The sequence below is a fragment of the Bufo bufo genome, chromosome 1, assembly GCF_905171765.1.
Source record: "Bufo bufo chromosome 1, aBufBuf1.1, whole genome shotgun sequence".
Lineage (NCBI taxonomy): Eukaryota > Metazoa > Chordata > Amphibia > Anura > Bufonidae > Bufo > Bufo bufo.
The window spans coordinates 613,735,030-613,807,118 of NC_053389.1; the positions used below are offsets into that span (position 1 = coordinate 613,735,030).

Sequence of the window (72,089 nt, forward strand, 5' to 3'; positions counted from 1 at the left end):
TCGCCCCTGTCAATCACCTAGTGAAAGGGGAAAAAGTGAACAGTGTAAACTGTCACTTTTTTTTTTTCACTTGTATTGACTGATAGTTTTAGGATAGTTTAGGCCCCTTGGTTAGGTAGTTAGCGATCGTTTAGCGCCCAGTCCACCGCACCGCAGTCACTTATTCGCTGATTAGCGTATCGCTAATCAGCATTTGTACTTTTATAGTATCTGTAAGTGATCAGAACTGATCACAGTCAGATCTATAATAGTATTAGTGTCACCTTAGTTCACCCTCCACCCAAAACACAGTGTTTGCCCGATCAGGCCTGATCAGTCGCCCCCACACGTGCGTTCACCCACGCCCGCCCCGCCGCATTGACAAAAAATGTATTTTTTTTTTGATCACTGCACAATCACTTTACAAGCGCTGCGGCGATAAAAAAAACAGTTTTTATATTTTTTATCAATCGCAGCGGCCTCCGGTACTTCGCTAGCCTCCCATTTGTAAGACAGGCTTGCTTTTTTTCTTGGGTAGTATCAGGGAATACCCCCTAAATTTAGTTGACCAAATGGCAAACAAGGGGTATAGGGGTATTCTTCTGAAGAGGCCTACAGGATTCTGACCCAGTCGGATGAGGAATGGGAACCCTCATCTGATGAATCTAGTGGGTCAGAATATGAACCTGTAGAAAGCAGTGGCAGTCTGACCCAAAGTTCGGACGAGGAGGTTGAGGTCCCTGATACCACCAAGGGCGTACCCGGCCCCGTGTTGCTACACCACAGGTTGCGCAGGATCCGTTTCAAGGGCAGCAGAGTGGGGCTGGCGGTGTCGGATTACGTGGTGAGGCATACACCAGCAGCGCAGCCCATCCTGGACCTAGTATCAGGACTGCTGTACAACATGGTGAAGTGGCGAGCACCAGAAGGGCAGTTGAAGCTGGTACAGTGGCACGTGCATTAGTTCCCCCGTCGCAGCCACTGCACAGACAGGCCCGTAGAGCCCCTAGAGTCCCTGAGGTGCTGGCAAACCCTGATTGGCAGCCCCCAACTTCAGCCGCACCAGTAGTTCCCCCTTTCACCGCCCAGTCTGGAGTTCGGGTTGAGACAGCTCAGATCGGTTCAGCACTGGGGTTTTTTGAGCTGTTCTTGACTGCGGAGCTCTTGGACTTAGTTGTGGCAGAAACAAACCGATATGCCACTGAATTTATAGCCGCCAACCCGGGAAGCTCTTATGCCCAGTCTTTCCGGTGGAAACCCGTCCAAGTTTCCGAATTAAAAAAATTTCTGGGCCTTCTCCTCAACATGGGTCTAACCAAAAAGCATGAATTGTGGTCTTATTGGTCCACGAACCCAATTCATCACATGCCCATGTTCTCTGCTGCTATGTCCAGGACACGATTTGAGACCATCCTGCGTTTCCTGCACTTTAGCGACAACAGCACCTCTCGTCCCAGAGGCCACCCAGCTTTTGACCGGCTCCACAAAATTCGGCCCCTCATAGACCACTACAACACCAAATTTGCAGATTTGTATACCCCTGAGCAAAACATCTGCGTAGACGAGTCCCTTATACATTTTACCAGGCGCCTTGGCTTCAAACAATACATCCCAAGCAAGCACGCCCGGTATGGGGTCAAATTGTATAAGCTCTGTGAAAGGGCCACAGGCTATACCCACAAATTTCGGATCTATGAGGGTAAAGATCAGACCCTGGAGCCGGTCGGTTGCCCTGACTACCTGGGGAGCAGTGGGAAGACAGTCTGGGACTTGGTGTCACCCTTATTTGGCAACGGGTACCATCTTTATGTGGACAATTTCTACACAAGTGTGCCCCTCTTCAGGCATTTGTTCCTAGAACAGATTGGCTGCTGTGGCACCGCGCAACCTAGTCGCCGGGGCTTCCCCCAACGGCTCGTTACCACCCGTCTTGCAAGGGGGGAGAGGGCTGCCTTGTGTAACGAAGAACTGCTCGCGGTGAAATGGAGAGACAAGCGTGACGTTTACATGCTCTCCTCCATTCACGCAGACACGACAATCCAAATTGAACGAGCAACCAGTGTCATTGAAAAGCCCCTCTGTGTCCACGACTATAATTCGCTCATGGGAGGGGTGGACTTCAATGACCAGATGTTGGCTCCTTATCTACTTTCCCGCAGGACCAGATGCTGGTATAAGAAGGTGTCTGTATATTTGATTCAATTGGCTGCATATAATAGTTTTGTTCTATACAGTAAGGCTGGGAGAACAAGATCCTTCCTCAAATTTCAGGAAGAGATCATTGAGAACCTCCTGTATCCAGGAGGTTCCGTGGCCCCATCCACCAGTGTAGTGAGCCGTCTACATGAGCGACATTTCCCCAGTGTCGTTGCTGGTACCTCAAACCGACCGCCACCCCGAAAAAAATGTTGTGTCTGTAGCAGGAGTGGAATAAGGCGTGACACCCGCTATTTCTGTCCTGACTGCCCTGACCACCCTGCCCTATGCTTTGGGGAGTGTTTCCGGAAGTACCACACACAGGTACACTTAGCATAGGGATTGCATCTCACAGGACAGGCACACAGGGCTATTAGGGCCCTTTCACTCACAGCTGCTGCAAACCTCTCCTTTCGCCTGGGACAAAGTGCATAATGTACTTCGCTACATCTTTGGGCAATTTGCGCTTTGCACATTGCCCCATGGGGAAGGAGAGGTTTGTCCTATAAAAGGTAAAAAAATAAAATAAAATCACCGGTAAGCAAAAAAGTTAACGTTCTGTTCAAAAAGTTAAATAAAGTTTATATGTTCCGTTCAAATGTTATTATAAAGTTAATAAATTTATTGCGTTGCGGCCTGGTTTTTTCTTTTTTGTTTTGTTTTTTTTACCTTCCAGGTGGACCAACCGATCGACTAGCTGCAGCACTGATGTGCATTCTGACAGAAGCATTGCGCTGCTGTCAGATTACACAAAAGTCGGTGTATGCGGCGCTGCAAGACGAGATTTCTCCTCTGCAGTAAAAGATACGTTTGCCGAGGCATATGAGCTGAGGGGGCGGCGGTGTTCATATGCTTTGGCAAACACTTTGTATATAAAAAAAAAATAATAATAATCCCGGCAATGATTTATTCATCCACATCGATTGATGTGAATGGAGAAATCGGGTTTGCCAGGGCATACGGGCTAAGTGGGTTTGGATGTTGGGCGGAGCTCCTATGTCCTGGCAGATGCCTTTCCCCTCCTTTTTTTTTTTTGGCAGAGATTTTTTCATCCACATTGATTGATGCGAATGAAGAAATCTGTGCCATTCATTTTTTCTTTCAGCCTAGAGGCTGAACGAAAAAAAAAATATCTCATTACCCGTGCGCTCAATATAAGGAGAATAGCAGAAACTCCTAATGCTGGCCATACATGTAATGATTGCGGAGACCCTCAAATGCCAGGGCAGTACAAACACCCCACAAATGACCCCATTTTGGAAAGAAGACACCCCAAGGTATTCGCTGAGGGGCATATTGAGTCCATGAAAGATTGAAATTTTTGTCCCAAGTTAGCGGAAAGGGAGACTTTGTGAGAAAAAAATTTAAAATAACAATTTCTGCTAACTTGTGCCAAAATTTTTTTTTTCTATGAACTCGCCATGCCCCTCATTGAATACCTTGGGGTGTCTTCTTTCCAAAATGGGGTCACATGTGGGGTATTTATGCTGCCCTGGCAATTTAGGGGCCCTACAGTATGAGAAGAAGTCTGGAATCCAAATGTCTAAAAATGCCCTCCTAAAAGGAATTTGGGCCCCTTTGCGCATCTAGGCTGCAAAAAAGTGTGGTATCGCTGTACTCAGGAGAAGTTGGGGAATGTGTTTTGGGGTGTCATTTTACATATACCCATGCTGGGTGAGATAAATATCTTGGTCAAATGCCAACTTTGTATAAAAAAATGGGAAAAGTTGTCTTTTGCCGAGATATTTCTCTCACCCATCATGGGTATATGTAAAAAGACACCCCAAAACACATTTCCCTACTGGCGATACCAGATGTGTGACACTTTTTTGCAGCCTAGGTGGGCAAATGGGCCCACATTGCAAAGAGCACCTTTCGGATTTCACAGGGCATTTTTTACACATTTTGATTTCAAACTACTTCTCACACATTAGGGCCCCTAAAATGCCAGGGCAGTATAACTACCCCACAAGTGACCCCATTTTGGAAAGAAGACACCCCAAGGTATTCCGTGAGGGGCATGGCGAGTTCCTAGAATTTTTTTTTTTTTGTCACAAGTTAGCGGAAAATGATGATTTTTTTAAATTTATTTTTTTCTTGCAAAGTCTCATATTCCACTAACTTGTTTAACTCAAGTTAACTATAGAGAGTAACGGTGACATAATCCATATAGAGCACCTGTTATTCTTTATCTTGTTTATCCTGGAGCATTTGTATGTAGGGATTTCCAGGGACCGGTTAGCACTAAGTACGGGGACAGGGAACCTCCACCATTAGGGGGCCGCCCTGGGCACAGCAGACCTCTAGGGACTCTAGGGGTAGTTGGTTTGTGTTCCTAGCCCTGTACACATCGGGCTATAACTAATTATTTAATTATTCTTCCCGTACCTATCCATCTCAGTGGTTATCGTGTCATTATGTATGTTTTCTTGTCCAAGGGGCTACTACTCCCCTACTGAGTATTCTCAGCCAACGTAGTTCTTTCACAGTTGGTATATATATACCTATACCCACTCTAATATTTATTAAAGGTATTTTTAACAAGTCACTTTCTTTTTTCACATATGCACTTTACACAAGCAAGTCCACCTCAGAATGTCTAAAAGAAACAAAATTAAAGGGGTTCTTCAGCCATACCCAAAAAATGGGACCTGAATCCAACCTATGGAGAGAAGATCAGAACAGTCATACTTACCCTCACCAACAGCGTTTCTTGGATCTTATTCACAGTCACTTAACCATTCGTTCAGCGTTTCCAGGTCTTCCGGACCCTCGCTGTCTTCCTCCCTCCCTCTCTTCTGCAGGAATTGTTGCGTCATTGTTGAAGTCACCATCACCTGCTGGCCTTCCTTGTTCCCGACACCTGCACTATATTGTATACAACAACTTTACCTGACTGCGGGCCATTGTACTTCACTCACATAATTATGTATACATACCCCACGATCACATAAGAAACTGGCTGTATCATAAATTACTGTGATACAGTCAGTTCTGCAAAAGATAGAACATGTCCTATTCTGGTCCTCAAACTGCAGACCTTTAACCCATAGAAGTCAATGTGTCTGCACAAAAATGCATATCGCACATGCATGGCATACTTATTTTGTGAAGAAATATCCTGGCAGGATTCATCTTTGGCTGTAGTAACATGGCCACAGGAGGTGTAGTTTGCGTAGCTCCTGCAGACTGAACAGTGTGGGTGTGGGGTCAGCCTGTGACTTATCACTCTGCAGAGCAGCCAGGCTTGTTTATCAATAAAGTTAGGTTTTCAACAAAACAGGAAGCTCTGAATGTAAACAGATCGGCCTGGATAGTCTGATGCCCAGACAGGAAAAAGGAAAACACAGACATGAAAAACAGCTATTGGTGGCATATACACTCACCTAAAGAATTATTAGGAACACCTGTTCTATTTCTCATTAATGCAATTATCTAGTCAACCAATCACATGGCAGTTGCTTCAATGCATTTAGGGGTGTGGTCCTGGTCAAGACAATCTCCTGAACTCCAAACTGAATGTCAGAATGGGAAAGAAAGGTGATTTAAGCAATTTTGAGCGTGGCATGGTTGTTGGTGCCAGACGGGCCGGTCTGAGTATTTCACAATCTGCTCAGTTACTAGGATTTTCACGCACAACCATTTCTAGGGTTTACAAAGAATGGTGTGAAAAGGGAAAAACATCCAGTATGCGGCAGTCCTGTGGGCAAAAATGCCTTGTGGATGCTAGAGGTCAGAGGAGAATGGGCCGACTGATTCAAGCTGATAGAAGAGCAACGTTGACTGAAATAACCACTCGTTACAACCGAGGTATGCAGCAAAGCATTTGTGAAGCCACAACACGCACAATTTTTAGGCGGATGGGCTACAACAGCAGAAGACCCCACCGGGTACCACTCATCTCCACTACAAATAGGAAAAAGAGGCTACAATTTGCACGAGCTCACCAAAATTGGACTGTTGAAGACTGGAAAAATGTTGCCTGGTCAGATGAGTCTCGATTTCTGTTGAGACATTCAAATGGTAGAGTCCGAATTTGGCGTAAACAGAATGAGAACATGTATCCATCCTCTGATGGCTACTTCCAGCAGGATAATGCACCATGTCACAAAAACTGAATCATTTCAAATTGGTTTCTTGAACATGACAATGAGTTCACTGTACTAAAATGGCCCCCACAGTCGCCAGATCTCAACCCAATAGAGCATCTTTGGGATGTGGTGGAACGGGAGCTTCGTGCCCTGGATGTGCATCCCTCAAATCTCCATCAACTGCAAGATGCTATCCTATCAATATGGGCCAACATTTCTAAAGAATGCTATCAGCACCTTGTTGAATCAATGCCACGTAGAATTAAGGCAGTTCTGAAGGCAAAAGGGGGTCCAACACCGTATTAGTATGGTGTTCCTAATAATTCTTTAGGTGAGTGTATATGCAAACCTTTCAACTTTTGAAAAGCATAAAAAGGAACAATATGTGTAGCGCACGTTGTAAATTTTTTTTCATACTAGGCCATGTCTCTAACTCCGCCCAAAACATAACTATACACACCCAATCCCACCCAGCCCCCTTAATGCCTCACACAGTACTACAGTACTTATTTCCCCTTTATGCCACCTCAAAGAAGCCTTTCACAGTAGTTATGCCCACATTCTGCCCCCTTCATCATAGTAGTGCCCACAGTGTGCGCCCTTCACAATAGTTATGCCCAGATGTGCCCCTTTCACAGGAAATACAAAAATAACAGTAAATACTCAACTAGTTCCTCCGATGATCTGCACCCCCCCAACAGCAGCAGCCATATTAAAATTAGTAAGAAGGTCTGAAATATTTCAATGTGGAAATTAGCAAAAGTTTAATAAATTGGGTGAAGGGCAAATACTTTTTCACTATAGAAGATTCAAACCTATAAGATTGATTAGCCACTGTGCTGTCCATGACTGTAGATAGGTCCTGTTGAGAGAGATCCCTGTCTTGGTAGGCGAGAAAGATGGCTACAGTAAGGCATGTCTTTCCTGCAGTCCTGAGATGTGGCTTTATTGTACCGTCCTAACCAAACTGGACTGGGTGGAATAGACAGTGTAGGAATGGTGCAATGGGAGCCCATGAGAGTAAACTGTCACTACCAGAGCTTTGGGACGTTCTCACAGCTCTGTTTCTCCACCCCTGTGATGATGTCACTACTAGAGCTGGGAGGAGTTCTCACTGCTCTGTTTACTTTTGGTTTCCTTACTCCCAGCTGTTCCTCATGCGTTTGATTTCCCTCTCTTTATATCACCCCTCCTCCTATTGTAGGGCGTGGATTATAGTTCTCATTTCAGTTGTAGCTCTTGCTTTAGTATCTTCACTTGTAGCTATCAGTTCACTGGACCTGTGTTCTGCTGCAGCAAGCACTCCGGATATTGCCAGCTGTCCTTGGATCCGTCTTCTCTGCGGCTGCAACACCTTAAGCTAAGTGTACAGACATTGCTGTGTACCTGATTATTTTCTGACTGGATCTGAGGTGGCCACGGTTCCCTCCATATACTGAGTAGGGCACCGGTGGCCGTGCCCCTTCCACTATTGTAGGGGTTACAGTGGTCATCAGTCTTAGGTACGTGGGCATGCCTCGTTCCGCCATTTGGATCCGGGCATGTGCTTTAGCAGAATAGGGAGAGCTTTGAGGGTCTGACAGGGGTCACCCTTTATCCTCCCTAGTTTGGGTCCAGTCAGTAGCTCCTTTACTGTGTATACTATTGTTGCTCACATACAGCCGTGACATAAACATGCTGTCAGAGTGAGTGAAGGTAGAGTGGACCTAAGGAGTTGTCAAAGTATCTCCTAGTGAGATTGTCTGAACTGAACTGTATTCTGAAGGCAACTGTGACAAAGAGTGAACCCTTGAGACACAGGGACTGTGAGGGAGAGATAAAGCCATTGAGAGCAGGGTCTGTTACAGAAATTGTTGCCAATTGCACAGTGGTCTTCAAGAGTTTGCTATGAGACTGTGTGAAGTAAATAGTCTTGAGTGTGATCTCTGAGTCAAACAGGAGCCTAAGGTACCTTTACATAAGTCGATGGTCTATACCAGGGATGGCCAACCTAAGGTTCTCCCGCTCTTGCAAAACTACAACTCCTAGCAACTCCACACAGCCTACAGCTATCAGCCTACAGCAGGGCATGGTGGGAGTTAGTTTTACAACAGCTGGAGAGCCGCAGGTTGGCCATCCCTGGCCTATACGATTGACCGACAAACGAGTCATTTCTTGGTGTAATGAACAAGCCGATTATCGTTCACAAAATCGTAATTTCGATCGCATATTCCATCGTCTGTAAAGCAGACAGTTGCATTTACACAAATGTAATTGTAATTGTGCGTGCCGAACGATTCCTGGTTACACGTATGAAATCATTGATGTCCAATGATGATTTTTGTGCCCACACAAACGATCAAGCCAGCAAGAAATCTACCGATTATTGGTTGACGCTCTATCGGTCATTGCTTTTACACTGCTTGTTAATTGTACAGTTTTGCTTGGTTTTTAGGATAATTTACACGATAATTGGCTTGTGTAAAGGTACCTTTTAAAGAGGAAAGATACCACATTTATTCAGTGTTCTATTATTTATTTTTTTGTTATTTGGCAGTGTTAAGAAATTGCACACTTTTTTGTGTATCGAAAACAAAGGTCCTGCACCTCATTTTAGTGTTAAAACCAATAAGCATACTGTGCCTCCTAAAGGGGCAGTAACTAAAATGCGTTGCATGCCACTGTATTTGCAGTTGTATTCAGTAAGGTTGAACAAATAAATTGAAAGCATATACTGAACATAAATTGAATATGTTTAAAAAAAAATCTACCACTGAGAACATAGAATTATAGATAATTTTGGTGGGAGTGTAGCTGGCCGGCTAAGACCTGTCCTAGGTTGCTAATATAACTTATATGTTTATGCAGCTAAACGTGCCAATAACCTTAATACAGTTCATATGCCTTTAATATTCATTATATAATTTAAGGTAAGCTTAATGACACAGCAGAAATAACAGAAAGCATATAGTTGTTGTTGCTAGGCAGGAGTCTTGAACAGCATTTTATGTTGAATGATAAGATTGAACAGTTGAACCACCATCATATGTATACCACTATTTTATGATAATTTATTCAATACGTGTTTTGTACATGGACTATCTGCTGCGGAGGAGGCATTGTTATATATAAAGAAAAGTTGAAGTTAATAAAGAAGTTATTTCAAGCATTTGGTGTGCTCTTTAAACCTACTGCTTCCATAGAACTGCGCTAGAGGAATTACAGAGTAATAGACAGTCTGTTTAGACTAAAAAGTCAGATATCAAAATTCTTCTAATGCTACAGCGCAAAAGGCACTTCATAGTGCTGCGCCTGCCACAGTGGAACTATTACCCTCAGAGGGCGAAGCGATAGCGCTCCTCAACTTGCACAGTAAAGAGCGCATTATAGCAGCGGAGCGCCAGCATATACCACCGCCCAGCAACTGTTCCCTGAGTGAGCAAGCAAAGACACCTCAGCGGAGCTACCATAGAGGCCATAGAACGTGTGCATTAGTCAAACTGCAGCCGACTCTTAAAGTGGCAGAGCGGGAAAGGCAAAATAGTCAGAGAGAGATCGCCAACCCTCCTGTGATCCCTAAAGAGAGAAAGAGACGCATGGTGGGAGGCCAAAGTCCAGAGCTAGAGTGCCCGCACCGCTATCCACGAAGAGGCCACGTACTGCAGCCAGCTAGTTTCCCGCCACTAGGCCCAAAGCCTGCAGCAGCGTATCCAAGCCACCGCATCGCAAGTCTGCACAGAGCATCGCAAGTCTGCACAAAGCATCACAAGTCTGCACAGAGCATCGCAAGTCTGCACAGAGCATCGCAGGTCTGCACAGAGCATCGCAAGTCTGCACAGAGCATCGCAAGTCATCACAGAGCATCGCAAGTCATCGCAGATTATCGCTAGTCAGCGCAGAGCATCGTATCAGCAAGAAAAGACACGTCTCCTTTAAGACATTTGTTCCTGCTCTTCAGAATAAGGTCAGAGCTTTCCTTTTATTACTTATCATTGCACATAGGTTTTGGTATAAAGAGAATTTTTCGTGTTTAGGAATAAAAGACAAAAGGACAGTTTGTAATACATAGACTCTATTGCATTTAAAGTGGAAGTCATTTATTGCTTGCATTTATCGCTGTTACATTTAAAGTGAAAGTCACTTATATTTGCATTTGTCAATATTGCATTTAAAGTGAAATGTCTGAGCCTAGTATTACCATGCCTGTATTAGAGGATGCAAAGATAGATAGAGTAGAAGTTGAAGAGCAAGGGAACCTGTCTGAGGTAGAAGAGTCTGATGCAGCATTAGTATTGCCTCAAACAAATATAGCCCAAGCAGATGAACTAAGACGTTCATCACGTGCCAGAAAACCAACCCCAAAAATGCTGGAAAATTTGGAGCAAGAAGCAGCATTAAAAGAGAAAAAGTTTGCCCGAATGTATGACTGTCACAGCCAGACAGCTGAGAAGCGCTCACAGGAGCTTCTCAGATCCTCCTCCTTGAATTTCTTTGTTTTGGTTTAGTTTCTCATCTCGTTAGTCTATCTCAGCTGTCATGCAGTCAGACTGATCGATACCCTTTAAGTTCCTCCCCATAATGCAGTAGTGTGCGGCTGATACAACTTCCTGGAGTGTGTGTGCATGCTGTTCCCAGTTCCCAGTTCCCAGTCCTCAGTCCTCAGTCGTAAGTAGTCTGCAGATAAGTGCTGTTTATGTATTTATGTTTTTGTCTTTTCTGGATCCAGGTGACCCTGACTCCCTCCGTGTCAGTGTAGGGAGCCGGTGGTCGTGTCCCTTCACTATTGTAGGGTCTTCAGGTAATAGATAGCCGAGGAACGTGGATATGCGGCCATCCACCTTTGGGGTGTTCGCATAGGCTGAGCAGTGAGGGAGAGCGGCAGCTCTATTGCAGGGGTCTCCCTTTGTTCCTTAGTTGTGGATCCAGAGAGACATTGTTTATATGGTATTGTCTTGTTTCCTGTACACCATCCGTGACATTATCAGCCGCCAAAACCGTCTCAAGCATGGATCCGGTTTCACTTTTGGCTGAACGCCTCCAGGGTCTTTCATTGGAGGTAGCTGATCTCCGTAGGATTCTTTCTCAGTTTCAAGTGACCGGTTCAGCTTGCGTTCATGGAGTTTGTGCTGAGCCCAAGATCTCGCTCCCGGATACGTTCTCTGGGGGTAGTGAGAATTTTGTGCGTTTTAAAGAGGCTTGCAAACTCCATTTTCGCCTTCTTCCCCATTCTTCTGGTGATGAAGAACGGAGGGTGGGGATCATTGTATCGCTGCTCAGGGGTAACGCTCAGTCTTGGGCCTTTTCGCTGCCGGAGGGGGCACGGCCCCTCCGTTCAGTGGATGAATTCTTTTTAGCCCTGGGTCAGATATATGATGATCCGGATCGTATTGCTCTGGCTGAGTCTAGACTACGTCTGTTATGCCAGGGTAAACAATCCGCAGAGATATACTGCTCCGAATTTCGGAGATGGGCAGCTGATACTGGTTGGAATGATGCTGCACTCCGAAGTCAATTTTGCCATGGTCTTTCAGAGGGATTGAAAGATGCATTTTCCTTTCATGAGAGGCCTATCTCCTTGGACTCTGCTATGTCTCAGGCCGTTCGTATTGACAGGCGTCTTAGAGAGAGACGAGAGATCTCTCCTTCCTGTCCTACTCAGTCTCGGAACAGTGCAGCGGTCTCATTCTGTGCGCAGGAGTCTCAGTCGCTGTCAGCCCCTTCTGAGCAGGAGCCCATGCAGCTGGGGTTGATTGCCTCTGACAATAGAAGATTCAGCCCGCATGGGAGGGTTTGTTTTTGTTGTGGAGGTATAAATCATTTGGCAAATGTTTGTCCCTCAAGGAGATTCAGGCAGTTTTCTGGGAGTAATAAAGAGACAAAAAGGAAAAAATCTTTTAAAAATGTTCAGTCTGTTACTAGTGGCAGGGTTGAGGCGGAAATTGAAGGTTTTCCGTTTGCTTGTAGTTCCCGTTTTGTCCTGCCTGCTAGGGTGGCGCTAGAGAGCAAGAGCATTTTTTGTGAGATTTTTGTGGATAGTGGAGCAGCTGTCAACCTCATTGATAATCAATTTGCAATAACTCATGGTTTCCAGGTATGCACTTTGGGAAAGGATATTCCTGTTTTTGCTATTGATTCAGCTCCACTTTCTCAGAAATCATTAAAGGGCATAGTTCACAATATCCGTTTAATTGTGAGTGATGCTCATGTTGAGGATGTGTCATGTTTCGTCCTTAGCGGTTTGCCTACTCCTCTAGTGTTGGGGCTACCCTGGCTCACTAAACATAACCCCACCATTGATTGGCAAGCGAGGCAAATAAATGGTTGGAGTAACTTTTGCAGAGAGAATTGTCTCATGACATCTGTTTCTGAGGTTTCTACTAAGACTGTACCACCTTTCCTCTCTGAATTTTTGGATGTCTTCTCTGAGAGTGGAGTTCAGGGTTTGCCTCCGCACAGGGAGTATGATTGCCCTATTAATCTCATCCCAGGTGCCAAGCTGCCTAAATCTCGTTTATACAATCTCTCCCAACCTGAGAGGGTCGCTATGCGTGCTTATATCTCTGAGAGTCTGAGAAAAGGACACATACGACCCTCGAAGTCACCTGTTGCCGCTGGTTTTTTCTTTGTTAAGAAAAAAGATGGTTCTTTAAGACCTTGTCTGGATTTCAGGGAGCTGAACAGTATCACTATTCGTGATCCTTATCCGCTTCCTCTGATCCCGGACCTGTTTAACCAGGTTGTTGGGGCTAAAGTCTTTTCCAAATTAGACCTAAGAGGGGCATACAACCTGGTTAGGGTCAGAGAAGGAGACGAATGGAAGACGGCTTTCAATACCCCTGAGGGCCATTTTGAGAATTTGGTTATGCCTTTTGGTTTGATGAATGCCCCAGCCGTTTTTCAGCATTTCGTCAACAGCATTTTTTATCATTTAATGGGAAAATTTGTATTAGTGTATTTGGATGACATTTTGATTTTTTCTCCTGATTTCAAGACTCATAAGGAACACTTACGTCAGGTCTTGCTCATTCTGCGGGAGAATAAATTATATGCGAAACTGGAAAAATGTGTGTTTGCGGTTCCAGAAATCCAATTTCTGGGGTTTCTTGTCTCCGCTTCTGGTTTTCGCATGGACCCCGAGAAGGTCCGCGCTGTGCTTGAGTGGGAGCTTCCTGAGAACCAGAAGGCGCTGATGCGTTTTTTGGGCTTTGCCAATTATTACAGGAAATTTATTTTGAATTATTCCTCTGTTGTTAAACCACTCACTGATATGACCAGAAAGGGGGTAGATTTTTCTTCCTGGTCGGTAGAGGCGCGTAAGGCCTTTTCTAATATCAAGGAGAGTTTTGCTTCCGCTCCCATCCTAGTACAACCTGATATTTCGTTACCCTTCATAGTTGAGGTTGATGTTTCTGAGGTAGGGGTGGGTGCGGTCTTGTCTCAGGGTTCCTCTCCTGCCAAATGGCAACCGTGTGCCTTTTTCTCAAAGAAACTCTCCTTCGCAGAGAGAAATTATGATGTGGGAGATAGGGAATTGTTGGCCATCAAGTTGGCTTTTTGAGGAATGGCGCCATTGGCTAGAGGGAGCCAGACACCCTATTACCGTGTTTACTGACCATAAAAATCTGGCCTATTTGGAGTCAGCCAAGCGTCTGAACCCGAGACAGGCCAGATGGTCTTTGTTCTTTTCAAGGTTTAATTTTGTTGTTACGTTCCGCCCTGGGGTTAAGAATGTGAAGGCAGATGCCCTGTCACGTTGTTTTCCAGGAGGTGGGAATTTTGAAGACCCGGGTCCCATTTTGGCTGAAGGTGTGGTGGTCTCTGCTCTTTTTCCTGAATTGGAGGCAGAGGTGCAGGCAGCCCAGTCAGAAGCTCCTGATCTTTGTCCTCCTGGGAGGTTGTTTGTGCCTCTCGCTTTGAGACACAAGATTTTTAAAGAACACCACGACACGGTACTTGCTGGGCACCCGGGGGCAAGAGCCACACTGGATCTCATCACTCAGAGATTCTGGTGGCCTGTGCTTCGTAAGTCGGTTGAGGGTTTTGTGGCAGCTTGCGAGACTTGCGCTCGTGCCAAGGTCCCTCATTCACGGCCATCAGGTCCTCTCCTTCCTTTGCCCATTCCTTCCCGTCCTTGGACACATCTGTCCATGGACTTCATAACGGACTTGCCTCGTTCCTCGGGGAAGTCTGTGATTCTGGTGGTGGTGGACCGTTTTAGCAAAATGGTGCATTTTATCCCTTTCCCTGGTTTGCCCAATGCTAAGACGCTGGCGCAGGCATTTATTGACCACATTGTCAAATTGCATGGGATTCCTTCAGACATAGTCTCTGATAGGGGCACGCAGTTTGTTTCCAGATTCTGGAAGGCTTTCTGTTCTCGCTTGGGGGTTCGGTTGTCATTCTCTTCTGCTTTCCATCCGCAGTCGAATGGCCAGACAGAGCGCGTCAATCAGAATCTGGAGACATATCTGCGCTGTTTTGTGGCGGAGAATCAGGAGGATTGGTGTTCTTTTTTGTCCCTTGCTGAGTTTGCTTTAAATAACCGTCGTCAGGAGTCCTCTGATAAGTCACCATTTTTTGGTGCATATGGGTTCCATCCGCAGTTTGGGACTTTCTCTGGAGAGGGCTCTTCTGGTTTGCCTGATGAGGACAGATTCTCCTCGTCTTTGTCATCTATTTGGCAAAAGATTCAGGATAATCTAAAGAGCATGAGTGAGAGATATAAGCGTGTGGCGGATAAGAGACGTGTGCCTGGTCCGGACCTGAATGTTGGTGATCTGGTGTGGTTGTCTACCAAGAATATCAAATTGAAGGTTCCCTCCTGAAAGTTGGGTCCTAGGTTTATTGGGCCTTACAATATCCTGTCTGTCATCAATCCTGTTGCCTACCGTCTTCATCTTCCTCAGACTTGGAAGATCCATAATGTTTTTCATAAGTCCTTATTGAAACCTTATGTTCAACCTATTGTACCCTCGCCTTTGCCTCCTCCTCCGATTATGGTTGATGGAAATCTTGAATTTCAGGTCTCTAGGATTGTGGATTCTCGTCTTGTCCGCGGTTCCCTCCAGTACCTCGTTCATTGGGAGGGTTATGGTCCTGAGGAGAGGATGTGGGTCCCAGTGACGGACATTAAGGCCTCTCGTCTCATCAGGGCTTTCCATAGGTCCCATCCTGAGAAGGTGGGCCCTGAGTGTCCGGAGTCCACTCCTAGAGGGAGGGGTACTGTCACAGCCAGACAGCTGAGAAGCGCTCACAGGAGCTTCTCAGATCCTCCTCCTTGAATTTCTTTGTTTTGGTTTAGTTTCTCATCTCGTTAGTCTATCTCAGCTGTCATGCAGTCAGACTGATCGATACCCTTTAAGTTCCTCCCCATAATGCAGTAGTGTGCGGCTGATACAACTTCCTGGAGTGTGTGTGCATGCTGTTCCCAGTTCCCAGTTCCCAGTCCTCAGTCCTCAGTAGTCTGCAGATAAGTGATGTATTTATGTCTTTGTCTTTTCTGGATCCAGGTGACCCTGACTCCCTCCGTGTCAGTGTAGGGAGCCGGTGGTCGTGTCCCTTCACTATTGTAGGGTCTTCAGGTAATAGATAGCCGAGGAACGTGGATATGCGGCCATCCACCTTTGGGGTGTTCGCATAGGCTGAGCAGTGAGGGAGAGCGGCAGCTCTATTGCAGGGGTCTCCCTTTGTTCCTTAGTTGTGGATCCAGAGAGACATTGTTTATATGGTATTGTCTTGTTTCCTGTACACCATCCGTGACAATGACAAGTGGAAATTATACATTAAAGACATTCGTAAAAAGCTAAAGCAAGAAAGTATAAAAAGGAACTTGAGTGATATGGTAGAGACGGTAGAAGAATCTGAATCAGAGCTTATGGCAGTATATGTCAACCTGCGGTCGTTTACGACACCTTCCCAGGATATTGTAAGGAACATGGACTCATGTACTGCAGTCACTAAAGATTTAGTAAAGCTCACGAGAGAACTTTCATCTGCAGTTAATTATGATGAAATAAAGCAAAAAGTAGAATGAATGAGCTTTTTATGAGAGACTATGCTAGGTCTTTAGGGGGAATCACAATCTCAAGTGTGACTTCCTTCGCTAGAAATTTAAATGGAAGCTACCATCGAGGCACAGCGCCAACTGATGGCTGAAAAGGATGCACAACGCCATCAGATGGAAGCTGAAAAGGATGCACAATGCTATCAGATGGAAGCTGAAAAGGAGGCACAGCTCCATCAAATGGAAGCTGAAATGGAAGCACAGCGCCAACAGATGAAAAGTCTGGAAAGGCAGAAAGAAGTCCTCGCTAGACTTCCCGTTCCGGAACCCACTGTATTTTCAGGAGACGTACTAAAGTTCATAGAGTGGAAGGCAAGTTTTGAAATGATCATTGAGCATCATTGCTGCAGTCCAGTTGACAAGTTATTCTACCTTCAGAGATATGTTGGTGGGGAAGCAAAGGAAGTTCTTGAAGGTAACTTCTATAGAAGAGACGAAGAAGCCTACAAGCAAGCTTGGGAAAAATTTTATGCAAGATATGGTCATCCTTTCTTAGTACAAAGAGCCTTTAGATAGAAACTGAATAACTGGCCAAAAATAGGTCCTAAAGAACACTTCAGACTCCAGAAGTATGGTGACTTCCTGCAAGCATGCAGCAATGCCATCTCACATGTTCAAGGACTAGAAGTACTGAACGACTATCTAGAAAACCACAGGATGCTAACTAAACTACCTGAAGAAGTGGCTTCTAGATGGAATAGCTATGTGACTAAACAGTTAGATCTAAGTAAGAACTTCCCAAGTTTTAAAGAGTTCTCTGAGTTCGTCAATGAGGAAGCACGGAGAGCATGTAATCCAGTAACAGCATCGTACACCTTAAAATCCTTAGAATAAAGGGCTGCAAGAGAGATAAGACGTGCAAGAGCAACTAGCTTTGCAACCAACACAGCAGCTAAGGGTCCAGATGCCTATGAGAGCAAGTCCAAAGTCACTACTGGGAACAGTAGAGAGACAGAACTGACAAATCTTCAGACTACCTTCAAGTGTATGTTCTGTGGAGAGAACCACTCCAAACACAAGTGCCAACAATTGAAGGAGAAGCACCCTTATGAAATGAAAGGGTTTGTACTTGAGAACCAACTGTGTTTTGGTTGTCTAAGAAAAGGAGTGTAAGAAAAAGGCCACATGCAGCGTTTGCAAAGGACGCCATCCTACACCACTACATGAAGAACTTCCAAAGAAGGATAAATCCTCAATACCTAAAGATACTGAGGAAAGAAAGAAAGTATCGGTATTCTCTTGTAGAGTGAGGGAAGGAGAAAGCAACAGCGCATCAATGGTTCTACCAGTTTGCATTTCAAATCCTAAAAGGAGGAACAGGAAGGTATACGCCTATACGCTACTGGATGCCCAGAGTGATGTCACCTTCATTGATCAAGAAACCTGCAAGAAATTACAAGTGGCTACAGAACCAGTGAAGCTCAAACTCACCACAATGACGGGGAGAGACACATTAGTGAACAGTCAAAGGGTCAAAGGACTGAGAGTTAGAGGACTTCATTCAAACTTTCCATTAGATCTACCTCCAGCTTATACAAAAGACGATATACCTCTAGATCGAGATCGCATACCTACCTGTGAAACAGCCAATAAATGGGAACACCTATCTGTCATATCTCATGAAATGTCCCCGCTGAAGGAGTTTGGTGTTGGACTGTTGATAGGCTACGATTGTCCCGAAGCTTTGGTACCATGAAAGGTAATCACAAGAGGAAAGGGTGAACCCTGCGCTGTTCAAACTGATCTAGGATTGTGTGTTGGAGGAAAACAGCAGATCGCAAACTCAAGACAGGTGACAGGATTGTGTCATCGAATATCTGTCCAAGAGTTACCAACTGTAAGTCCAGCAAAAGTAATTAAGAGCCTTGAATCTGACTTTGCAGGCATAAGTTCTAAAGAAAAGAGTGTATCCCAAGAAGACATAAAGTTTGTACACACTCTAGAAGAAAGTATTCAACAGAATCAACAAGGTTATCTTGAAATGCCCTTACCTTTTAGAGAACAACATTGTCTGCCAATTAACAGAAATCTTGCACTGGCAAGATTGAAATTTTTTAAGAAAAGGATGGGAAGAGATCCCAAACTCAAGAATGAAAGCTGAAGAAACAGTCATAAGACTCATTCAACAGAGATTCTACAGTGAAGAGTTGAAGAGATTTAGTCAAGAACCTAAAAGGCTTCCAACAACCACCCATTGTACAAGCTTAATCTTGTTCTGCAGAATGGTATACTGAAGGTGGGAGGGAGACTGGAAAATGCATTGTTACCTAGCAGAGTGAAGCATCCAGCAATTCTACCCAAAAAGTCTACCTTCACAAGATTGATTATTGATCACTACCACAACATTTCCTTCCATCAAGGAAGAAGCTTTACCCTAAGCTGTTTGAGAGAAGGTGGTTACTGGATAGTGAAAGGAAGCAAAGTTATAGCAAAGTATATAAGTAAATGTGTAGTCTACAGAAAGGCACGTAGACCTACCGAAGAACAAAGACTAGCAGATTTAACGGCAGATCGTGTAAACCCATCACCACCATTTCTTTGTAGCAGAATGGATTGTTTTGGCCCATTCATCACCAAACAGAACCGCAAGAAGTACAAGATATATGGTCTATTATTTACATGTCTGAGCTCCAAAGAAATTCACCTGGAAATGTTAGAGGATATGTCAACTGATGCATTCATCAACGCCTTGAGATGTTTCATAGCCATTAGAGGTACTGTCAGAGAGCTTAGATCTGACCAAGGATATAATTTTGTCGGAGCAAAGAATGAATTGAAGAAAGCTCTAAAAGAGATCGATAAAGAAAAAATAACTGAGTATTTGTTAGAGAAACTGCTCCACGTGCAAGCCATACAGGAGGAGTTTGGGAAAGACAAATCAGAACTGTAAGAAATGTGTTAAGTTCAGTGTTAAAAAAGAATGCTGGAAGAATAGATTATGCTTCACTTAGGACCCTATTCTATGAAGTAATGTCTATTGTTAACATTCGTCCACTTACAGATGATAACATCAACGATCCAACAAGTTTGGACCCTTTAACTCCCAACCATCTACTTCGCCTTAAGTCTGATAACATACAGCCACCACCTGACAAGTTCACTGAAGAGGATTTATATGCCAAAAGGAGATGGCGAAGAGTTCAATTACTATCAGAACAGTTTTGGAATTGATGGAGGAAGTAAATGGCAAACACCCAGAAGAAATGTCCAAGTTGGTGACTTAGTATTAGTGAAAGAAGAAGATTTACCTAGGAGTCAATGGAAATTGGCCAAAGTTCTAGAAGTTCAAAAGGATGAAGACAAACTAGTAAACTTGACAAAAAAGGAAAACGTCTCACTACTCCACTCAAGTTGGAGCGTCCTATACAGAAGTTAGTTGTTCTACTTGAGAGTGATAAAAGACACTTGGAAGTTGAGAACCTGATGGAAAATTCCTCAAATTCACGCTTAAGTTCTACCACTGAGAACATAGAATTATAGATAATTTTGGTGGGAGTGTAGCTGGCCAGCTAAGACCTGTCCTAGGTTGCTAATATAGCTTATATGTTTATACAGCTAAACCTGCCAAAAACCTTAATACAGTTCCTATGTTTGTGTGTTAAAGACAAAAGCAGAGTTATTTACAGTGACTTCATGTTTGGATGTCATAAAACTGTTATATATTGTGTTCACAGAAGCAGAAAAGATAATATGCCTTTAAGATTCATTATATAATGTAAGGTAAGCTCAATGACACAGCAGAAACAACAGAAAGCATATAGTTAAACTGTTGTTGCTGGGCAGGAGTCTTGACCAATCCTAGCCAGCCTCACACAGCCCAGGAGTTTTGACTAATTACAGCCAGCCTCACACACAGAGTGTGAGGGAAATTCCCCTAGCAGGAGCTGCTGGAATCATTATTCACTAGAGAGATGAGCTAAACAGACACACACTCCACTAAGAGCTGTGTTTTATGGAAGCAAGAGGCCAAAATAGATATTTAAAATCGTTATCTAATGTTCCTACTGTTAATATAGTGATTAGAACTGTATACTGAACTGGTTATATGTATGTTTACTTACAGTTCCACCATACAAACGAACTACTGAGCCATACAATCATGCAATCCAAACAAATTGCATACAAATGCGAACTGCTCATACCAGATCATAAGCAATTGTATAGAGCAAACTGCAAACCAAGTAGAGCAAGTGAACTATTGGTTAACCTCAGATATTCCTCTCAGAGAGATCATAAAGTTCTTAAATAACTTAAAGTGAGACAGAAAAAAACGTGGTATGAACAGCTCTCACCTGCCTGGAACACCACTTTTGAGGCACGGAACAGCTCCCTCACCCGGTCCTGGAGCAATGGGGATAAATGCAAAAAGAGGTTGGATAAGCCTTGCTTCGTGGTGATCCAAAAGGCACTTTATTGATTAGTGATATATACTAAAAACATCCAGATACAGGTTGCATACGTCTACGCGTTTCGGGCAAAGAACAGTTTAGCCCTTACTCATGACTGCTCAACACACACTAAGATCCTCACCTTTATAGGTGGAAGTGAGCCACAGCTGAAGCAATCAAGGCATCAGGTGGCGCCTCCCTCCTGGAAAGGTGCTTAGAGATAAAACTAAACTAAAAGGGGTAAATATAATTCATCCTGAGTAACACAGAAGATATGGGAAAGAAAAGAGTTAGTATTGTAGGATCAAGTCTAATCTTTTATTTAACCCCTGATGTTGGCGGCTTTCTAACTGGAAAATCCAGTAGGATTCTCTGTTTAACAGTTTCCTTCTGCGGTCGCCTCCTCTTACTGGTTTGTTAACCCTTTCAATACCTTGCACAGACATGTCAGAGGTATCACCACCATGAACTAGCCCAAAATGAAGACTAGCCGCAGAAATATTGCGGCTTTCATGGTGTGGTACATCTGAGATGTGTTTTCTAAACCGTGTCTTTATGGCATTGATAGTACAACCTACATACTGTAACATACATTTAGTGCAGGTGATCAAATATATAGCATAGGTTGCATTGCAATTTAAAAATGATTTTATCACAAAGCTTTGACCATTTACACTGGATTCAAACGATCTCGAAATTTTTATGTATTTGCAGCAGGTATTTGATGAGATGTTTTTTCTACAAACATCGGGGGTGTCGATGGGGGTCAAGTTCTCTCCCTCCATAGCCAATATTTTTATGGCATGGTGGGAGAGAAACTTTCTCCTCATCGACACCAACCCTTTTGCAGGTAATATAAGGTAGTATGGCCGTTACATCGATGACTTGATTTTTATCTAGTCTGGAGATGTGGTGGCCATACCGCCTTTCACCTGCTATTTGAATTCATGTGTGAACAGCATCCAATTTACTGTTCAGCATGATACCTCGAATGTCGCGTTCTTGGACCTCCGCCTCATGGGTGACTCCCCCACAGCCTCCATATATACAAGCACATACAGAAAACCCTCAGCAGGTAATACTCTATTGCACGCCATGTCATGCCATCCCACCCATACAATCAAGAATATTCCTAAAGGAGAACTCATCAGAGCTAGATGAAATTGTAGTCTGATCACCACTTATGAAATTGAAGCGCAGGACATTATAAACAGACTAACATGCAGAGCATATCCCCAACAAATGATGCTAAAATACAAAAAAGAAGTCTTGGATATGAACAGAGACCATTTGCTCTCAGTGGATCCAAAGAAATTCAAAGCAAAAAACAGGAAAAAGAATTGTGACATAAAACACACCAACAAGAATGTTTTTGTTACACAATTCAGCAGTGAATATACACAAATCTGTAACATCATTAAAAAACACTTCCCAGTGTTAGCATGTGATAAAAACTGGTTGACAGTTACACAAAATGGGGTTAAATGTGCGGCACGAAAAGCCCCTACCATAGCCAACACAGTAAGTCCCAGTCTTTTTCAAAATAAAAGGTCTATGAAATCAGTAAATACTTGGCTATCAACCAAAGGAAACTATAAATGTGGACATTCTATTTGTACCTGCTGCAAATACATGAAAATTTTGAGATCGTTTGAATCCAGTGTAAATGGGCAAAGCTTTGTGATAAAATCATTTTTAAATTGCAATACAACCTATGCTATATATTTGATCACCTGCACTAAATGTATGTTACAGTATGTAGGTTGTACTATCATTGCCATAAAGACATGGATCAGAAAACACATCTCAGATGTACCACACCATGAAAGCCGCAATATTTCTGCGGCTAGTCTTCATTTTGCACTAGTTCATGGTGGTGATACCTCTGACATGTCTGTGCAAGGTATTCAAAGGGTTAACAAACCAGTAAGAAAAGGCGACCGCAGAAGGAATCCTACTGGATTTTCCAGTTAGAAAGCCGCCAACCTCAGGGGTTAAATAAAAGATTAGACTTGATCCTACAATACTAACTCTTTTCTTTCCCATATCTTCTGTGTTGCTTAGGATGAATTATATTTACCCCTTTTAGTTTAGTTTTATCTCTAAGCACCTTTCCAGGAGGGAGGCGCCACCTGATGCCTTGATTGCTTCAGCTGTGGCTTAGTGTGTGTTGAGCAGTCATGAGTAAGGGCTAAACTGTTCTTTGCCCGAAACGCGTAGACGTATGCAACCTGTATCTGGATGTTTTTAGTATATATCACTATTCAATAAAGTGCCTTTTGGATCACCACGAAGCAAGACTGGACCAACTTCTCTTTGAACTTAAAGTGAGAGTACAGATACTGAAGAGAGAAATATATCCACCATTTTATGTTGAATGACGAGATTGAACAGTTGAACCGCCATCTTATGCATAGCGCCATTTTATGATACTTTATTCAACATGTGTTTTGTACATGGACTATCTGCTGCGGAGGCGGCAGTGTTATATATGAAGAAAAGTTAAAGTTAATAAAGAAGTTATTTCAAGCATTTGGTGTCAGAAGATGCACTAAATTTAGATACCTGCTCCTCTTAATAATTTTGGTACATCTGACTCCTGTGGACTTCTTATAATGCTTATAATGAATTTCCCTCACTGTGTGTACAAAAGCAGACAGCAACTCAATACATCTATGACTTTATTTCCGCTGCTAATCTCATTTTTTGCATGCATCTTTACTTTAAATTTCTCTGGAGAACAAAGCTCTATAGAAAGTGGAGTGTTTGAAGGTTAATAGTGTGGAAATGCATTGCAGCTATGAAATCGGTAGGATGCAGCAGAAATTATAATTACCTTTGGAGAGCAATTACCCCAGATACTGGATACTTGCTTTGAGACCATTTTCCCACTAATACAATGAGTGGGTGTTATTGCAGTAGCCCTTTATCTATTATTATAACATGAATAGGGCTAATGATTTTTTATCCTGAAAAGACAAAGACACATTACACTTTAAACTTGTTATTTATCCTCTTTAATTGTATACATGTGAGGTGAACATTTTGCTGGCGCAGGGACAGAAAGACATGTGAGGTCACAGCAGGAGATGTGAGGTTACAGCATGGGTTAAGAAGGCCCCACTCTAGTGCCCCCCTTTCCCCCAGTTCATAAGAAAGGTTAAAAAGTGCACCATATATTGCCCATATTATATTTGTGTGCAGAGATGTCAACATGACACCTATTTAATCAGTTGTTCACACTGCTGTTTTTCTATGCATAAAAACCCTTTTGATTTATTACATCCATTCAAAATTCCACTCATTCACCTGTTTTCTGGTATTCAGTTAGCCTACATTTACTGCTCTAATTGTCTTTGTAGCTATATTTATTTTACTATCCACTATGCTTTACATCCCTTTTCAATCCTCAGCGCTGCTCCTTTTTTGGCACATATGGTAGCACAGTCTGGGTGCTCTTGTCACACACAGTCTGGGTGCTACAGTTCCTTGTGCTCCTCTTGGCTCCAGTCATTCCTCCTTTACTGCTCCGTATAACATTACAAGGTACAGCAGGCCGAGGAGATTCTCTAGGAGTGTCTTGGCCATATGGGGGATCTTCACTGTCATCACAACAAAGTGCATGGTACAGAACTTTATCACTGAACCTTACTCGGTCTCTGGAGCCAGGGGTCCTTGTTGGTAGGGGCTTCTGTGGAGGGACAGGAGTTTCTTCACTAGAGCAATCGGGACCATTGGGTGTAGCCCCACCATTAAGTAGCCTAAAGTCAGAAGGACGGTCTGAGCCATCTCCAGAGTCAGAAGGAGTGGAGGCTTCTAGAAACGAACAGAATTCCCAGCTGTCTGAACTCAGGAAATCCAGGGGTCCCAGGTCACAGAGAGGACCACCTTTTTCACTGCTTGATGTGCTACTAACAGTTCCTGGGGTCCAGTCATCGGTGTCCAGCTCAAACTCAAAGTCCGAAGTAAGTCTGTCTATTTGCTCCACCACCTAAAAGATGCATACAATGTGTTACATGGTTGATCTCATGAATTAAAAAAAAAAAGCTTTTATTAAAAAAAATCCCATATTAACAACCTATATGTGACTATTCTATGTATATATATATATATATATATATATATATATATATATATATATATATCAAACAAAAAAAGTAGCAGCACACCACTAAATGCACTAAGAAGTGAATAGGTGAATGTGTGAACAGGGTCAAATACATTCACACATTCACCTGTTCACTCAGTCTTAGTGCATTTACTGGTGTGTTGCTACTTTTTTTGTTTGCTGTATTATTGCCGGGTAGCTTGCACCTGCGATTTGTCTCAGGAGGTGCTGTTCCGTTTTTTAGTTGGCAGTTGAGACACAGTGGTCAGAGACACCGGTGTGAAGCACCAAGTGTCAGGCAATACACGTATTCAGGAGAGTAGCCGAGGTCGGGGCAGGCAGAGTATCTATCTGTAAGTCAAATCTGAGGTGTGGGCAGAACAGAGAACTGTCAGGGCAGGCAGTCTAGTATCAGAATCGTAAGGTAGGCTTGGTTCGGTATATGGGCAGACTAACTAAGCAAACACAGTTTCGCTGCTAAGCAGGGGCAGACATACAACCTATGTAGCCGGTTTGGATGCGTGGGGGCTTAGTGTGGGATGGTGCCCCTGTGCAGCTTCGGCGACAGGGCAGTGGGAGATGAGCGCTTCCATTGTGGAAGCGCTCATCTCTATATTCATCTGTATCAACGTCCTTAGGATGTCATCGCGCTGCCTGAACCGTACAGCGCAGGACCCAGGTTGGAAGAGGCCTGCATTGCATGCCTGAAAGCAGCGTGGAGGTAAGTCTGTGAGTTTATTATTTTCATTTATGCTATGCGGGGGGGCCCTAACTTATGTACTGGCGCTCATGGGGGGCACTATGGGGGCATCTACTGGGGGCTCTATCTTATGTACTGGCACACATGGGGGGCACTATGGAGGGGGAGGAGCACTGTGGGCGCCCAATCTTATATACTGGCACACATGGGGGCACTATAGAGGGAGGGAGCACTATGGGGGCCCAATCTTATATATTGGCACTCATGGGGGGCACTATGGAGGGGAAGAGTCACTATGGGGGCCTTTCTTATTTACTGGCACTCACAGGAGACACTAATGAGGGGGAGGAGCACTATGAGGGCCCTGTCTTATATATTGGCACACATGGGGGGCACTGTGCAGGGGGAGGAGCACTATGGGGGCCCTATCTTATATACTGGCACACATGGGGGGACTATGGAGGGGAGGAGCACTATAGGGGCCCAATCTTATATACTGGCACACATGGGGGCACTATGGAGAAGGGGGGAGAGGAGCACTATGGGGCATCTACTGGGGGCCCTATCTTATATACTGGCACACATGGCGGGGCACTATGATGAAGGGTGGGAGAGGAGCACTATGGGGCATCTATTGGGGGCCCTATCTTATATACTGGCACACATGGGGGCACTATGGAGGAGGAGGAGCACTATGGGGGCCCTATCTTATATACTGGCACACATGGGGGCACTATGGAGAAGGGAGGACACTATTGGGGCATTATTTAGGGGCATTATACTGGCACACATTATGGGGGCATTTTATACTGGCCCATTATGTCAGGCACCATGTGGACAAGGAGATGAGCACTATGGGAGCACTATATAAGAGTATTTTATACTGGCACAAATTATAGGGCACTATGGGGACATTGGCTCTACTGGGGGCACTAGGGGAGGTATTTTTAATACTGCCACACAAGGGCATTTTTATGTACTGGCGCACATTATAAGGGGGCATTTTTCCATTGTCACACATTATGAAGAGAATTATTACTACCGGGGGCATTATGGTGGGCTTTATTACAATTGGGGGACTATGAGGAACATGAATTCTAGTAGAAGCACTGTGGGAGCATTATTACTTCTGGGGCACAGTGGGCACTGGGGACATTATTACTATTACATGCAGTAATAATAGTCTGGCAGATAATTATTTCTATTCGTGGGACTTTGGGGAGCACCCAGGCTACTTTCACACTTTGATGCAGATCTGTCATGAATCTGCACAGACGGATCCGTTCAGATAATACAACCGTCTGCATCCGTTCAGAACGGATCCGTTTGTATTATCTTGAACATAGCCAAGACAGATCTGTCTTAAACACCATTGAAAGTCCATGGAGGACGGATCCGTTTTCTATTGTGCCAGAATGCCATTGTGTGTCAGAATGGCGAAGTTTTGTCAGATGGAAACTAAAACGCTGCAAGCAGCGTTTTGGTGTCCGTCTCCAAAGCGGAATGGAGACGGAACGGGGGCAAACTGATGCATTCTGAGCAGATCCTTTTCCATTCAGAATGCATTAGGGCAAAACTAATCCGTTTTGGACCGCTTGTGAGAGCCCATGACGGATCTCACAAACGGAAAGCCAAAACGCCAGTGTGAAAGTAGCCTTACTCTTACTAAGTATCAGCTTAGCACAATTTTTTTGGGGGAAAATTATGTTTACACTATTAGTTGCCGGGACACTATTGCCTGGGTGCAGTTATTTTTTAGGGCACAGTGTGCCAATAATTACTAAAGGCGGTACTATCTGGGTGTTACTAGTATTTTCATGGGGACTGTTTCTGCAGTATAGTATTGGGGAGCACAGCAAGCATAATTTTGGGGGTGGCAGGTTGGGGTGTTCAGAAGGTGGGAGGATGATGGAAAACTAGGATGTCTGTTTGTCGAACTCTGTAGAGAGAAGAGATGGCTGAAAGAAATCATCATGGCGATGTTGTCTGAAAGGAGAAGATAATGACAGAGTGATGTGCCTAGGCTGTTTGGCACTCGGGGCGGGTCCTTTCTCTGGCACCCCCCCAATACTTAAAAAAAATTGTACCCCTTCACAGTAGTATTGCCCTCATTGTACAACCTTTACAGTAGTTTGTCCAGATATATGCCCCCTCACGGTAGTTATGCCCATATTGTGCCCCCTCACCGTAGTTATGCCCTTACTGTACAACTTTCACAGTAGTTATGCCCATATTGTACCCCCTTAAAGAACTTATCCCTTCACTGTGCCCCTTCACAGTTGTAATGCCCTCTTTGTGCCTAACTCAGAGTAGTTATGCTGACATTGTGCCCCCTCACAGTAGACATTGTGCCCCCTCACAGCCCTCTCTGTGCCCCTTTCACAGTAGTAATGCCCTATCTTTGCCCCCTTCACATTTGTAATGCCCTCTCTGTACGCCTTCAGAGTAGTTATGCCCTCACTGTGCCCCCATAACAGTAATGATGCCCTCTGGACTGGATGGGGTGACTGATCTCCTCTGCACAGTAGCCAACACACAACTTGGCTGCACTACGGATCCAAGTTGAAAGAGCTTCGAATGACCACAGGAGGATATCAAGTATCTGTATGACCATTACCATGCCAGAGTGGCAACCTATATCACAGCAAGGAGATATGCCACCCAGTATTCATGTGACCCTGGTTCACCATATACCCTGCTGCAGAACCCAAAATGACCAGTTCACCACTATAATGTTAAGGTCAAATGTTCAAGATTTAAAGGGATATTCCATTTTTTTAATTTATTTTTTGTTTGCTTATATAATAGAAAATTGTACTATTTTCTAATATATATGTACTTAAAATTCTGCATACATACCTTTCTTATATAAGGTGGTTGACCCCTATATGCAGTAGAATAGTATAGCTCATGTGTAAGTTCTATGTAATGTATCCATGGCCTAACTAAAACATGCCATCAGCCATGTGAACTCTTCACATCACATAATCGCTGACATTCTGTAAGCAGCAGTGTTACATAATATACATGTGTTGGGTCAGCACACAGAACACAACATGTGATAACTAAATAGTACTAGAGGTGGAATCATGATTTTATTATGGTTGTTTCAGTAACTATATTATTGTATGGTATTTACATGGCTGCATGTGTGTAGGTGATGTTGTAAAATGGCTGCCTGTCTCTAGCCTAATGTTGCCATGTTGATAATAAAGTTTTGTGGGGAAAAAAACACAACACACACATCTGTTTCTACATGGACACTGACAGACATGAGATACTGCTTCAGATAACAATACTGTATATATTGTGTATGTTCTGCCCTCTAATACACAACTATATCCCTGTTAGATACCTGGGCAGTTAAAGGGGCTATGCCATGATTAATGTAAAAAATTTAAATCCGATATCATATAGTACATGACAATCTTTTTCTAACAAAGCTAGAACCAACCCCATACCTCACATGGATCCAGAGATCTCACCATGCATTGCTCAACTGTTCTGCTAGATTTATTTCAGGCTGGCAGCTCAGGGGGTATGTCCTTTCTCAGGGACCATACCTTTTTTGCTGCAGTTCTTTCACTGTAACTGCCACAGCTTCTGACAGAAGATATGTCTGAAGAAGATACAGGCGGCACTCCGCTGTCAGTGATGCGGTGCGCGTGTCCAGGGAAGGTCCACACGTACTTGTATAGAAAGGACCGGCACTCGCTCTGGTAGTAATTTTCAAGTGATTTTAATGGTCACATACAAGTGGTAAGTGACGCGTTTCGGCTACTATGAGCCTTTGTCAAACATGTTTGACAAAGGCTCATAGTAGCCGAAACGCGTCACTTACCACTTGTATGTGACCCTTAAAATCACTTGAAAATTACTACCAGAGCGAGTGCCGGTCCTTTCTATACAAGAAGATATGTCTGGTGACAGTTGATGATTTAAACTGAGAATGTGCAACCGCCTCAGTAAGGTGGAGAAGAAATAAGGAAAATAACAAACAGCAGGTGGCGCTGTACAGATACATTTTATTGAACAACTCAGTGGGTATACAAAATTTTTAATTACATGCAGTTACAAAAATATTTATTTCCATGTGCTGGTTTGAATTTTTTTTTATATTTTTTGTGGCACAACCCCTTTAAGTGAAAAGTCAGGTCATAAGGTACTGTGAGGGGTACATGACAGCTCACATGAATGATGCCATGTTTAGTTCTATCCACCTTTCCTATGAATACATTTTAGAGGACTAAAATGGGCTGTACCATTTTCTTTAGGGAAAGGCTACTGTATGGATATAATAAAGGTCTGCAAGCAAAATTTTAAATAGATGTATATTAGAAAATTGTATAATATTCTAGTCTCTAAATAAATAAATGTAATCTTTAAAACCGGAATAATTCTTTAATTGTGAGTTTTATATTATAAAATTCCTCAGACTGTGTGAATGGATTTATTATGTATAGTTAATGTTTCTATATATTTAGCAAATCATAAACAGTAGAGTTAAACCTGTATCTACTGCTGATCTTAAAATATGAGAAAAGTAATTTCCATGGAAACCATCCATATACAGTATATTGGCCAAGTGTTTTAGTCAACCCCTCGTCTTCATGTCGTTGAAAGTAAAGAATCGCATTTTCACGGCAGTATGTTGCAGGAGAAAGAGTGAGCATATGATGGCTTTTATTGAAACTGATATTATATTTGTTAATACAGTTCAGTGGTAAATAATTTGGTTTACAGGTATTTACTTGTGTCTCTTGTGCCTCATGTTTTGTATTTGTATGCTTCTAAAAGCTTAATCGTAGCTGACTGGAACCATCAAGAGTGGAAGACGGCATTGGCCACATTTGCACTCATTTTTTTAAACAATTAAATGCTTTCTAAATACAAAGATGGAAACTTTCTGAATAGTCTGAGTGCAGAGTGTGTGTAAGTCCTTCACCCAACTGGCTATCCAGCACAATTCACCAGAGCACTGATCCTGTTTCTGACAGTTCTCGCTGCACTCCCCTTCCCTTCACTCAGTCTTACAGATAGCAGCAGGAGGTAGTACTTGGCAGGTCAGAGTTTGGAGAGGGGGAAAAGCAGACAAGGAGGGCAGCTCACATAGACTGTCGATGGGGTGAAAACGAGACTCACAAAACAGCCTATGTTGGCCAACTACCCAGTTTGACCCAGATATGTTTAGCTATGTTAAAATGTAACTTTTATTGGATTTATATTAAAAATAAAAATGTGAGCTAACCAAAGAGATAATAAAAATAGCTGTTGACTGTGTCACAAACTCGCTAATCTTTCAAATGTGAGTGATTTTATGATGGTAGGGATGTGCACACTCCCTACTCTACCACTCAGGTGATACTAACAACTCAACTTATGGCCAGTTGATTCACTGGCTCGCTAAGGAGATGGATTACCCTACACCACTTCGAGTCTGCCTCAAACCCCTGAAGAAGCCAGGTTAGCTGGCGAAACATGTCGGTGGGCAGTTTTGGGTTTTAGGAATCTGTCGACTGCTGTCCTCGGTCTAGTATCATGCAGCAGTAATGATTATATTAGGGTGATCCATCTCCTTAGCGAGCCAGTGAATCAACTGGCCATAAGTTGAGTTGTTAGCATCACCTGAGTGGTAGCATAGAAAGTGTGCACATCCTTACCACCATAAAATCACTCACATTTGAAAGATGAGCGAGTTTGGGACACAGTCAACAGTTATTTTTATTGTCTCTTTGGTTAGCTCACATTTTTATTTTTAATATAAAGCAAATAAAAGTTACATTTTAACATAGCTAAACATATCTGGGTCAAGCTGGGTAGTTGGCCTACATAGGCTGTTTTGTGAGTTTTGTTGAATACATCTATACTCAGATAGGGTCTTTCTAGGGCATTTGTATTTACTGGGGTGGAAATGCGCACAGTGCAGTTTGCAGGGGAAGAATCTGTAGGCTGTGTACAAATGTATTGAGAAAGCAAAGCACCCACCGCAAACTCTGCAGCAGGAGGCTAATCAGACACTCCTCATTCTCAGTGACAGCCACTACAAGTGAGTCATTATGAGTTGTAGGAGAAATCAGTACTGTGTTGAAACTGTGCTGATGCGTGAGAGTCACTGAAGATAGAAGCATCCTAGACTCACAGACCTCACATCATGCATGTATTACTGTGAGGAATATATCCTCAGGAGAAGTCTGAAACAAAGAGCAGGCTGCAAGCTGAATATCGTGGGGCCTGAAAATGAATGAATGAAGATTGTAGCCTGAAACTTAGTGAAAATAATATACAGTAGGTATATACTATGGTCTTGAGTATCAGGACATAATAAAAAAAATCTAGTCCCTGGAAGGTCTTAAAATTAGGTAAATACAACCTCAGATAAACAAAAGATTCCACTATTACATTATTTATAAAACAAAAAAAAGCCAAGATGGAAAAGCCATGTGAGAAAAACTAAGTACACCCCATGAATCAATAGCTCGCAGAACCACCTTTAGCAGCAAAAGCTTAAAATAATCATTTTCTGTATGACTGTATTAGTTTGCCACATTGTTCTGGAGGAATTTTGGCCTACTCTTCCTTACAACGTTCTTTGAGGTTTGCAGACTTTGTTTAGGCAGTGTTGGATTTCTTCTGACTGCCACGGCGATCCCATTCATTTCTATGGGATCACCGCTACTTAGCGATCCTGGCCGCGACAGGTGTCGCAGTGTAGCCCTTGCTTTAAAGGGCATCTGTCAGCAGATTTGTACCTATGAAGTTGGCTGACCTGTAGCTTGTGCGCTTGGCAGCTGAAGGCATCTGTGTTGGTAACATGTTCATATGTGTCCCCATTACTGAGAAAAATTATGTTTTAATGTATGCAAATGAGCCTCTAGGAGCAAAGGGGTCGTTGCCTTAACACCTAGGGGCTCTGCCTGTCCCTGTCAATCAAAGTGGAGAGGGCATGGCAGTTACAGAAAGGGTCGGCCAGTTTCTGTCAATTGTCTTGAGTGTTTATGAATAATCTTTCTCAGTGTAGAATGATGGATTTCATATTGTGTGGAAATTGCCTTATAATCCTTCCCAGTTTGATGGGCAACAACAACTGTTTCTCTAAAATCATGCTGATTAGTTTTGGCCTTGCGGTTCGCCCGGCGGTCCTTTCGCTGCAAACTTTGTCGTTCGCGATTCGCCGAACATATGGCGATATTCGCACGCGCCATATTTTTTTTGCATAGCGCTGAACTTTGACCCATGACACATCCATCAGGTGGAATAGGATAGCCAATTGAGACGTTTCAGCACATGGACACACCCCCAACCCTATAACAGAAGCCGATCTTGCAGCTATTTTACATTATGTATTTTGCCAGTTTAGGGAGAGGTCGCATTTTGGAGCAGGGACAGTAAGGGACACCAAACGCTAGCTAATAGGGCCACAAAAGTCCTTTTAAGAACTGGTATAGGTGTAATATAGAGGGGTATGCTATACTTATAATATACTTTCTAACATAGAAATTATATTATAGTGTATTTGTATTGTGCAGCAGTTGTGTGCGGTTCTGCTGCGATACCGCAGCTAGATAGAGGGACAAACGCTATTGGAGTAGCTAATTGCAACAGGTGTGATATACCTGTTGCCCCCCAAAAAACTGCTTGAGGGCTGCGATATACAGTTGCAAGAAAAAGTATGTGAACCCTTTGGAATGATATGGATTTCTGCACAAATTGGTCATAAAATGTGATCTGATCTTCATCTAAGTCACAACAATAGACAATCACAGTCTGCTTAAACTAATAACACACAAAGAATTAAATGTTACCATGTTTTTATTGAACACACCATGTAAACATTCACAGTGCAGGTGGAAAAAGTATGTGAACCCTTGGATTTATTAACTGGTTGAACCTCCTTTGGCAGCAATAACTTCAACCAAATGTTTCCTGTAGTTGCAGATCAGACGTGCACAACAGTCATGAGTAATTCTTGACCATTCCTCTTTACAGAACTGTTTCAGTTCAGCAATATTCTCGGGATGTCTGGTGTGAATCACTTTCTTGAGGTCATGCCACAGCATCTCAATCGGGTTGAGGTCAGGACTCTGACTGGGCCACTCCAGAAGGCGTATTTTCTTCTGTTTAAGCCACTCTGTTGTTGATTTCCTTCTATGCTTTGGATCATTGTCCTGTTGCAACACAAAAGATCTGTTGAGCTTCAGCTGGTGGACAGATGGCCTTAAGTTCTCCTGCAAAATGTCTTGATAAACTTGGGAATTCATTTTTCCTTCGATGATAGCAATCCGTCCAGGCCCTGACGCAGCAAAGCAGCCACAAACCATGATGCCCCCACCACCATACTTCACAGTTGGGATGAGGTTTTGATGTTGGTGTGCTGTGCCTCTTTTTCTCCACACATAGTGTTGTGTGTTTCTTCCAAACAACTCAACTTTGGTTTCATCTGTCCACAGAATATTGTGCCAGCATTGCTGTGGAATATCCAGGTGCTCTTGTGCAAACTGTAAACGTGCAGCAATGGTTTTTTTGGACAAAAATGGCTTCCTCTGTTGTATCCTCCCATGAAATCCATTCTTGTTTAGTGTTTTACGTATCGTAGATTCGCTAACAGGGATGTTAGCATATGCCAGAGACTTTTGTAAGTCTTTAGCTGACACTCTAGGATTCTTCTTCACCTCATTGAGCAGTCTGCACTGAGCATGTCATCTTTACAGGACGGCCACTCCTAGGGAGAGTAGCAGCAGTGCTGAACTTTCTCCATTTATAGACAATTTGTCTTACCGTGGACTGATGAACAGCAAGGCTTTTGGAGATACTTTTATAACCCTTTCGAGCTATATGCAAGTCAACAATTCTTAATCGTAGGTCTTCTGAGAGCTCTTTTGTGCGAGGCATCATTCACATCAGGCAATGCTTCTTGTGAACAGCAAACCCAGAACTGGTGTGTTTTTATAGGGCAGGGCAGCTGTAACCAACACCTCCAATCTCATCCCATTGATTGGACTCCAGTTGGCTGACACCTCACTCTAATTATCTCTTAGAGATGTCATTAGTCTAGGGGTTCACATACTTTTTCCACCTGCACTGTGAATGTTTACATGGTGTGTTCAATAAAAACATGGTAACATTTAATTCTTTGTGTGTTATTAGTTTAAGCAGACTGTAATTGTCTATTGTTGTGACTTAGATGAAGATCAGATCACATTTTATGACCAATTTGTGCAGAAATACATATCATTCCAAAGGGTTCACATACTTTTTCTTGCAACTGTACCTTCTTCCACAAAATCCTCATTGAGGGGTGCTATATACCTGTTTCTGCCATATACTGATTGAGGGGTGCTATATACCTGTTTTTGCCAAATACTGATTGAGGGTTGCCATATACCTTCTTCCACAAAGTACTGATTGAGGGGTGCTATTGCTATAAACCTTCTTTCACCAAATACTGATTGAGGGCTGCGATACACCTGCTTTCACAAAATACTGATTGAGGGGTGCCATATACCGGTTTCTGCCAAATACTGATTGAGGGGTGCTATATACCTGTTTTCACCAAATACTGATTGAGGGGTGTCATATACCTTCTTCCACAAAATACTGATTGAGGGGTGCTATTGCTGTATACCTTCTTCCACAAAATACTGATTGAGGGCTGCGATATACCTTCTTCCACAAATACTGCTCTTCTCTACAGACTTAGGCTGAGGGTCATTTAGAAAATGTGACAGGCAGAGGCAGACCATTCCACAGGAATGGTAGGGGTCGGGCAGGTGCACCAGGCCGGAGCCTAAGTGGGAAGTTGGAGAAGGCACGTGAGATAACTTCTAACTTCTGGGGCCAACCAGAGTTGGTTGAGTGGCTCACAGCCTTCCGCTTCTGCACCCTCCTCATCCTCTGTATCTGCACCCTCCTCACTCTCTGCTGTGTGCACCCCCAAAGACACGATCACCACCCCCACCATAGCCCCTTTACTCGAGTCAGAGGAATTATTTTCCCAACCATTGCCAGACCTTACCGATGCACAGCCATTCTTGGCATCGGATGTGGAAGAGGAGGTAGCAATGGCCGCCACCCAGAGGTCTGATGACAGTACCCAGATCAACCCAAGGAGGGTGGTCGCCGCTGTTGCTGCCTACTCCGAGATCTCTAATGTCAGTGGTGGTGAAGGTGATGATGATGATGTGTCGATGGACATCATGTGGGTGCCCACAAGAGAGGAAGAGGAAGGGAGTTCAGAGGGAGAGACAGAGCAGCAGATAGGGAGGAGAAGCAGGCAGAACTCGCAGTGCAGACTGCAAATCTATCTGGAACGAGCCATCCACCATGCACAGTCACATCTTGCGCTCCCAGGACGCCAGCACATTGATCCACAGTGTGAAAATTTTTTAACGTGTCAGCTGCTGGTAATAGTGTTGTCTCTGCAGCCTGTGCTGTCAACGCATAAGTCGCGGTAAGCCCAACACTCACCTAGGACAACCGCCTTAAGAAGGCACCTGGCCTCCCATCACCGAGGCCAGTGGGAGCAACACTGTCAGAACCCACAAAGCCACACTCCCGGTGCTCCACGTCCTGCTTCTTCTCCTTCTCCTCTCTCCTACCATTTGTCCTCCACTCCACCTTCCACCGTGCCGTCGTCGCATTCATCGGGCACAAGGCAGGCTTCCGTGGCCCATATGTTCAAGCGTAAAAAAATGATGCAAAATGACACACGTGCCGTGCATGGCACATGTCCTGAACTTAGTTGTGCAGCGATTCGTTGCCAAATACCCCGGGTTCCAGGACGTCTTGCGGCAGGCCAGGAAAATCTCTGGCCATTTTAGAAGATCTTACACGGCCATGGCTTGCCTTGCTTACGTTTAGCGGCGACACCACTTGCCCGTCAGACGTCTAATTTATGACTGCCCGACACGCTGGAACTCCACCTTGTATATGCCTGATAGGCTGCTCCAGCAAAAACGTGCTGTTAACGACTACCTGTACGAACTCAGGACAGGTTCTGGGGAGCTTGTTTTTTTTTAACCGCACCAGTGGCTGCTCATGAGCGATGTATGAAGACTTCTGCGGCCATTTGATGAGATCACCAAACTGGGCAGTCGCAGCCAGGGCGCCATCAGTGACATCGTACCTTACGCCTTCTTTCTAGAGCGTGCATTGCGTTGTGTCATTGATCAACCCGTCGAGGAGCAGGAGCTGAAGATGAGGAAGTCGCAATGCTGAATGAATTCCCAGGGGGGGGCTACTCCATCTGAGACAAGTCAGCAGGAGTCTGAAGAGGAGTCAGAGGAGGATGGTGGCTGGGGGGGGGGGGGGGGAGGAGGAGGAGGAGCAAGAAGAGCAAACTTTTCTGGGATCCCTGGTGTTGTCCGTGGCTGGGGGGGAGGAGACCGAGGACGACATTCTCCTGAGCGATGATCAGAAGCCAGGGCACTCCATCGTTTCCAATTTAGTGCAAATGGGGGGCCTTCATGCTCCAGTGTTTGAAGAGGGACCCCCGTATAAAAAGCATAAAGGTCAAGGACCTGTACTGGGTGGCAACGTACTTAGACCCCCGGTACAAACACAAAATGGCGGACATGTTACCAGCATCACAGAGGGCCTTTAGAATGCAGCATTTCCAGGCTTTGCTGCAAGAGATGCTGCATTCTGCTGTTGCAGGCACTGGCAGAGGAATTTCCACCCACAGCGAAACAGGTGCTGGTACCAATCCTACTGCACCTGTAAAAAGAGGGCAGTTTGAAGATGTGTTGGTCACTTCGGATATGAGATCATTCTTGCAGCCAACCTATCGATAGCTGCTCTCCGGATCCAGCCTCAGGGAACGCCTAGACCGACATGTGTCCAACTACAGTGGGTTAACGGCTGATGTGGACGCTCTCAGAAGCGAGGAACCCCTTGACTACTGGGTGTGCAGGCTTGACCTGTGGCCAGAACTGGCTCAATTTGCCATGGAACTCTTGGCTTGGCCCTTGTCGAGTGTCCTGTCCGAAAGGACGTTCAGCGCAGCAGGGGGATTGTGACCGATAAGCGCACTCGCCTAGCTCACGACAGTGTGGACTACCTCACTTTTAAAAAATTAATGAGGCATGGATCTCAGAGGAATTCAACACCTGTGATGACCACGTGTAATTGAATTTCCTCATGCCAGGCCTCACACATATTCACCAGAACCCAGAACAAAGAATGGTCCTTGTCTTATGTATATACAGCGGCATAAAAGGCCTTTTATATCAGGTGAATGCCTAATTTCTGGGGCCTGTACTGGCCGACAGTTACATATTTATCCTGTGACCGCCTAATGCACCTCCAGCCACAGAATCCAAAGTTCTATGCTGTCAGGTGAATGCCTATTGGCTAATTTTTGGGGCCTGTACTGACCATCAGTTACATTTTTATCCTGTGACCGCCTAATGTACCTCCAGCCACAGAATCCAAAGTTCTTTGCTGTCAGGTGAATGCCTCTCATTATGGTGGCGTATGAACTGCATTCACAATAAGGACCTTCTAATGTCACAGGGTCATGTGACTGTGCCCGCCACCCTGTACTGTGCCCCTCACCCCGTACTGTGCCCTTATACCCTGCATTGTGCCCTCTTACCACACCCTTTGCAGTGCCCCTAGTCATTCTCTGTACTGTGCCCTCTTATACCCTTTTATCCGGTCACAGTATGGCGGTGTTATCCGGTCACTGTACAGAGGTGCTATCCGGTCAATGTATGGCGGTGGTATCCAATAACTGGATTGCCATAACTGTATCCCTTTTCCTGCCCACACTATCCTTTTTTAGACCTGGCATGAGCGGTAAAAATATGCAGATTGCGGTGCTAAGGACCTTTGCGCCCCAATCTGTGTCAGAAATACGCCTAACATAGCCGTATTTATATATAATAAATGACCACCTAATTGTTTTATTATTCGGGGGTAGGGCTAATATCTTTATATTATATAGATTCTAGTGTATTATACCTCTATTTCCCAGTAGAAAATTATCCTTAGGAAACACAGTCCTCATCCCTGACCACCAGGACCAGGTAGCGCTCTGTCAGTACATGGCGGCCTCCCCTCTCCGCAACGCTGCTCCGCTGGGTACTGGTGCTTATTCTCACACTAGAGCTGGGTTCACATCCTATTTTTGCCGTTCATTTAATGCAGGCATCCTCAAACTGCGGCCCTCCAGCTGCTGCAAAACTACAACTCCCAGCATGCCTGAACAGCCTACAGGTATCAGCCTACAGCAGGGCATTGTGGGAGTTGTAGTTTTGCAACAGCTGGAGGGCCGCAGTTTGAGGATGCCTGATTTAATGCATACCAAAAATGTATGCGTTAACAGATGCCTCAGACTGATGCCATACAGTAGCGTCCGTTCATCATACAGTTCCATGGTAGAATTTTTTTTTACGGCAACGTATGCATTTTTTAATGGCCTCTGCAGGATACAAAAACGTGGAGTGCTGCACATTTGTATACATCAAACCGATAGGAAATAAACTTTTTCTAGGTTCCAGCAGGGCACATTTTTGAGAGTTTCCCTTTAAGACGCATAAAAATGGCCCCTGATTAAAATACATATTTTTTGTGGGAATTTTTGCCAATGATCCCCCTCTGGTATATCACTGTCCATGTTGTGGGACTATTTGTGTACTTCGAGTAAGTGTTTGCTGGCTGCAAATATGACCTGAAGGTTTTTCAGGTTCACCCGCCATTAAAGTGAATGGGGCCCGCCGTGAACGCGCAGTTCGCGAACATTTGATCATGAACACGCGTTCGCAAATCGTCCCGGACGATGTTCAGCCATCACTATTGCTGATATAATTTATCCTTGACATTATGTTAAGGCATGCCTGAATGCTCCAGTCCAGCAAACTTCCAAAACTTCAGCTTTTATAGAGGTGGTCACAGTTGCTGATAATCAATTAATCAAGGGCATTTGATTAGCAGCACCTTGCTGCCACTTACCCTCTCAATTTCTATGAAAGCCATAAGGAGGTACTTAATTTTCACATACAGCTTCTGAATTTAGGGTCTAGTTTTTATTACATAAATAATGACTGAAATCTGACAGTGAAATCTGACATGTGTTGTTCATCTGAGGATGTATTTAGATATGTTTAAGATCTTCCAAAGACCAGATTTTATTATGTCCTGGCAGGTAAAACTGTAGACTTCAAAGAGCTTGCTTGTTTTTTTCATGACTGTATGTAAAAATAATTTTTCCATCTCAAATGTGTCCATATGTGGTACCCCAGATATGAGGGTACTACTATGGTATCTGCAATTGTTTACTGTTTTATATGCAACTTGACAGTAATTACATGCAATACACTTTGTACACCAGCAGATTGGGTATGGTTGGCAGTGTTCCATTTCTTTCAATTCCATTCCTCCCCTCTTGATAGGAGTGGGCTGGTCCAACTTCCCGCCAAGGGTAGGGCTCAGCTAGGGAGGGTCAGTCTAACGGGCCGTTTACACGTGTTCATAGGAATGTTTGTTAGCGATTATCTGGTGGTGTTAAAATCCCGCAGATTGCTTGATTAATTAGCGAAATGCTCTGCTGCAGGCAAATAACGAGTCTGGATGGAGATGAGCGATCTCATTAGCGATCGGTCCTCCCCATACTGTGGAGGAGATCGTGACATGTAAATGCAGCAGTCACCTCTGCTGATGAGCAGGCGATTGCTGGAAAGGAACACTTCCTCCCCATGGTCCTAGGCCATGGAAGATTTGTAAACTACAGCTTATTCGAGTGATCAAGTGACTAAACTATCAAAATTCCGCTGCAAGGTGGTAGAAAACACGTCAAGACACCATCAATGCAGATCAGGACAGGCATAGCTAATAGCCTGCATTATACAGTGGACACCTACAGCCACAGGTGCCAGAGTAAAGCCATAGGGAAGGGAATCCCGAGAGACAGTGTCAGCTAGCAAATTTCTGTGTCATATTGTGCCACATTGTCAGCCACCATACCTCATTATCTAGCAGGAAATAACTGCATGTTGTACGAACTGCTGCTGTATGTGCTGCTATTTCTTTTTTGCACTCAGTTAAGAAAGATGTTCTTTGTTCTATAATCTCGGCCTGGTTCCTTTCATCATCGCCTTACCTCAGGTGGCAGCATGAGGAAAGACACCATGACACTACAACTAGGGCTGCAGTAAACGATTATTTAAGTAATCGAGTATTCTATCGATAATTTTGTACGATTAATCGAGTAATCTAATAAGAAAAACCTTCTTAAAATAACGTATTGCTTTATAAAAATGTCCCCCTTTCCCAGTGCCTCCTATGCCATCCACCATGTGCCCCACTCCCCCAGTGCCGTCCCATCAGCAGCCCCTCCATGCCATGTTCCCATAGTGTCCCCATGATGGCACTGCCATTAGCCCCTCCATCCAGATTGCCATGATGTCCCCCTTCCCCAGTGTCTCCTATGCCATCCACCATGTCCCCCAGTGCCATCAGATCAGCAGCCCCTCTATGCCATGTCCCTCAGTGCCCCATGATGGCACTGCCATCAGCCCCTCCATCTAGATTGCCATGATGTCCCCCTTCTCCAGTGCCTCCATGCCATCCACCATGTCCCCCACTCCCCCAGTGTCATCAGATCAGCAGCCCCACCATGCCATGTCCCCCAGTGCCCCCATGATGGCACTGCCATCAGCACCTCCATGCCATGCAGATTGCCATGATGTCCCCCTTCCCCAGTAACTCCTATGCCTTCCACCATGTCCCCCAGTGCCATCAGATCAGCAGCAGCCCCTCCATGCCATGTCCCCCAGTGCCCCCATGATGGCACTGCCATCAGTCCCTCCATCCAGATTGCCATGATGTACCCTTTCCCCAGTGCCTCCATGCCATCCACCATGTCCCCCACTCCTCCAGATCAGCCCCTCCATGTGCCAAATCACAGGTGCCCCCATTAACCCATTCCCCCAATAACTTTATACATGCCAAATCACAGGTGCCCCCATTAACCCCTCTCTCCCGCCAATAATGTTATACATGCCAAATCACAGATGCCCCCCGCCAATAACGTTATACATGCCAAATCACAGGTGCCCCATTTCCCCATGCCAAATCACAGGTTCCCCAATTTCTTCATGCCAAATCCCAGGTGGCACCATCTCCCCCCCCCCCCCCCCCCCGCTGCTGCTGCCTCTGCTAACTTTATACTTACCTTTCAGTGCAGAGTGCGCTGACACATGCACTGGGGACCTGACGTCACACACAGCATCAGCCAGCGTGCTGACGATGTGTGAACGCAAGGTCCTCTAGCGCGGTGCCAACGGGAGGCCACGGAGCAGTGAGTGAGAAGCTTCATTTCACTGACGCTCCGTGGTCATGTGTTATAAACTATTTTTTTGCCTCAATTACATTGATTAAATCGATAAATCGTTTCAGCCCTAACTACATCTCATCAGGGTCACTACCACTCCCATCCTCTGCACCAGCTCCTCAGGGGGCTCGCTGCACATAACCATCTGTATCCGGCTGCAGAGATATTTTGGGGGAACATCATGCAAATGCTAGCTTTTAAGAATACCTTTTAGGGAAAAGAGGAATGTTATACTGTAGCTCTGTATATACTTATATGTCTTTATTCTCTGGTTTACTGCACATGAATACAATGACAATAACAGTCATATATTTTCACACCACCTCTAGAAGATTTGCATTAATTGTTTTTCTGTATATGCAAGTAAATGATTGGGGATTGTATGGTAGTAAAATTAATTATGATTGTTTTTATTATGTTGCTTTTCAGTGCGCCCTATAATAATATATTTTAACAATGAATGGTTAGTATATAAGATTAAATCAACAGGTTTTTGATCAAATAAACGGAATAATGATTGCTTTATGTACAGGAGCATGACTGTAGGGGGTAAAGAATAGTTCTTGTGCTCTGGTGCTTGAGTGTGCCACATAGGTTTTGTAAATGATAAATGGTAAGTGGGAGGTCCGATCGAAGTTGCATCTCTGTTGTCAAACGCATAGCTAGTGTTGCATAATTTAAATTATATTTAAATGTACTGACGTGCCATATATATATATATATATATATATATATATATATATATATACAAATATAAACTCAAGTTAAATGGATGAAGACTGAAGTGTGATACATTCTTGGAATAAGAGAAATGTGCAATACACTTACCTCTCTCAGTTCTTTGGCCACTTCCTTGAGATCCCGTAAGATTCCTTCCAGCTGACCAATTACTGCCCGGACTCTCCCTCGAATTCTCTCCCTCTCCCCAGCTCTGCAGCTGCGTCCCCCTTGCTCCGTGGTCTTTCCCACCCCCCGAGAGCACATGATTCAGAGAGAGGCCTCCAGCCTCCTCTACAGCTTCTCTCCTCTGGGGGGAGCTCTGCATCTTAACGTCTAACCCCCCTCTTGCCCTGCACCCCCTCCCTTTACAGAGCCACACACAATACTCCCCAGCCTCCTTTTAAGGAGGACTAATAATTGTCAGATAACACTATTCCTGTGGTAGTGTATAAAGTTAGTAGATTAGGTGGGCTCTAATAAGAAAAAATAGAAGATAGGCAAAAGTTGGAAAATTTAGTATTTGCTTTCGAAGAGTCACCAAGAAATTTAGGAGGCAGGATTGTGCATGTCATGAAGATATGAAGAACTGCTACCTGTAAAAAGGAAATAAAAGGTTAGCGTTACATTGAGAATAACTGTGTGGAAACCTTTTTTATGACTGTGGTTTCATCATTATGTATAGAAGATTTTGAATTACAGTCAATGGATAGCACCACTTGTGACCCTATATATAATTAACAGGAATTAAATGAATCACTGCTGTATGTAGAAAGACATAACACGTTGCTAAAGGAAATGGTATAAAACATTCTTTGCAGTTTCATGGACACACACACACAGGGATATCACACAAAACACCACCTCCAGGAATGAATACAATAAAATGACAGAAAATTATTTAATATAACTTTATTATAAATACATTCCCAAATCCCTCATTTTGTCTAGTGGGCAAGCTTGAGAGGAAAATAAATGGCCCCTGTCCTATTAGAACGCACAAAATCTGTCCTAATCACACAGCAGGTAAAGAGCTGCCTCTGAATTCACTCTGTCAGAGATTATTATGACCCTGAATACAACTGATAAGATCTTCAGATGAGCCTCTGTAGGAATGGAGCTCATGAGGAGACAGTTGAAGTAAAGAGAGAATGAATGGCTGGGGGCTTGGCTTGAGCAGCAGCAGCACCTGTGTGTACTGTGCTACATTAACACATCCCCACATTATCAAAGTCTGTCCTTTCCATCCTCTATTTACTTCAGCTATCATCTCATGAACTCCATTTCTACAAAGATTCAGCTGAAGATCTTATCAGCTGTAATCAGGATGATAATCCCTGACAAGTAGAGCAGAAAAGAGGACGAGGAAGCTCTTTACCTCAGTGTTGTGAAATAACTTGTCCTGCTGTGTGATTAGGACAGGTTTTGTGTGTACTAAAAGGACGGCAGCCATTTTATTTCCCATGATGATTACTCCCTAGACAAAATGAGTCATTATACATAAATGAAAGGTATTTGGGAATGTAGTAAGTAATATTTGAGATTTTTTAGTGATTTTATTTTATTAATTCCTGGAGAACCCCTTAAAATTCTAAATGCTGCAGGTAGTGTTTAGAGTTATGTCCCTGTGTATGTCCTCATATGACTACAAAAAATGTTTCATACTATTTGCTTTTACAACGCGTTATTTCTCTCTACATACAGCAGTTATTTATTTAGTTCCTATTAATTTTCTTCCTGTTAGTTCCATTGTTAATGTGCAAAATCATTTTAAGACAAGAAAAGTATTTCCACAGTAACATTATATATACCCTGAAAAAGTCACTTAGTAAAATAGTAACATAGTTTGTTAGGCTGAAAAAGACCTCTGTCCATCCAGTTCAGCCTGTTATCCTGCAAGTTGATCCAGGTTTTAAGCTCATGAGGCAGGTCAAAATGATGGAATCCTATATGGACTACTAGATGAATCCTACTGAAGAATGAGAAATATGCAGTTAGTAACTATTACTAGGGACGTGTCAGGCCATTCAAATTTTCAGTGGTATACTACAAGTACAGAGGAGATACTACAAGTACAGAGAAGCAGGGGCCTGGGCCTCCCTAGAGGAGAAACTGAGCTCAGACCTCCAGGAAAACACAGTATTAATGTGTTTGTCTCACCAAGTTTATGAAGACAACCCCGTTCCATATGCCTCTCATTTATAGATGTCATATAAAGGGGTCCCCCACTAGAGAACCCTCTGTATGAGCTAGAGTGAAAAGACACAAAAAAATGATACCACTCCAACAGCCTTGGTCATAACATGTATTATGTTGTAATACTCCCTGTATCTACCACTGTTGGGAAAAAAAATTCCATTCACCACATTTCAGAAGTCAATTAGGGCTCTAGTTCTTCCCCAGGTAGTTACAGACCAGTAAGCTTAACGTCCATTGTGGAAAACATGTTGCTTTAAGAGAACACAACAGGGGTATATGATCGAAAGTGATAGTTTAAGTGATAGCCACCAGGGACAGAAGGTAAGTAGAAGCTTGTCCCTTAAAGATGCTTAAAGTTTAAAGCTTTCATCACTTTTGAAAAATGAAACCTAATACTTCTGGTTATTAAAGGGAACCTGTCACCCCAAAAATGCATCTACACCCGCCAGCAGTACCTCATAGTAGCCCGCAGCCTGTTAATAATCATATATTGCATCCTGTTGTCCGATGCTGCGTAAGTTAAATAGCAGTAAAATCTCAGTTAACAGGCAGTCAGGTGCACTACACTTATTCCACCACTAGATGGGGATAGCACCATAGTCTATATATACCACAGTTCAGGCCTAGTTAGTAGTTGGTGGGAGTTGTGGGTGGAAGGAGCTGGAGTGAGGAGCAGGGGAAAGGAGAGGACTCTCTCCTCTCAGCTCTCTCTTGGGCTCCCCGGCCCAGAGGAGCCAATTCTTTGTCTTAGTTGTCAAGCCAAGAAACAGGCGGGACCTTCTCTACCGTCTACTCTTCTGGAGTGCCAGGTGACTTTATCATTTCAATGTAAAAGACAAAGGAAGGACAATAGCCATTATACCAGGCTTTAGGCACCTTTGTACCAAGGTGAAGGTTTATTAGTTCCGGCAGCCTCACCGTTTGCTTCAAGGACAGACAGGCCATCTTTTGTAGCGCTTGTGTGTAGAAGATAAGGACCTAAGCCACTGTTACTGAGATCAGAACAAGGTTTATTATCCAGTATCAGACACTGTGATAAACCTGGATTATTTTTAGACTGTCTAGTCTTAGTTTACTTAGTTAGTTTAGTCTGTTAGAAAGTATTAGTAAATCTACCCCGTGTATTTATAATAGAGTGACAAAGCTTAGAACTTTCTTATTGGACTTTTTGTGAGAGATAATATACAAAGTTAATCAATAAAGCAGCACACCTAAACCTATGCAGCCAAGATCATCCAGTAACAGTGAATATTCTCGCACTTGAGTAGTCATTTTACAAGCTCCTCAACAAGCCTACAGGGATGGTCTGAGATAAAAGTCTTCTGCTGTTCCAGAAACAGCACAACTCCGATCCATGAATGGTCAGTTATATTGCAGTTTCGCTCTCTTCAGACGAGGGAAGCGGAACTGCAATACAGTGCCATTATTTTTGGTATGAAAACCCCTTTTTCTAATCTCGGGCCCCCACAAACTTATAGAAGACAGCTAAAGCTACTTTATTAGAAGCAGTTATTAGCAAAAATAAGAAACAACAAGAAGAATGGATTCCAAGAAAAAAATGGCAGGAGAGACCAGGGGGTTCATTACACTTAAGGGCCTAGTAAAGCACACATATGACATAGCTCTAGTGGTTAAAAAGATGTTTAGGTTTACTTTATTAAGCCTGGAAACTCGGCTATTAATCACTGTCATTATAATTGTGCCATTATCGCTATGCGTGAGCTTACAACTGATCGTAAAGGAAGAAAAGTGAATTATAATTGCTTGGGCAGGTTTATGAACATGTGGGGGTACTTTACAGCTGTCACAGTTCAGAATCCAAGCAATGTAACAATATACAGTCATGCTTTGAAAATAACACAATTTATTTATAAAAAATTGACTTAATATTTTCTGTGTATATGTACTGTACAACAATAAAGTAATGTCAAGACTGACTCCTTCACATTCATGGCACTATCTCTCCCCATAATCCAGAACACAAGCAAGGTAATTTGCTAACTAAAAGTCCGCAAAAGGATTACCCCCATCATCCCCTGCCATTTGAAATACGGTTTATTCGCATCCAACAGCAAAAGCCATGGTCCACAGAGAGCTTCCAAAGCATCAGAGGGATCTCATTGTTAAAAGGTATCAGTCAGGAGAAGGGTACAATAGAATTTCCAAGGCATTAGATATACCATGGAACACAGTGAAGACAGTCATCATCAAGTGGAGAAAACAGCGACATTACCAAGAACTGGACGTCCCTCCAAAATTGATGAAAAGACGAGAAGAAAATTGGTCTGAGAGGCTACCAAGAGGCTTACAGCAACATTATAGGAGCTGCAGGAATATCTGGCAAGTACTGGCTGTGTGGTACATGTGACAACAATCTCCCGTATTCTTCATATGTCTGGGCTATGGGGTAGAGTGGCAAGACGAAAGCCTTTTCTAACGAAGAAAAACATCCAAGCCAGGCAACATTTTGCAAAAACACATCTGAAGTCTCCTAAAAGCATGTGGGAAAAGGTGTTATGGTCTGATGAAACCAAGGTTGAACTTTTTGGCCATAATTCCAAAAGATATGTTTGGCGCAATAACAACACTGCACATCACCAAAAGAACACTATACCTACAGTGAAGCATGGTGGTGGAAGCATCGTGCTTTGGGGCTTTTTTTCTTTAGCTGGAACTGGGGCCTCAGTTAAGCTAGAGGGAATTATGAACAGTTCCAAATTCCAGTCTATATTGGCACAAAACATTCAGGCTTCTGCTAGAAAGCTGAATACGAAAAGGAACTTCATCTTTCAGCATGACAACGACCCAAAGCATACATCCAAATCAATGAAGGAATGGCTTCACCAGAAGAAGATCAATTTTTTTGGAATGGCCCAGCCAGAGCCCAGACCTGAATCCGATTGAAAATCTGTGGGGTGATCTGAAGAGGGCTGTGCACAGGAGATGCCCTCGCAATCTGACAGATTTGGAGTGTTTTTGCAAAGAAGAGTGGGCAAATCTTGCAAAGTCAAAATGTGCCATGCTGATAGACTCATACCCAAAAAGACTGAGTGCTGTAATAAAATCAAAAGGAGCTTCACCAAAGTATTAGTTGAAGGGTGTGCACACTTATGCAACCATATTATTTTATTTTTATTTTTTTCTTGCCTCTACCTAAAAGATTTCAGTTTGTTTTTCAGTTCAGTTGTACAGTTTATAGGTCACATTAAAGGTGGAAAAAGTTCTTAAATGATTAATCTTTGTCTCATTTTTACATCACAGAAAATTACATTTTAACAGGGGTGTTTTTATATCCACTGTATGAAGTCTAAACAGGAATTTGTCATTCCTGCTCCAGTAGGCCTGCCGCTTTCTCAGGGTAGCACAGCAGTTAAAGTCATTAACATTTTTAGAAAGGTTCTCCTGCTCCAACCTCAAAATGATAGTTGTAGCTATCAGAATGAATCAGGATAAAATAGGTTTTATTCATTCGTTTTCCTAACTTCATGGAAACATTATTATTATTATTTATTTATTTATAGTTTGAGTGCTAATAATGAAAAAAAAACAAGAACAAATGATAACGGTCGGCTTTTTAGAAGAAGGCACTAGACCTCTATTTCATGATCATTCATCAAACCTATCTTTATTTATCGCAGAGGCCATACAAAAACCTTTAAAAACATTTGTGATTCTGATTCATGAATGCTTTTTCTCTGTTGTTTGCTATAGAAAAAAACATTTTTATAATATAATGAAATAGATGTTTAGTACCTTCAGTGTCAAGCTTTATCTTTTTCATTGTTGTATATATTTCTCAGCCATTGTTTGTTTGCCCCTTTTCTTTATAATTGTCAATACTATTTGGTTGGTATACACCAACTCATGTTGTATATGTGCCAGTACTATGTTTGGAACCTACTGAGTATGTGTCAGACATGCAAACCAGGAAAATCTGGCACCTCTCTGCTAGGGATGAGTGGAATTCATTTAGGGTACAATTCTAATGAACCAGTTGGCAAATTCGATTCGGTTATAAATAAATTTAACCCAAATTGAAAGTGCTCAGATTGCCCTGAAAAGTTGTGACTGACACTTTGAGGCCTCCTAAGACTGTATCCAAGCCCTTTCAAGCTATTTAATGCCATGACAGCATTAGTAATGTTGAAGAGGCAGTGACATATATGGCTATGGATAAACGCATGGTAGACAGTGGCAAGACAACCTGTTTAATAACACTGAACTGTAGCATGGTCCACAAATTATCCCTTTTTGGTGGCACTTGCCTTCTTTTCTGTCTTCTGAACTGTAAAATGATGACTGCCATTTTGAGAGGTTTGTCTGAATCGAATCACAAGACTTGGATTTGGCTGGAGTTCAAATTTTTCACGAGACAAATTTGATCTGCTTACAATCAATTCGCTCATCTGTACCCACTGCCCATGCTCAGATTTTGTTTCATCAAAGGTGGTTTGCCCTTGGCATGTGTAGCTGACAGTGATGGGCTGGCCATAGACCTTACAGGGAAATTTCCCGGTGGGTCAATACCCAGGGGGCCACCTGAGCCCTCCTCACCCCGCCAGCTGAGGAAAATAAGGATCTGATGCTCTCAGTATTAATTAATGCTAGGAGCATCAGGTACCTATGCACCTGGCTGACGACTGCAGGTGACCTCCTGAATTCAACTATATCGCTGTCCTCAGGATGGTAATAAAGTTGAATATTGCAACAGGTGCGGCAGTATTTTGTGCTGCACTGCGGTATTACTGCCCCTTCTCCACTTCTGTTGACCCTGCCTACTTGTGTTGTCCCGCAGTCTGCCAATTTGGACCTGTCTACAACATGGGCCACTTTAAGTTTCCCAATCCGCCCCTGGTATTCGATTTAGGAAGTTGTATAACTGTGTGCGACCTCATGAAAAGAGAAATATATAAAAGGAAATATACTGACTCCATGTATGAAACATAGCAGTTCTTAACTAATGTAAATCTATTCAATGATTTTTGGGCCTTGTATTATTATTTGAAATGCATTTATAATCGTTGGGAAAAAAAAACTTGAAAAAATTAGGAACAAATAATCTATGAGCATATGGTAGAGATCACTTAGTTATGTGAAATCTGGTAATGATTGTCCCGGAATAATTGTTTCCCTATCCTAACACTATATTGTGGGGATTCACATTTGAAATAATATAGTCTACAACGTCTCCTGACCATTCTAGCGGCTACAGAGTCCCCCAAAATATTTAGCCTGGTAACTGTCCAATCATATTGTGACTTACAGAGCAAGTGATGTATCTCTATGGCGAGATTATTTATAGAAATAGGAGGACCTCCTGTAGAGAGGTTAAGTAGAGCATGCATGGCCTCATTATAATAAGAGGGTGACAATGATTATCAGATGCAGAATTATTATTATGTATCTAGATCTTTATCACCTCTATTGACTTGGTGGTTCTAGTATTCCCTTTCTGCCCTCACCCCTACCGTACACTTTGCTTCTCCATACACCCCACCCCCAATCCTCCATCTCCTTCTCTACTTCACATTTTTTTGCCAGAAGTGCAAGCTTGCGGCTTTATCTTACCTGATCACTGAAATGGGTGATCGGACTGGGTGATCGCCAAGTGCAAAAGACAGAGAGACTTTCCCGTGTTTTATTGTTTAGTTCTGATGACTGTAAAATGACATCCAGGCAACCCACAGTGTTCCACACAATCCAGAATAGGGAACACTCCCTCCCAATGATTCTCACAAGGCTACCAGAAGATGAGAGGTTTCCTTATGTTTCCAAATCCAGATCACATATAAAACAGTTGAGATTGTTTACAGGGGCTCTGATTAGTGAAGAGCAGCTCCTTCAACCTATATAGATAAGATATAACGTTAGCAATGTGTCACCCGCTTATCCTCTAGGCTTCACTCTATGTCCTTCTCCTCCACCAATTCTATGTATTTTAGAGTTTTACCTTTGCCTAGGCAATCTACGATCTCATCAGTTATAAAATCCCTAAATTCCCTTAATACTCCTTTTCTACACCCTGTCAGGGTCCCATGTTTTCTCCTATTTTCTCCTACTAAACATTACTGTCATGCATATTTGCCTGCCACATCTATACTGTATATGTGTTCTCATTTATTCTCCCTCTGCATCCCTAGTCTCGCCACATTTATTCCTTAAATTCTTTGCCATTCCATCTTTCCAATAGTCCTACCTTCCTACGTCCAATTTAATATCTCCCTGGAAGGGTCGATGATCCCTCTATTCAGCATTTGCCTTTCTCTCTCCTCTGGTAGGCAGGAGCAGACACATAGCTCAGGCCTCATCTCTCCCTCGCTGGTCCTGATGCTGTTCCACAGCAGATTCAGTGCTGGATGCTTCAGCCCTCTGCGACATTCCTTCTTCTCTACCCTTCTCTTCTTCACAATTTCCTTTGCTGGCCTGTGGGAGGGGACACTCTCGCTCTCCTCTTTCTATCATGGGGGATGCACAGCTATCACTTGCTGTGTCTCTGGATTCCCCCTTGTCAAGCACAGTGTCCAGAGCTTGTGCCCCAGCTCTGCCGAAGAGAAAGAAAAGGGGGAGGGAGGAAGTGATGGAGGAGGGAAAGATACTAAGCATTGTTTAGTAGGCACTTGCAGATGACTGCTCCAAATTCCTTGCAGCTGTGTTGTACCCCTTTACTATACTACAGCATTTTCTTAACTATCCTCTTGCTAGGGATGTGTCGTATCCCAAAAAGCTTCTCCCAGATCCGTTGTGTAGGGCACTGCTGCATTAACCCCTCCCCTGCTAGAGAACTGCAGTATGTTTATCTTGACTCATTTTCACATCAATAGTCAGGCCATGTAGCCTCACATTGTTTCTGGTAACCCTTTGCCTACCACTGCAGAATATTATTATTTAAAAGAAGGAATATTTATGTGAAATACAGTTGGTTTTTGGCCAATATCGGGTTGTAGAACACTGCATCTGGATTGCTTACATACATTAACAACTAGTTGACAAGCCCCTCGGTTTAGGTGGTTACATGTGAAAGGTAAAGGAATGAGAATATTGTGCAGTGAGGTCCCACATGCAGTCAGAAAAGTTATGGTATACATCATGGTCCTATATAACATGTGAGTAACAAACATGCTAGGTATCAATGCTTGGATGGTATTTTTCCCTGTTACATCTAAGAACAGTAAAGAACAGTAACAGTAAACAGAGGTTAATGTGAGAAGTCTCATACATGTTACAGAATTTATTCAAGCCACTGCATGAAAAAAGGCTTTGAGAGGTACCGTAAACCAAGGCGCAGAAAATAACTTATTTAAATTCACCCATAATAGTTGATATTTTGTTCACATTTGTGTTATGCTCTTTCCTCCAGGAGTACCAATATTTTTAACAGTAAGAATACTTCTGTCTACAGCACAAATCTTGCCACCGAACATCCCAGAACTTCCAACCTTGTAGATCTCAATAAATATGATTTTTTTTTCAGACCATAAGATACATTTTGCATACATTGTGTTATTTTCCTTCATCTAAGGTTAGTGTCTCTTCATATGGAATAGTAATAATAATAAAAATAATCTTACACAATTGCTCTGTGATAACCTTTATATCCAGAGTGCTGCCTGACAGATGTGGATCCCACCCCAAGGTGACATTCTGACACCATTTTGGTGGACTTTGTCACTCCCCTTTACCAGTAAGTGCACAAAAAGGCATCAAAATTCTGGTGCATTATGATTAGAAAATGTGTCCCAGTTTGCTGACTACATATGTGCAGTGTCTGCTAAAACTATGGTATGTTCATAAAAGTGCCATGTCCTCTTCAATGCCAGGCTTTTGACTATTTTTTTCTGACATGGGCATTTACAAACTGGCATTTATAACTGCTGCTGGTGGGGTACCCTCAGGTGTCAGTGTTACTCCTTTTTTGTCTTGTGTGTGTTTATATTTATATATTACATTATTATGTTTATTTTATTACTCATCCCTCTGTCAGTCCATCAGCTTCCTGCTTCACAATTGTGAGTTTGCTATGGCAGCCAGGTGACCACCAGGCAGGCCATTTTTAGGCTACTTTCACACTTGCGGCAGAGTGATCCGGCAAGCAGTTCCGTCACCGGCAAAACGTATCCCAACTGATGGCATTTGTAAGACTGATTAGGATCCTGACATGTCTTAAAAATGCCTGATCGGTCAGAAAAATGCATTGAAATGCCGGATCCGTCTTTCCGGTGTCATCCGGCAAAACGGATCCGGCATTTATTTTTTTCACCTTTTTTTTTTCGGTCTGCACATGCGCAGACCAGAAGGACGGTTACAGCATTCCGCTATTTTGAATGCCGGATCCGGCACTAATGCATTCCTATGGAAAAAAATGCCGGATCCGGCATTTAGGCAAGTCTTTTCTTATTTTCGCCGCAGATAAAACCGTAGCATGCTGCGGTTTTATCTTTTGCCTGATCAGTCAAAATGACTGAATGAAGACATCCTTATGCATCCTGAACGGATTACTCTCCATTCAGAATGCTTGGGGATATAACTGATCAGTTCTTTTCCGGCATAGAGCCCTTTTGACGGAACTCAGTGCCGGAAAAGAAAAACGCTAGTGTGAAAGTACCCTTAGGCCTAATAGGTTTCCTGTCAGCATAATACTGAAGAGATTGCTGCTTCAAGTCCCCTAGTGGGACAAAAGAGGTTTTTATTTTAAGTGAAATTATGTTGTTTGTTTATAAAGTTTTATAAACATTTTAAAATAAAGTTCCGTAAAAATATATTAAATAAACTCTTTTTTCATTACAAACAATATTATTTTATAAAATATCATAGAAAGCACATATTTGCCACCACCACAATCGTAATGAAAATCAGTTATTCGTTGAACTGATACATGGAATAAAACAATGTAAAATGGATAAAAGCTAATATGTACCCCAAAATGTTACTAATAAAAACTATAACATACCACAATAAAAAAAACAAGCCTTCATATAAAAACATCAACATAAGAATAAAGTCTTGGAATGTAGCAACACAAAAAATTATACATTTGGTATTGCCCCATTCATACCAACAAGTCAATATCTTGTTTTAATACATGGCAAGTGGCAACATCAAAACAAAAACCAATGCTTTTTTTTTTCATTCGGGCCTGACAAAATGCTAACTCAACACACTGTAGTCCAAAATGGCGCCAATGAAATATAATTGATCTTGCCAATAAAACAAGCCCTCATACAGTTACATCGACAAATAATAATACAAAAGTTATTGCAATGTGACAATGAAAAAAAAAAAAAAAAGAAATTGTTAAATTTTTATAGGCAGGGATTCAAAAGGTTAGTGAAGTTGCAAGGTTAGTTATAGTTATTCATCTTAAAGGGGTTGTCTGGGCTTTTAATATTGATGACAGCAAGATGGGACAACCCCTTTAATTATGCTTTTGAAATTTGGTTAAAAATGGACATATAAATTGACATATAACATTTCAGAATATGCTGCCATATGTGTACACATTAGTAATAGCGCTATATCTGACCAATTTATAACTTGTACCTGCTATTTTAGCTTTTTTCTCGTTTGTAGGCTGCGTCGCTAATTCTTGGTTGTCTCTGAGCTGGTTGGTGGAGACAAGCTGCTCCCCATAGACTACACTTAGCATATTTTGCTTTCTGTCTCTCATGCACTTAGAAGCCCCATATAGGACATTATGGAGAAGTCAATAGCAGTATAGATGTGAACAAAGCACTTAAGATGAGATGCAGCTTGCTATTAGCTGCTGAATCTGCTCAATCATGTTTGTGCTGTCTGGTCCCTCTAAACCTCCTCCATGGTCCCCTCTCCGTAGACTTCTTTTAGATGATGTAATTAGATTCTTCAGTGAGCTGGTAGTCAGTCTTGATGGATTTCTCATAAAGTTGTGTGAAACTACAGTGACCATTTAAGTGTTTTACGTTTTCTTGTTGTCAATTGTTTGGTATATATAAGGTAATTTAAAAACTTTGGGGGAGGGGGACCTCTTTATTGATTTTGATTCTTGGCAGCACAGTAAATTATGTTTATCTGAAATATTAATTTCTATGGTATAACTGGTACCCTGATTTAGATGAGTGTGGAAAAATTCATCCAAAAACAGACCTTCCTACAGTGCAGATCATTGGGTGTTAGCAACTGGCAGTTTTCTAAGCCCTCTTCTTCCTGTAGGTGTCCCTGGTAAGCTTGGCAGTGGCTTGTAGTGGTGGTTGAAATAATAGCTTGGAATCTATTTCAAGAGGGTTAAAATTTCACAAATCCAGGAGCCACTACTAGATTTGGTGTAGGGCTAAATTGGTAATCGAAAGCATGTTGCTATGGAGATCTGACAGCAGTGTTGAGACAAATAGAGAGACGATGTTTGGGCAAATTTTGTACACTGTTCTGTTGACTATAAAGTCTATGAGATCTATGGTTTGAATAACCTGCAAGGAGATATGACCCCATGTGAGTACCAGAAGAAGTAATACTGACAATGACAAATATTTGTAATGTACTTTTCTCATACAAGGGACTCAAAGCACATGGATGGTTTTGGAGCACAGTGGTCTCAAGGGACCCTTGAGACATCAGCTCTATCTCAAGAAATGCCATGATGAAGAGTCCTTATTACCATTAATACCCTCCATGTCATATTCCTTTTCCTCTGCAGGACTTTCTTACCAGGTCATGTCCAGCTATATTCCATCATCTATGGTCCAAGTCCAAACCATATATAACAAACTATAGAACACCATGCATTGTCCACCTATTTATAAACACCACCACTGCATATTCCACTCCAATTTTCTGTCACGGATGCGGTGTGGGTGGGAAACTCCACACAGAGCACAGTAGGAAAGAGGACAGGAACTAGGCCTGGAAACTAGGGTAAGGCCTCCTGCACACGAACGTATTTTTTTGCGGTCCGCAAAAACGGGTCCCGTTTTTCCGTGATCCGTGACCGTTTTTTCGTCCGTGGGTCTTCCTTGATTTTTGGAGGATCCACGGCCGTGCGGAGCCAAACGGATCCGTCCTGAATTACAATGCAAGTCAATGGGGACGGATCCGTTTGACGTTGACACAATATGGTGCCATTTCAAACGGATCCGTCCCCATTGACTTTCAATGTAAAGTCTGGAGTCCCTTTTATACCATCGGATCAGAGTTTTCTCCAATCCGATGGTATATTTTAACTTGAAGCATCCCCATCACCATGGGAACGCCTCTATGTTAGAATATACTGTCGGATATGAGTTAGATCGTGAAACCTCATTTCCGACAGTATATTCTAACACAGAGGCGTTCCCATGGTGATGGGGACGCTTCTAGTTAGAATATACTACAAACTGTGTACATGACTGCCCCCTGCTGCCTAGCAGCATCCGATCTCTTACAGGGGGCTGTGATCAGCACAATTAACCCTTCAGGTGCCGCACCTGAAGGGGTTAATTGTGCTATCATCTCCCCCTGTAAGAGATCAGGGCTGCCAGGCAGCAGGGGGCAGACCCCCCCCCTCCCCCCTCGCCAGTTTGAATATCATTGGTGGCCAGTGCAGCCCCCCCCCCCCTTCCTCCCTCTATTGTAATAATTCCTTGGTGGCACAGTGTGCGCCCCCCCGCCCCTTCCCCCTTCCTCCCTCTATTGTAATAATTCCTTGGTGGCACAGTGTGCGCCCCCCCCCCCTTCCTCCCTCTATTGTAATAATTCGTTGGTGGCACAGTGTGCGCCCCCCCCCCCTTCCTCCCTCTATTGTAATAATTCGTTGGTGGCACAGTGTGCGCCCCCCATTGGCCCCCCTCCCTCTATAGCATTAACAACATTGGTGGCCAGTGTGCGGCCTCCCATCTAGCCCCCCCCCATCATTGGTGGCAGCGGGTTACTAGCAGTAGTGATTCATACTTACCTGGGAGCTGCGATTTCTGCTTCCGGCCGGGAGCTCCTCCTACTGGTAAGTGACAGTTCATTTAGCAATGACACTTACCAGTAGGTGGAGCTCCCGGCCGGACACGAACATCGCAGCAGCTGGCCCGGTAAGTATGAATCTTCTACTATTGTACTATTGCTAAGTAACCATGGCAACCAGCGTCCTGGTTGCCATGGTTACCGATCGGAGCCCCAGCGATTAAACTGGGACTCCGATCGGAACTCCGCTGCCACCAATGATGGGGGGGGGGGGGAGATGGGAGGCCGCACACTGGCCACCAATGTTGTTAATGCTATAGAGGGAGGGGGGGGGGGCGATGGGGGGCGCACACTGTGCCACCAACGAATTATTACAATAGAGGGAGGGAGGGGGGGGCGCACACTGTGCCACCAACGAATTATTACAATAGAGGAAGGGAGGGGGGGGGGCGCACACTGTGCCACCAACGAATAATTACAATAGAGGGAGGGGGGGGGGGGGCCGCACTGGCCACCAATGATATTTAAACTGGGGAGGGGGGGGAAGGGTCTGCCCCCTGCTGCCTGGCAGCCCTGATCTCTTACTGGGGGCCGTGATCAGCACAATTAACCCCTTCAGGTGCCGCACCTGAAGGGGTTAATTGTGCTGATCACGGCCCCCTGTAAGAGATCGGGTGCTGCCAGGCAGCAGGGGGCAGTCTTGTACACAGTTTGTAGTGTATTCTAACTAGAAGCGTCCCCATCACCATGGGAACGCTTCTGTGTTAGAATATACTGTCGGTTCTGAGTTTTCACGAAGTGAAAACTCAGCTTTGAAAAAGCTTTTATACAGACGGATCTTCGGATCCGTCTGTATAAAAACTAACCTACGGCCACGGATCACGGACACGGATGCCAATCTTGTGTGCATCCGTGTTCTTTCACGGACCCATTGACTTGAATGGGTCCGTGAACCGTTGGCCGTGAAAAAAATAGGACAGGTCATATTTTTTTCACGGCCAGGAAACACGGATCACGGATGCGGCTGCAAAACGGTGCATTTTCCGATTTTTCCACGGACCCATTGAAAGTCAATGGGTCCGTGAAAAAAAGCGGAAAACGGCACAACGGCCACGGGTGCACACAACGTTCGTGTGCAGGAGGCCTAAAAGAGAAGGTCACCTCCTAGAACAACCCTAATCCAAGACCTGACTACCTATCAGTATGAATTGACCTCGATGGTAGGAAAGTTCATACACAGGAACCTAGAGCCCTAACACACCCTGCAGGACCCTATTATAATGACAGGACTTGAGACAACCTATTCCTCCACCAGAAGGATGAACAGGAGTCACTCTCAGGCCTAGATCCAAAAGACAGGGAAATACAACAAACAAAATACAAATAGGGAAGATGACACTTAACTTCACGTGGAGCAAAGGCAGCGCCAGGAGCTCAACCGAGATCCAACAACCAGCAGGCCAGAGTCCAGAAACTGAAGCTATAAAATAGGGGAAGTTAAATGACCAAACCAACAACACCTGCAAGAGGTGTGGTCATTGCCAAAACAACACAGACATTTGTCGCAAGGAACAAGTCAGATTAACCCACGTGTTGCCAATCTCTCTGATCTCCTGCCATCTGTCACGGGAGTGTCTGTGACATTTTCCTTTTAGCAACCACTTCTATTACAGCAGCTACCCTACCAATTAGACTCTGCTCCCTGTTCTTTCCAAATGTTTGTGATTGGAAATCTTCCTTATCATCACTTGGTTTCAACAGTTGACTAAATCTACTGCTTTATCAGGTTTTTGGCAGCTATATCCCACTCTGCACCTATCACAGTTGCTAATGCTCCCATTTCTTGGCCCAACAATTCCCTCAGCACACTTTCATTATTTCTGACAGATGGAAAAACCCTGAAATAATGCATAGTGAACATCAAGACATACACATTATTTATTAGACAGATAGAAAACGTAGGATGTTATATGTACAGGACATAGAAACATAGAATGTGTCGGCAGATAAGAACCATTTGGCCCATCTAGTCTGCCCAATATACTGAATACTATGAATAGCCCCTGGCCCTACCTTATATGAAGAATGGCCTTATTCCTATCCCATGCATGCTTAAAGTCCTTCACTGTATTTGCAGCTACCACTTCTGCAGGAAGGCTATTCCATGCATCCACTACTCTCTCAGTAAAGTAATACTTCCTGATATTACTTTTAAACCTTTGCCCCTCTCATTCAAAACGATGTCCTCTTGTAGCAGTTTTTCTTCTTTTAAATATTCTCTCCTCTTTTACCTTGTTGATTTCCTTTATGTATTCAAAAGTTTCTATCATATCCCCTCTGTCTCGTCTTTCTTCCAAGCTATACATGTTAAAGGGAACCTGTCACCGGGATTTTGTGTATAGAGCGGAGGACATGGGTTGCTAGATGGCCGCTAGCACATCCGCAATACCCAGTAAGAAAAACAACGATTTGATACATATGCAAATTAACCTGAGATGAGTCCTGTCCCTGGCCATCTAGCAACCCATGTCCTCAGCTCTATACCCCAAATCCCGGTGACAGGTTCCCTTTAAGGACACAGATATAACACATATATTTGCCATTGCAGTGTATTCTGACCATCTCAGAATTAGATAAAAGCCCTGCAATTAACAGCACTGAAATGGCACTAATTATTTATATGCACTTCATTTTTATGTTCTGTAGCAATATCCCCATCTAGACTTGTAGACATTGCTTGGTAGTAGTAGTCACACAGGATACTGAAATCCTTTTAGTGCTGCTCTAACTATATTTTAGTATGGACACTCTTCTCCTGACCATAATTATCCAGAAGCCCAAGCCTATCATCACCAGCATGTAATTTGTTATTCTATGCTCATTTACAAACATGCTAAAGGTTTATTGGTGCACTTTGATTGTTCAAATGCATTTTCTGATGTTTATTACTTGAATACCGTAGTTTACCTATATTGTAAGATTTTTTTTTTCTGATTGGTGCGTATCTTATTTAGGTAAATATTTTTTATTGGTTGGATTGACTGTGTACAAACAGTGCCTTGAAAAAGTATTCAAACCCAGGGGCATAGCTAAAGGCTCATGGGCAGTGGCGACTCTAGGAACAATATATAGGGGGGGCACAAAGATACCACAGTCAAAAATGGGGGGGCAAAAACAAAATAAGTATATATAAATAAGATTACAAAATACGAGAGAATTGCGGTATGCAGGGATACATTTATAATAAAACTATTTACTTACAAAAGAAGCTATTCAGTCGTCTGCTGTGCCGTCCTCTGCTTGCTTCCGTGGATTCTTTCTGTCTCTCGTCAGTGCGCAGGCGTACTGTTATGTAGGATCTGTGGAAGATACACTGTTATGGGGGCATCTCTGGATGACACTTATTATGCCTCTCATTAGCCCCCATTATGCCTCTCATCACTCCCATATCAGCCCCCATGCCTCTCATTAGCCCCCATATCAGCCCTTATGCCTCATTAGCCCCCATTATGTCTCTAATTAGCCACCATTATGTATCTAATTAGCCCCCATATGCCTCATTAGCCCCCATATGCCTCATTAGCCCCCATTATGCCTCTCATCACTCCCATATCAGCCCCCATATCAGCCCTTATGCCTCATTAGCCCCCATTATGCCTCTTATTAGCCCCCATTATGCCTCTCATCACCCCCATATCAGCCCCCATTATGCCTCTCATTAGCCCCCATATCAGCCCTGATGCCTCATTAGCCCCCATTATAAGCCTTTATGCCTCATTAGCCCCCATTATGCCTCTTATTAGCCCCCATATGCCTAATTAGCCCCCATTATGCCTCTCATTAGCCCCTATTATGCCTCTTATTAGCGCCCATATGCCTCATTAGCCCCCATATGCCTCATTAGCCCCCATTGTGTCTCTAATTAGCCCCCATGATGCCTCTCATTACCCCCCATTATGCATCATTAGCCCCCATTATGCATAATTAGCCCCCATATGCCTCATTAGCCCCCATATGCCTCATTAGCCCCATATGCCTCTAATTAGCCCCCATATGCCTCATTAGCCCCATATGCCTCTAATTAGCCCCCATATGCCTCCAATTAGCCCCCATTATGCCTCCAATTAGCCCCCATTATGCCTCTCATGATTAGCCCCTATTATGCCCCCAGCAGCCACATTTTTTATAAAATAAAAAACCATTTACCTTTCCTGCTCCTGGACGCCGCCTGCAATTTTCTCTCTCCTCAGTCAACTGTGCTGTGAACTGGCGTGCACAGCCGATAGCCGAGGACCAGGAAGTGGTAAGTACAGAGCGTTCACCACTTCCTTGTCCTTCGGTACTAATGAGCGCTTCTATAATGGAAGCGCTCATTAGTATTCACCTGGGGGAATCAGCGGGGGGGCACAGAACAACATAGGGGGGGCAATTGCCCCCCCTCGCCCCTCTCTAGCGATGCCACTACTCATGGGCCCTGGTGCAAGAGTTTATGGCTAATGCGCACCCCTTCCCTCAGTGCTTTGTGGCCAGGGGCAGGGAAGCACATAGCCTTCGTGCTGTCTGAGGCAAAAATTTAAACAGCACCCCCCATGCAAAATTTTTGACCTAACTCCTTCCCTCCAGCCAGAGGTGTAATTTGACCAGCATGCACTTATTATAATACCAGTATCTTCTTATGTGGCACAAGGGTCTTTTGATCCCCTCAGGCTCCTGGGCCCGGTAGCAACTGCTACCGCTGCACCCCCTATAGCTATGACCCTGTTCAAACCCCATTAACTATTTTTCCACGTTACACCCACAAACTTAAATGTATTTTATTGGGATTTTATGTGATAGACCAACACAAAGTAGCAAGCATGTGTGAAGTGAAAATAATTTTTTTTTTATAAATAAAAATCTGGAAAGTGTGGTGTGCATTTGTATTCAGCCCCCTGTAGTCTGAGACCCCTAAATAAAATCAATAGTGACCACTGTTTGACGAGTGTTCTTTTTAGCCGAAATGTCGCTGAGTGTAAGTTTCATGGAAGAATTAAAAAAAACATAACTTCACAAGAATAAAGATGTCCTTGTTTCTTTTTGAACCTTCCCTGGAGCCCTTCCACTAGGAGGGATTGTTGCAGCTATTTGCCCAAATAAAAAACCGACAGTGTCTGCCTTTGCAAACCCCCTATATATCCAGTAATTATTTACGTGGCAGTGCAGTGCATTTTCTCTGGGTCAATAATACAGATACAGTATATACAGCTGTGTGTGCTGAGCACCAATGTTACACCAAATTTTTTGGCAACTAACTCTGCCTGTGTTGTAGAAAACATGTACATGTGTGGACTACACTAATTACATATCTGGCTGTATGGAAAAACTGTACTTTTCACTGAAAACGCATGTAGAATAAAACCTCTCCAAAAGGGCCACCTTTTTGAGAACATCACCACTTATTCAGACCAGATTTTCTCTGACAATTTTCAGCCCCACCAGATACAATGCATAATTTCCATCTTTGTAAGACTACCCCAGTTTTCAATGTCATTTTTGGTGGTTCTCCTAAAGAGGTTTTACTGTAGAGCAGGGGTGCAGAACCTTTTTTGGTCTGGGGGTCGCATTGTCACATCACACTATTTCAAGGGGCCACAAAAATAAAATTGAATCAGCGCTTGTTTGCATCAGCCTATTATACAGGCTAAAGGCTCATTCACACGAATGTGTGAAGTTCGTGCCTGTGCTCTGGACCACAAATTGCGATCTGCAAAGCACGGGCACCGTCCGTGGTGCAGCCGCATAGGGATCGCAGACCCATTCACTTGAAAGGTTCTGCGATCCTTCCGTTCCGCAAAAAGATAGAGCAAGTTCTTTTTTTTTGCGGAGCAGAAGCATGGAACGGAACCCCAGAAAGTACTCCGTAGTGCTTCCGTAGTGTTCTGTTCCGTTCTTCCGTTCCGCATGTCCGTATTTGCGGACCCATTGAAATGAATGGGTCCACATCCGTGATGCAGAATGGCCACGGAACGGTGCCCGTGTATTGTGGATCCGCAAATGTGGTCCGCAATACGACAACAGGCATCACACGTTCGTGTGAACGAGCCCTAATGCAAAGTGACTGGGGAGGAATGATCACTACCACAGTCATTCCTCCCTCATTCACGTCTATCGATTATCGCTAGCCGATCCCTGATTACACGGTCCTGGCGATAATTGTACATCCTGATAAAATATGCAAATCAGCCGACAAACGAGTGATTCCTTGTTTATCGGCTGATCAGCGGCACGATTATACTGCCAGATATCAGGAACGAGCGTTCCTATGAACACTTGTTCCCAGTAATTTTCATGAATATCGTGCCGTGTAACAGGGGCTCACTGGTTATTACTGCCTCCTGCACTCCATGTACTGTCCGCATCCGTTACTCCGTTCTGCAAAATTCAGAACACACATGGCTGGTGTCCTGCGGACCAAAAGAAAAGGTATGGTCATGTGTATGAGGCCTTACTAGCCGGGAAAGCACTTATTGGTTAACCCTTTAATGACCAGGCCTGAAAAGGCCTTAATGACCAGTCACTTTTTTGTGATTTAGCGCACGGGGTTCATACACTTGTAACTTTTTTATTTTTTGGACAACCAAAATAACTGTTTTATTACATAACAGAGGGCTTTTTAATATATTTTTTTAGTTTTGTTAGGGGGAAAAGTAATTTTTATTTTAAAAATGTCATTTTTATTCAAACTATAGCTCATTATTTGAAAATGCAAGCTATTATAATTAGTCCCCTATATGTTTTGGATCGTTTTATTATACAATATGTATAGTTTCACATGAATGGGGTGATAATTGTAATGGTTTTGGTTGGTGTGGGCATTTTTTTCTTTTATGTATTTTACTATTTTTTCTTTTTTTAACTTTTTTTTATATTTCTGCTACAAAAAGACCTTTGGGGGACACTGACTTTTATTTTACACATTTTCCTTTTTTTCCTTTTATTTGTATTTTATTTATTTTGTATTTTTTAATTTTTTTATCATCACTTTATTATTTATTTTTAAAATATATTTTTGCCACATAATATGATAGTGAACAATTTTCTTTTGCACTTTCCTTTATATATTTTTTTTTTACTTATTTAACATCTTTTTGCTAAAATTTTCTTTTCTTTTTTATTTAATATATTTTTGCAGCACTGTATGTCCCCCAAGAGGTCTTTAAAACACCTCTGGGGGACACTGACGTGATTTTTTTTTATTTTGCACTTTTTTTCCCCTTTCATTTGTATATTTTTATTGGGTTTTCACTTTTTTTTACTTTTAACCTCTTAAGGACCCATGACGTACATGTACGTAATTTCTTTGCGGGACTTAAAGACCCATGACGTACATGTACGTACCTGCCCGATCAGCGGCAGGGTTCCGGCTGTCACTGATAGCCATGTGTGCCAGAGTACCAACAGGCAAGATGTCGACATCAGGATGACTCTCCATCTCCTCTTCCTCCTCCTCCTCTTGGGCCCATCCACGCTGAACAGATGGAATTAAAGTTCCATGGGTACTAGCCTTAGTAGCAGAGGCAACAGTCTCCACCTCCTCCTCCTCCTCTTCACGGTCTAATTCGTGCTGAGAAGACGAACTGCGGGTGGTCTGGGTATCACCCTGTGAGATGTCCTCCCCTAGTTCCTCGTCTGCCACATTCAGAGCGTCGTCCTTAATTGTGAGCAGCGATTGTTTGAGTAGACAAAGCAGTGGGATGGCGTTATCGCCACTAACCATCTGTGTGGATTCTTAAAAGTTTTTTAAAACCTCACACAGGTCTGACATCAATGCCCACTCCTCGCTTGTGAATAGTGGCAGTTGACTTGAAAGGCGATGACCATGTTGCAGCTGGTATTCCACAACTGCCCTCTGCTGCTCACAAAGCCTGGCCAACATATAGAACGTAGAGTTCCAGTGCGTGCTCACGTCGCACAACAGTCGGTGAGCTTGAAGCCGCAAGCGCTGCTGCAGCGTTGACAGGCTGGCTGAAGCTGTAGACGACTTGCGGAAATGGGCACACACCTTCACTAGTAGCTCTGGCAAATTGGGGTATGATTTGATAAACCGCTGAACCACTAAGTTTAAGACGTGGGCTAGGCATGGGATGTGTGTCAGGTTGCCGAGCTCCAAAGCCGCCACCAAGTTACGGCCATTGTCAGACACAACCATGCCTGGTTGTAGGTTGAGTGGAGAGAGCCACAGCTCGGTCTGGTCCCTATACCCTGCCAAAGTTCTGCGGCGGTGTGCTGTTTGTCCCCTAAGCAGATCAGCTTCAGCACGGCCTGTTGACGCTTACCCACAGCAGTGCTACACTGCTTCCAGTTAGTGACTGATGGCTGCTGGAGGTGGAAGTGGAGGAGGATGAGGCAGAAGAGGAGGAGAAGTGGGGGTTGGAGCCAGTAACATAACTGCTTGCAGAAACCCTGACGGACGTAGGGCCCGCAATCCTGGGCGTGGGTAGCACCTGTGCCATCCCAGGGTATGACTCACTCCCGGCCTCCACCACATTCACCATGTGTGTGGTCAGGGAAATGTAGCATCCCTGGCCACCAGCACTTGTCCATGTGTCCGTGGTTAAGTGGACCTTCCCAGTAACTGCGTTGGTCAGGTCACAGGTGATGTTCTGGGACACATGCTGGTGTAAGGCGGGCACGGCACACCGTGAAAAATAGTTGCGGCTGGGGACTGCGTACCGAGGGACCGCGGCAGACATCAGTCTGCGGAAGGCCTCAGTGTTCACAAGCCTATATGGCAATATTTCAAGGGCCAGTAATTTTGAAAGTTGGCAATCAAGGGCTATGGCCTGTGAGTGGGTGGGTAGGTATTTGCACTTGCGCTCAAATGACTGTGGTAGGGACATTTGGACGCTGCACAGGTGCAGGGCGAGAGGCATCCGGGCCTGCGTCTTGGACAGGGGATTGGACAGCACATAACACAGGGCAAGAGGAGGCAGTGGTATGACCCGCAGACCCAGATTGTGGACCCAGGCGTTCGGCCCACTTAGTGCTTGGATACCATGTGGCGGATCATGCTGGTGGTGGTGAGGTTGCTAGTGTTCATGCCTCGGCTCATTTTGGTACTGCACAGGTTGCAAACTACCACTCTTTTGTCCTCTGCACTATCCTCAAAAAAGCGCCATACTGCAGAACACCTACCCCTTGCTAAGGTTGATTTACGCATGGGGTGATCGGTGTAACGGTTACAGGCCTGTTTGGTGTAGGATGACTTCTCCCTTTTGAAACCCCACTGCCTCTTCCAGCCTGTTGCGGTGCTGCGGACCCCTCCCCCTCTGTACTGCTGTCCTCGCTTGGCTTTTCACCTTCCCATGTTGGGTCAATGACCTCATCGTCCAACACCTCGTCTTCCACTTCCTCACTCTGATCATCCTCCTGTCTTGACCTAACCACAACGTCAGTGATTGACAACTGTGTCTCATCGTCATCCACCTCGTGAACTAATGATTGACGTTCCCCACCGTCATCTTCTTGAGACTGTGAAGGCTCAAGAGGTTGGGAATCAGGGCACAATATCTCAGGTCCCTCTTCAAGCATGCTGGCCGTGAGGGCAAAATCTAATGGAGCTGAAAAGAGCTCCTGGGATTATCCGAGTGTGGGATCACTCGTTTGGCAGGCCTCTCCATGGTGGGAGGAAGAATGATCTGAGCGAGGAGTTGGCTGACCAGACTCTTGGCTACAGAGACTGGACTTTGTGGAAGAGAGGGTGGTGCTTAGCCGACTGGAAGCATTATCGTCAGCAAGCCAACCGACCAACTGTTCGCACTGGTCTGACTTGGACAGTGTTGTCGTGCGCCGCCTAGCTAAGTTGGACATGAAGCTGGGTACGGTTTTATAACTTTTTTTTTTTAGTTCACTGGCAGCAGGCACAGTTTCATTGCGCCCAGTGCCACGACCTCTGCCTGAACCATCAGCATAACGCTCACTTCCCCGTCCCTTAGTGCTGGCCTTCTTAATATTTATGGATTTTTTACTGGTTGTGACACTGTTTTTTTTTACTGTCCACAAAAGACAGTTTTTAGATACAGGGCAGTATATGACACAGAACAGCACAGATTTTGGACAGTATTTTAGCCACAGATTATTGTAATCTGCAGTACAGACACTGTTTTATGATGTTGTTTATATTCATGACTATATTATTCCCAATATATGGGCCTGAAGCGCACAGACAGTACAGAAATGCAATGCACTGCGATTAACGTTTTAAACCGCAGACAAGAAAACTGGGTGCTGATCTAGTGAAATGTGTATATATACTGATTTTCAATTCCTCCAAATATATGGGATTGAAGCACTCAGATGGTATAGAAATGCAATGCGCGGCGATAAACGGTTTCTACCACAGACAAGAAAACTGTGTGCAGATTCAGTGAAATTTGTATATATATTGATTTTCACTTTTTCCCAATATATGGGATTGAAGCACTCAGACGGTATAGAAATGCAATTTTTGTCCCACTTTGGGACTTCAACTTTTGGGGGTCTGATCCCCTTTTCAATGCATTCCAATTAGTGATGAGCGAGCGCTCGGCCGAGTACCACATGTGCTCGAGCGCCATGATCGAGTCTCCTCCCCGCACGTTTGGCGCCTTCTAAGCAGCCAATAAACATGCTGGTAAGTATTGCCATCACTGTAATGCCATTAGCCATGTTTTCTACTAGCATTACAGTGATTGGCTGGGACGATAAACGGTTTCTGCCGCAGACAAGAAAACTGGGTGCAAATTCAGTGAAATTTGTATATATATTGATTTTCACTATATCCCAATATATGGCCCTGAAGTGCACAGAGGGTATATAAATGCTATGCACTGCGATAGACTGTTTCAACCACTGACAAGAAAACGGTGGTGATTCAGTCAAATTTGTATATATATTGATTTTCACTTTTTCCCAATATATGGCCCTGAAGTGCACAGACGGTATTCTAATGCAGAACACTGAGATTAATGGGTTAAACAGCTGACATTAAAAATGTGGTCAGATTCTGGGACAAAAAAATATTGTTTTTACTGATATTCTTCCTATCTATGCCCCTGATACACAGAAGGTGTTGCACAGATGTCAGAAGTCACTGCAGACACCTTCTATAAAGAAAAAAAAAAAGTGCAAATCTGCACTTTAAATTGCTACCAACACACACAGTAGTCCTTAAAAGGACTTTTGTTTTTTTGGAACGTCTTGAGAAAGAGTAATTTGTGAACACTATCTCCCTACACTGTCTATCCCTGCAGCTCTCCCTGACTCGCAATGAGCCAAACCCGCGTAACAGGGTGCTATATAGCACGTGTTTCGGCCAGCCAATCACTGTAATGCCAGTAGAAAACATGGCTAATGGCATTACAGTGATGGCAATACTTACCAGCATGTTTATTGGCTGCTTAGAAGGCGCCAAACGTGCGGGGAGGAGACTCAATCATGGCGCTCGAGCACATGTGGTACTCGGCCGAGCACTCGCTCATCACTAATTGGAATGCATTGAAAAGGGGATCAGACCCCCAAAAGTTGAAGTCCCAAAGTGGGACAAAAAATAAAGTAAAAAAAAAGGTTGAAAAAATAAAGTTTTCCCCCCAAAAAATTAAAAGTTTCAAGTAAAAAAACAACTTCATTTTCCCCAAATAAAGTAATTTTTTTTGTAAAGGATAGGGAAAAAAAGAAAAGTAGACATATTAAGTATCGCCGCGTCCATATTGACCTGCTCTATAAACATATCACATGACCTAACCCCTCAGATGAACACCGTAAAAATAAAAACTGTGCTAAATAAACCATTTTTTTGTCACCTTACATCACTAAAAGTACAACACCAAGCGATCAAAAAGGCGTATGCCTGCCAAAATAGTACCAATCTAACTGTCACCTCATCCTGCAAAAAATTAGCCCCTATCTAAGACAATCGCCCAAAAAATAAAAAAAAATATTGCTCAGAATATGGAGACACTAAAACATCATTTTTTGTTTTAAAAATGCTGTTATTGTGTAAAACTTAAGTAAATTTAAAAAAAGTATACATATTAGGTATTTCCGGGTCTGTAATAACCGAAAAAGTGGGTTTTAATTTTTTTTTTTAAATTTCAAGATTTGCTTCTAAACTTGTAAGCCTTCTAACATCCCCCCAAAAAATATATGGGGAATGTAAAGTAATAACTATATTTGGAGGTATTACTATCTATTATAAAAGTAGAGAAATAAAAATTTGGAAATTTGCTAATTTTTCAAAATTTTGGGTAAATTTGGATTTTTTTTTTTATAAATACAAATAATTTTTTTGGACTCAATTTTACCACTGTCATGAAGTACAATATGTGACGAGAAAACAATCTCAGAATGGCCTGGATAAGTAAAAGCGTTTTAAAGTTATCACCACATAAAGTGACACATGTCAGATTTGCTAAAAATGGCCTGGTCCTTAAGGGGTTAATATATACACTGCTCAAAAAAATAAAGGGAACACTTAAACAACACAATGTAACTCCAAGTCAATCACACTTCTGTGAAATCAAACTGTCCACTTAGGAAGCAACACTGAGTGACAATCAATTTCACATGCTGTTGTGCAAATGGGATAGACAACAGGTGGAAATTATAGGCAATTAGCAAGACACCCCCAATAAAGGAGTGGTTCTGCAGGTGGTGACCACAGACCACTTCTCAGTTCCTATGCTTCCTGGCTGATGTTTTGGTCACTTTTGAATGCTGGCGGTGCTTTCACTCTAGTGGTAGCATGAGACGGAGTCTACAACCCACACAAGTGGCTCAGGTAGTGCAGCTTATCAAAGATGGCACATCAATGCGAGCTGTGGCAAGAAGGTTTGCTGTGTCTGTCAGCGTAGTGTCCAGAGTATGGAGGCGCTACCAGGAGACAGGCCAGTACATCAGGAGACGTGGAGGAGGCCGTAGGAGGGCAACAACCCAGCAGCAGGACCGCTACCTCCGCCTTTGTGCAAGGAGGAACAGGAGGAGCACTGCCAGAGCCCTGCAAAATGACCTCCAGCAGGCCACAAATGTGCATGTGTCTGCTCAAACGGTCAGAAACAGACTCCATGAGGGTGATATGAGGGCCCGACGTCCACAGGTGGGGGTTGTGCTTACAGCCCAACACCGTGCAGGACGTTTGGCATTTGCCAGAGAACACCAAGATTGGCAAATTCGCCACTGGCGCCCTGTGCTCTTCACAGATGAAAGCAGGTTCACACTGAGCACATGTGACAGACGTGACAGAGTCTGGAGACGCCGTGGAGAACGTTCTGCTGCCTGCAACATCCTCCAGCATGATCGGTTTGGCATTGGGTCAGTAATGGTGTGGGGTGGCATTTCTTTGGAGGGCCGCACAGCCCTCCATGTGCTCGCCAGAGGTAGCCTGACTGCCATTAGGTACCGAGATGAGATCCTCAGACCCCTTGTGAGACTATATGCTGGTGCGGTTGGCCCTGGGTTCCTCCTAATGCAAGACAATGCTAGACCTCATGTGGCTGGAGTGTGTCAGCAGTTCCTGCAAGATGAAGGCATTGATGCTATGGACTGGCCCGTCCGTTCCCTAGACCTGAATCCAATTGAGCACATCTGGGACATCATGTCTCGCTCTATCCACCAAAGTCACGTTGCACCACAGACTGTCCAGGAGTTGGCAGATGCTTTAGTCCCGGTCTGGGAGGAGATCCCTCAGGAGACCGTCCGCCACCTCATCAGGAGCATGCACAGGCGTTGTAGGGAGGTCATACAGGCACGTGGAGGCCACACACATTACTGAGCCTCATTTTGACTTGTTTTAAGGATATTACATCAAAGTTGGATTAGCCTGTAGTGTGTTTTTCCACTTTAATTTTGAGTGTGACTCCAAATCCAGACCTCCATGGGTTGAAAAATTTGATTTCCATTTTTTTTTTGGTGTGATTTTGTTGTCAGCACATTCAACTATGTAAAGAACAAAGTATTTCAGAAGAATATTTAATTAACTCAGATCTAGGATGTGTTATTTTTGTGTTCCCTTTATTTTTTTGAGCAGTGTATATACACTTACCTAAAGAATTATTAGGAACACCTGTTCTATTTCTCATTAATGCAATTATCTAGTCAACCAATCACATGGCAGTTGCTTCAATGCATTTAGGGGTGTGCTCCTAGTCAAGACAATCTGAACGCCAAACTGAGTGTCAGAATGGGAAAGAAAGGTGATTTAAGCAATTTTTCTAGGGTTTACAAAGAATGGTGTGAAAAGGGAAAAACATCCAGTATGCGGCAGTCCTGTGGGCGAAAATGCCTTGTGGATGCTAGAGGTCAGAGGAGAATGGGCCGACTGATTCAAGCTGATAGAAGAGCAACGTTGACTGAAATAACCACTCGTTACAACCGAGGTATGCAGCAAAGCATTTGTGAAGCCACAACACGCACAACCTTGAGGCGGATGGGCTACAACAGCAGAAGACCCCACCGGGTACCACTCATCTCCACTACAAATAGGAAAAAGAGGCTACAATTTGCACGAGCTCACCAAAATTGGACTGTTGAAGACTGGAAAAATGTTGCCTGGTCTGATGAGTCTTGATTTCTGTTGAGACATTCAAATGGTAGAGTCCGAATTTGGCGTAAACAGAATGAGAACATGTATCCATCCTCTGATGGCTACTTCCAGCAGGATAATGCACCATGTCTCAAAGCTCGAATCATTTCAAATTGGTTTCTTGAACATGACAATGAGTTCACTGTACTAAAATGGCCCCCACAGTCACCAGATCTCAACCCAATAGAGCATCTTTGGGATGTGGTGGAACGGGAGCTTCGTGCCCTGGATGTGCATCCCTCAAATCTCCATCAACTGCAAGATGCTATCCTATCAATATGGGCCAACATTTCTAAAGAATGCTATCAGCACCTTGTTAAATCAATGCCACGTAGAATTAAGGCAGTTCTGAAGGCAAAAGGGGGTCCAACACCGTATTAGTATGGTGTTCCTAATAATTCTTTAGGTGAGTGTATTTGCCACATAATTTGTCCCAAAAGGTCCATGAAAAACCTTTGGGGACACAGACTTTTTTTTTTTTGCACTATTTCCACTGTAACTGGAGCATCCAAAGGAGCCCCAGTTACAGGGAAAACCAGCCTGCTGAGGGGGGCTTTGTACAGGGCAGAGCGGGGGAGGCTCTGCAGTCCTCTGCCCCTGATACCCGGCGATCACGTGATCGCCGGGTCTAAACTGCACAGCACGTCGCTCACCTGTGTGAGGAGAAGGCAGAAGTGCTGATACACTACTTCTGCCTTCTCCTCTGCTCCCCCGCTGTCTCTGACAACCAGGGACCCATCATGCTTCTGCTACAGTGCAGGAGCAGTAATCCTGCAATTGTGCGGTGCTCCGGGCAGAAACACAGCTGATCGCACGATCAGCTGTGTTTCTGCCCAGCAGGACAG

General features: G+C 43.6%; 1 protein-coding gene across 1 annotated transcript; it reads right to left on the reverse strand.

Moving 5' to 3' along the window:
* Positions 1–24,105: 24,105 nt before the first annotated feature.
* On the reverse strand, positions 24,106–42,818 carry INSYN1 (inhibitory synaptic factor 1). Its single transcript, XM_040414582.1, has 2 exons — positions 42,663–42,818; positions 24,106–24,687 (listed from the first exon to the last, which is right to left on the reverse strand). The coding sequence occupies exons 1-2, from the start codon at positions 42,816–42,818 to the stop codon at positions 24,106–24,108; spliced, it is 738 nt and encodes a 245-aa protein (XP_040270516.1).
* Positions 42,819–72,089: the final 29,271 nt, after the last annotated feature.

Coding starts and splice junctions, on each gene's coding strand:
- INSYN1 (XM_040414582.1), bottom strand. CDS start 42,818: ATGTGCTCTCGGGGGGTGGGAAAGACCACGGAGCAAGGGGGACGCAGC. Junction 24,688..42,662: donor TGGCCAAAGAACTGAGAGAG/GTAAGTGTATTG, acceptor TGCATCTTTTAG/GTGGTGGAGCAAATAGACAG.